This window comes from Salvelinus fontinalis, chromosome 6 (assembly GCF_029448725.1).
Source record: "Salvelinus fontinalis isolate EN_2023a chromosome 6, ASM2944872v1, whole genome shotgun sequence".
NCBI lineage: Eukaryota > Metazoa > Chordata > Actinopteri > Salmoniformes > Salmonidae > Salvelinus > Salvelinus fontinalis.
Genome location: NC_074670.1, coordinates 7,924,527 through 7,985,960, shown reverse-complemented (window position 1 = coordinate 7,985,960; position 61,434 = coordinate 7,924,527). Strand labels below are relative to the sequence as shown.

Sequence of the window (61,434 nt, the reverse complement as noted above, 5' to 3'; positions counted from 1 at the left end):
GCCTCAAATCTCGACAGGCTCTGTTCAAAAAAGCCAAATCACAAGGCCAGGCTGCTGTCAAGGCCAGTTTTATTTTGGCAGAAGAGATCGCTAAATCAGCCCGGCCATTTACGGAGGGGGATTTCATCAAAAACTGCATGATTAAAGTTTGTGACGAAGTTTGCCCAGAAAAAAGGCAACTCTTTTTAAATGTGAGTCTGAGCAGAAACACCATTGCCGAGAGAGTAGACCAGTTGTCCATCAATCTAAAAGAGCAGCTTGTGAAAAAGGGAAAAGATTTCATTGCATATTCCTTGGCTGTGGATGAGAGCACCGACATTTCTGACATTGCCCAGTTGTCAATTTTCATCCGCGGAGTGGACTCCAGCCTAAGCGTGACAGAGGAGTTTTTGGCTTTACGTCCTATGCATGGCACAACTACGGGGCATGATTTGTATGAAGAGGTGTCAAGATGTGTAAATGAGATGGAGCTGCCTTGGGAAAAACTCGTGGGTTTGACAACCGACGGAGCACCTGCGATGTGTGGACACAGGAGCGGACTGGTGGCGAAGATACGGGAAAAGATGCAAGAGGAAAACGCGACAGGTGAGCTGACAGCTTATCATTGTATCATACACCAGGAAGCGTTGTGCGGTAAAGCCTTGAAAATGGAGCATGTAATGAGCATCATCACGCGCACAGTTAACTTTATCAGAGCCAAAGGTTTGAATCACCGCCAGTTCAAGGCATTTCTGACGGAGTTAGAAACGGAGCATGGTGATTTGCCTTATCACACAGAGGTGCGATGGCTAAGCCAGGGAAAGGTGCTTCAAAGATGTTTCGAGCTTCGTGAGGAGATTTGTCTGTTCTTGGACAGCAAAGGGAAAGACACAACACAACTCCGAGACGAAATGTTTCTGTGTGAAATGGCTTTTCTGTGTGACATTACGAGTCATCTGAATGCAATGAACTTGCAGCTGCAGGGTCGGGATCATGTCATCTCTGATATGTACAGTACAGTGAAGGCATTTAAAACCAAACTGACTCTGTGGGAGACGCAGATGCGGAAAGAAAATTTGAGCCACTTTCCCAGCTGCCAGACCATGAAAGAGAAGCTCTCTACCAGTGCGTTCCCGAGCGCACAGTTGGCTGATAAAATAGGTATGCTTGCCGCTGACTTTCGACGCCGATTTGCTGACTTTGAAGCACAAAAAAGCAGGTTGGAACTGCTCGGTAACCCATTTGCTGTTGACGTGGAAAGCTCACCACCAAACCTCCAAATGGAGTTGATTGACCTCCAATGCAATGATGCACTGAGGGCAAAATATGCGGCAGTGGGTGCTGCGGAGTTCGCCCGTTTCCTCCCCGACACAATGCCCCAGCTGCGCATCCAGGCTGCTCAAACGTTGTCTATGTTTGGCAGCACATACCTGTGTGAACAACTGTTTTCTTTGATGAACCTGAACAAAACATCACACAGAAGTCGACTTACTGCTGAACACCTCCACTCAATTCTGAGGATTTCCTCAGCTCAGAGCCTTACCCCGAACATTGATGAACTTGTGGAAAAGATGGGACACCACCAAGTATCACTCTCAACCTCAAACAAGTGAACATTACTGTGCAATCACATATTTAGAGTTTTTACTCAGTTCAAGTTTAAAAGTTAAAGTTTAATATTTGTTTTCACTGCATGTTACTTCTCCTTAAACAAAGTGTTGTTTTTGATTAATAGATTTTTGCACTTTATTTTATTGTATTTCAATCCAATTATATTTTAAAAATATTTCAGTTGAGTGGATGATAGAAAATTGCTATTATTGTTTTTTTCTTTGAAGTAAATTTAGCCCACTTTTGCTAAAATAGAAAATATAGGCTACTGATGGTGCCTTGAATACCGGTTTCTTTCATTTAATGTTCATGTTATGGGGATTTTTATATAAAGGAAATTTGTCTTTTGTGTCTGTTGAAAATTAAAGATTACTGACAGAGCCATAAGAAAATATTGCTTTATTTATCTGATCATATTGGAATATATTTGTTAGGTTTTCAGTAGGTTCAATTAGGTTCACTAGACTATATGCGTCATTTAAAATTTTTTCAATGAACATTCGAACAGTCCAGCCCTCGGCTTGTAGCTAAATTTTTTATTTGGCCCTCCGTCCATTTGACTTTGACACCCCTGCTTTAGAGGATCCAACCTAAACCCATCATAACGGTAACACACACCAGTAGACCTACATAACAGAACCTTTAACCTTCATCATGTAATACATTTGGTCATTTAGCAGATCAAACCCTTCTTATCCAGAGCGACTCACAGTCTAACATCCATTCATTAAAACAAGGTTGTCCTTTTCTTCTACATGACAGTAATCTGGCCCTGAGAAACTAGGAGCTGAAAACACACAATACCACAAACATATAATATCTGGCCTTCTCTCTGAGAAGAGAAACCTAATAAGCCTTACAAATCTGTTTCATACGTTGTAGCCCCATCACAAGCATCCTCCTCAGAGGCCACTAGTCTCTAATACCCTGACTACACCGCTCGTGTCGCGTGCGCTGCAAAATACATTTAGGAATCTGTTATTCAATTATTGCACCCACACTGCTTGCGAGCGTCTGCGTTGCCAAGGGATAAAATGCAAGTCATTCCTATTTGATGCAGTCCTGCCTCTCCCAGCTCATTGGTTTATAGAAGCTGCTTATAGAAGCAGGAACCATCTCCTCATTGGTTATACCCACGTGGGTAATTGAAAGACGAACTGTTTCCGGTTGTCGTGGTAATACTATGAAAGTTTATATGCAAATCACCATATAAAGTTAAACAATGAAAAAGCCTGGAAGGAGGAGAGATGACTAGAAACGAGTCGGTTGACTTTTTGTGTGTGGATAAATTGGAGTAGAGGACCTTGTGCATTTCAGGTAAAATAACAACCTAATGTTTATATCCCAGGACAAATTAGCTAGCAACAGCAAGCTAGCTAAATAGGACAAATTAGCTAGCAAGTACAAGCTAAATTGCCATACATGTTTAATGCTTTTCGACCTGTCCAAATTAATGTCACTGGTTCAGAGTTTGTTTTGATATTTTAACCTGCGTGTCGTGATCGCGTTTGGTGTGGGGGGACAAAATAAATGTGCGCACGATGGCGGACGCACGCAGCCGGTTTGATTTCCGTGTAAGGGATTGGTGTAATTTCTCCTCAATCTATCAGGAAGGGGGGTTACCAAGAGAGAAAAGCATATTTTACGGTGCCAGACGTTGGACTGATATCAGGAATAGTTCAAATAAACTCAGACCCAACCACATATACCTCAATGTAACACCTCAGGTTAAACTGTAACCACATACACCTCAGGTTAAACCGTAACCACATACACCTCAGGTTAAACCGTAACCACATACACCTCAGGTTAAACCGTAACCACATACACCTCAGGTTAAACCGTAACCACATACACCTCAGGTTAAACCGTAACCACATACACCTCAGGTTAAACCGTAACCACATACACCTCAGGTTAAACCGTAACCACATACACCTCAGGTTAAACTGTAACCACATACACCTCAGGTTAAACTGTAACCACATACACCTCAGGTTAAACTGTAACCACATACACCTCAGGTTAAACTGTAACCACATACACCTCAGGTTAAACTGTAACCACATACACCTCAGGTTAAACTGTAACCACATACACCTCAGGTTAAACTGTAACCACATACACCTCAGGTTAAACTGTAACCACATACACCTCAGGTTAAACTGTAACCACATACACCTCAGGTTAAACTGTAACCACATACACCTCAGGTTAAACTGTAACCACATATACCTCAGGTTAAACTGTAACCACATATACCTCAATGTAACACCTCAGGTTAAACTGTAACCACATACACCTCAATGTAACACCTCAGGTTAAACTGTAACCACATACACCTCAATGTAACATCTCAGGTTAAACTGTAACCACATACAATTTAACCTGAGGTGTTACATTGAGGTGTATGTGGTTACAGTTTAACCTGAGATGTTACATTGAGGTGTATGTCTTATGTTATTAACTACAAAAAGGCCCTTGTGGTAAGAAACCTATTTTGTGAGGGCAACCTTGCAAAGTTTCAGTAACTTTATTTTTTATTTATTTAACTAGGCAAGTCAGTTAACACATTCTTATTTACAATGATGGCCTAGGAACAGTGGGTTAACTGCCTTTCTCAGGGGCAGAACGACAGATTTTTACCTTGTCAGCGAGGGGATTTGATCTAGCGACCTTTCGGTTACCCGCCTCTAACCACTAGGCTACCCGCCTCTAACCACTAGGCTACCCGCCTCTAACCACTAGGCTACCCGCCTCTAACCACTAGGCTACCCGCCTCTAACCACTAGGCTACCCGCCTCTAACCACTAGGCTACCCGCCTCTAACCACTAGGCTACCCGCCTCTAACCACTAGGCTACCCGCCGCCCCAAAGTAATAAAGTCAATAGACAAAAGCTACAGTACATGGAATCAATGTACAGAGACCAGGATTCAACTCTTTATTTCTTTTGATTGAACCCTTATTCTACCAGTTAAGTTGACTGAAAACACATTCCCATTTACCTCAACAACCTGGGGAATAGTTACAGGGGAAAGGGGGAGGAAAGAGCCAATCAGAAACTGGAGATGATTAGGTGACCGTGATGGTATGAGGGCCAGATTGGGAATTTAGCCAGGACACCAGGGTTAACACCCCTACTCTAACAATAAGTGTTTAACGTCCCATCCAAAAGACGGCACCCTGCACAGGGCAATGACCCCAATCACTGCCCTGGGGAATTGGGATTTTTTTTTAAATTGACAAGAGGAAAGGGGGCCTCCTACTGGCCCTACAACAGCACCTCCAGCAGCATCTAGGGACCAACCAGGACCAACCCTGCTTAGCTTCAGAGGCAAGCCATCAGTGGGCTGCAGCAGGGTGGTAACCAACAGTGGGCTGCAGCAGGGTGGTAACCAACAGTGGGCTGCAGCAGGGTGGTAACCAACAGTGGGCTGCAGCAGGGTGGTAACCAACAGTGGGCTGCAGCAGGGTGGTAACCAACAGTGGGCTGCAGCAGGGTGGTAACCAACAGTGGGCTGCAGCAGGGTGGTAACCAACAGTGGGCTGCAGCAGGGTGGTAACCAACAGTGGGCTGCAGCAGGGTGGTAACCAACAGTGGGCTGCAGCAGGGTGGTAACCAACAGTGGGCTGCAGCAGGGTGGTAACCAACAGTGGGCTGCAGCAGGGTGGTAACCAACAGTGGGCTGCAGCAGGGTGGTAACCAACAGTGGGCTGCAGCAGGGTGGTAACCAACAGTGGGCTGCAGCAGGGTGGTAACCAACAGTGGGCTGCAGCAGGGTGGTAACCAACAGTGGGCTGCAGCAGGGTGGTAACCAACAGTGGGCTGCAGCAGGGTGGTAACCAACAGTGGGCTGCAGCAGGGTGGTAACCAACAGTGGGCTGCAGCAGGGTGGTAACTCTACCAACAGTGGGCTGCAGCAGGGTGGTAACTCTACCAACAGTGGGCTGCAGCAGGGTGGTAACTCTACCAACAGTGGGCTGCAGCAGGGTGGTAACTCTACCAACAGTGGGCTGCAGCAGGGTGGTAACTCTACCAACAGTGGGCTGCAGCAGGGTGGTAACTCTACCAACAGTGGGCTGCAGCAGGGTGGTAACTCTACCAACAGTGGGCTGCAGCAGGGTGGTAACTCTACCAACAGTGGGCTGCAGCAGGGTGGTAACTCTACCAACAGTGGGCTGCAGCAGGGTGGTAACTCTACCAACAGTGGGCTGCAGCAGGGTGGTAACTCTACCAACAGTGGGCTGCAGCAGGGTGGTAACTCTACCAACAGTGGGCTGCAGCAGGGTGGTAACTCTACCAACAGTGGGCTGCAGCAGGGTGGTAACTCTACCAACAGTGGGCTGCAGCAGGGTGGTAACTCTACCAACAGTGGGCTGCAGCAGGGTGGTAACTCTACCAACAGTGGGCTGCAGCAGGGTGGTAACTCTACCAACAGTGGGCTGCAGCAGGGTGGTAACTCTACCAACAGTGGGCTGCAGCAGGGTGGTAACTCTACCAACAGTGGGCTGCAGCAGGGTGTTAACCATGACAGTGGGCTGCAGCAGGGTGGTAACCATGACAGTGGGCTGCAGCAGGGTGGTAACCATGACAGTGGGCTGCAGCAGGGTGGTAACCATGACAACAGAGACGTGTGTCTCTGCTCTACTCACACTCTCCAGGAAGGGTTTGATCTTCATGAAGATGTAGACGACCAGCAGCTGGACGTTCTTCTTGTCCAGGTAGAGGAGCACCTTGGACAGGCCCGACATGGCCTCTAGAGTGATGCGTTTCCCAGGGTCGTCCTTCTCCTCCATCCCAGAGCTCATAGCAGCCAGCAGCTCCTTGGCATATTTATTTACCTATAAAATAGATGTTGTATAGGTTGTGATTACATAGAGACCCATATTTGTCTGAAACATTGTTCCCCTCTGCTGCGGTCTTGGTTGGACCAGAGGGATATACTACAAAGTAGGATTAACCAGTTAACTTGCCTAAATATTCTGAAATAACTTATTTTATATAAACTTGAAATTGGCATGGTCTAATTGACAACCAAAAACACAGTTCAGATTTCTTAATGAACCAGAAAATAAATATATATTTTGAGTTGTTTATAAAAGATATCTGGCTAACTCATTGATCCTGCTCTGTAGTATATCCTAATCCTATCCCTCTGGTATCTCTTGAAACATCTGTTAATACTATTGCCTGCGTAATATTGCCACATTGAGGTAAGATTAAATGAGTCATACCTTCTCAGGTGATCCCACAGCGATGTTCCCCAGCCCCCTGACGGCCAGCATGCGGACGGTACAGCAGGGGTCAGAGATACGCTCCATCATGTTGTTCATCAGGACATCCATCATCATCAGCTCTGTCACCACGTGGTGGTTCAGCAACTAGTGTTACCCACAGAGAGAGAACACAGTGGTTCAGCAACTAGTGTTACCCACAGAGAGACAACACAGTGGTTCAGCAACTAGTGTTACCCACAGAGACAGAACACAGTGGTTCAGCAACTAGTGTTACCCACAGAGACAGAACACAGTGGTTCAGCAACTAGTGTTACCCACAGAGACAGAACACAGTGGTTCAGCAACTAGTGTTACCCACAGAGAGAGAACACAGTGGTTCAGCAACTAGTGTTACCCACATTGAGAGAACACAGTGGTTCAGCAACTAGTGTTACCCACAGAGAGAGAACACAGTGGTTCAGCAACTAGTGTTACCCACAGAGAGAGAACACAGTGGTTCAGCAACTAGTGTTACCCACAGAGAGAGAACACAGTGGTTCAGCAACTAGTGTTACCCACAGAGACAGAACACAGTGGTTCAGCAACTAGTGTTACCCACAGAGACAGAACACAGTGGTTCAGCAACTAGTGTTACCCACAGAGACAGAACACAGTGGTTCAGCAACTAGTGTTACCCACAGAGACAGAACACAGTGGTTCAGCAACTAGTGTTACCCACAGAGACAGAACACAGTGGTTCAGCAACTAGTGTTACCCACAGAGACAGAACACAGTGGTTCAGCAACTAGTGTTACCCACAGAGACAGAACACAGTGGTTCAGCAACTAGTGTTACCCACAGAGAGAACACAGTGGTTCAGCAACTAGTGTTACCCACAGAGAGAACACAGTGGTTCAGCAACTAGTGTTACACACAGAGAGAGAACACAGTGGTTCAGCAACTAGTGTTACACACAGAGAGAGAACACAGTGGTTCAGCAACTAGTGTTACCCACAGAGAGAGAACACAGTGGTTCAGCAACTAGTGTTACCCACAGAGAGAGAACACAGTGGTTCAGCAACTAGTGTTACACACAGAGAGAGAACACAGTGGTTCAGCAACTAGTGTTACACACAGAGAGAGAACACAGTGTGAAGCCGATACATTGAGATATACATGTAGCAGACCTACAAAAGCTCAACAAATGCAATGTGAAGTACTTTGACTCCTGGTGACAACGGCAATTAAAATGGTTTTCTAAGTATTATAATACTGTAAAGCCACTATGTCCAGTTTGACATCCTAACTCTGTCACACCTCTAAACCCCCTAGAGTGGATGTGGGCAGCCCCTCTAACACCATGTTTTGCCTTACGACCCCCCCTACAAGCATCACAGGACTTGTCTCAAGTCGGCACAGCCGATCTGCCAACTTCTGCCTGTAGTGTCTGAACAGTTTGGGCTATACACTAATATGACACTCACAAACACGTACATGTCAGTTGTTTTGCTCCTGGACGCCCACAACCCTCATAAGACTAGTCTGAAAGTAGCCGTGCACCACTTTTAAAAAATACATGGAACTATATGGAGATAGTTTAGTGCTTAAACTAAGGGGTTAATTACATCAACAAAATGTTAGCTTAGTAAGCAGAGTTGCAGTTCTTGACACAAACCAGTGTGCCTGGAACCTGCTGTACTACCATACCCTGTTCAAAGGCACTTCTATAATGTCTTGTCCATTCACCCTCTGAATGGCACACACACACACAATCCATCTCAATTGTCTCAAGGCTTAAAAATCCTTCTTTAACCTGTCTCCTCCCCCAGACCTTTCTGTCCAACATGAACTTCACTAGCTAGCTAGCTTAGCTCATCGCTAGCTTGGTTTGCTAGCTAGTTACAGTAGCTTGGCAAAACATGATTGGCAAATTGGCAACATTTTGGCTAGCTAGCTAAATTGTACAGCCAGCATTTTGTCTATATTGATTATGTTACAATTACCAAACGTTTGGCAAAACAACATTTATGAAACCGTGATGCATGACAGGGTTGGATGTTGTATGCAATTTCTATTACATTTGAATTGCTTTGTGTATCAGCAAAGTTGATGTCACTTGCATCTGCAACAGACATTGCATCCAAATTGCTTGGTGTGACATAGGATTTATATGTTTGCAGATGTGAAGGTTCTGGATAGGAATAATCAGTGTGGTGGTGGACATTCTACCATATTGCTTCCTTCTTACAGACCTACAACAGCGGGCCCTGGGCTTGGCTCACCTTACAGACCTACAACAGTGGGCCCTGAGCTTGGCTCACCTTACAGACCTACAACAGTGGGCCCTGAGCTTGGCTCACCTTACAGACCTACAACAGTGGGCCCTGAGCTTGGCTCACCTTACAGACCTACAACAGTGGGCCCTGAGCTTGGCTCACCTTACCGACCTACAACAGTGGGCCCTGAGCTTGGCTCACCTTACCGACCTACAACAGTGGGCCCTGAGCTTGGCTCACCTTACAGACCTACAACAGTGGGCCCTGGGCTTGGCTCACCTTACAGACCTACAACAGTGGGCCCTGGGCTTGGCTCACCTTACAGACCTACAACAGTGGGCCCTGGGCTTGGCTCACCTTACAGACCTACAACAGTGGGCCCTGGGCTTGGCTCACCTCAGAGAAGAAGGTTGTGATAGTGACCCTCTGACACTCGTAGATGTTGTTGAGACAGGGGCACAGACACTCCACTATGGCCGGGAGACGAGGGCCTGCGTGCCTGGCCATGGCCCTGAAAACAACACACCTCACACTAACTGGTACAGCACATAGGGTAGCTATACTGTACATATCATGAAGAATGAGTTAGGGCTGAGGTTAGGGTGGAACCAGGATGTGGACATGAAGCCAGGGTTAGGGTCAGGGTGTACCTGGCGAGGAGGGTGACCCCGGTGATGTGCTGCTGGGGGTCCTTCATCTTGTCCCAGGCCCCCTCCTGGTCCAGGGGTTTCACTACATCGTCCAGCTGGGCCCGGGCCAGGAGGATCCGCAGTGCCTCCACCGCTACCCTGCAGACCCAGGAACACACACAGACAAAGGAGTTAAACCTTCAATTAAAATAACTAGATTGTTCCTGAAGGAACTTCATTTTCACATCGTATGGTAACTATGATCAGTGAAACAGATACTGTCATTACTCTTTTTGATTACCTGTACTGATAACTTCATATAGTATGTCACCAGTACTTAGTGTATATTTACGTTTTATATGTTTGGATGATCTCCGTAATCACATTTTCTGGGAGGTATATTGGGGGGGTTCATGTGGACCCCTGTAGGACCTAACCTCTAGTTATTTTCTAACACTGGCTCTCCAGATAATCTAATGGGGTGTCCCTGCACTCCACCCCGTGTGTCTTATGATACAGTATGTGCTAGCTAGCGCATGTGGGCTCCTAACCCACCCGCACACGTCGAAGCCGGCGCCCAGTTTGGTGGGGCTCTTCCTGTTTGTTCCGAAGCTGTTGATGTCTTTGGGTAGTGTGACGCCCACGCTGGAGCCCAGGCGGACCAGCAGGGAGCTGAAGAGCTGGGGGAACAGGGACACCACCGCCTCATGGCTCTGGCCGTTCAGCATCATCTCCTTCAGGGCACAGGTCATCTGACACAATAGAACAGCATAGAAAATGATTGCTCAGACTTGTACATTTGACACAAATAAACCTAGCAACCCACCAATACCCAGACATCTACAGTCTCATCATAGCACTCTACAACCTGCTACTCACAGCTAGAGGGTGACTGGTGGCCACCTTGGTGAGACCTCCTCTCATCATGGACTCCTTCTTGTCCACGTAGGGCACCATGACGTTGAGCTTCTCCATCAGCATCTCCATGATCTGAGAGGCCAGTTTACTGTCTGCCCCCAGGGCAACCCACATCTCACAGCTCCAACTGGGGATCACACAGGGAGAAGTGACCATGAGGGGTAGCGCTCACAAAGAATGGGAGGCAGTGAAACCATTTCCTCTGCTACTACACACAGGGTTGCAAAATGTCTAACTTTCCCCAAATTCCTCAGTTCATGGAGTTTCACGTGTGTGTGTGAGAGCGAGAGAATTAACATATCAAATGAAGCAGGGAGAACGGGAGTTGACTTTTGGAAAGGAGAAGAGGAGAGAGCTGTCACTTGCCAAATGGAGAAACAAAGACGGAGAGGGATCTTCTTGTTGAACAGAGGGGAGATAGAAGACGGAGAGAGATGGGGATCTCAGTTGTCGAAGGGCAGGGGGTGAGAGATGGAGGGAGGAGAGGAAGAGAGATGGTTCTCACCTGTCGAAGGGCAGGGGGTGAGAGATGGAGGGAGGAGAGGAAGAGAGATGGTTCTCACCTGTCGAAGGGCAGGGGGTGAGAGATGGAGGGAGGAGAGGAAGAGAGATGGTTCTCACCTGTCGAAGGGCAGGGGGTAGGAGATGGAGGGAGGAGAGGAAGAGAGAGATGGTTCTCACCTGTCGAAGGGCAGGGGGTGAGAGATGGAGGGAGGAAGAGAGATGGTTCTCACCTGTCGAAGGGCAGGGGGTAGGAGATGGAGGGAGGAGAGGAAGAGAGAGATGGTTCTCACCTGTCGAAGGGCAGGGGGTAGGAGATGGAGGGAGGAGAGGAAGAGAGAGATAGTTCTCACCTGTCGAAGGGCAGGGGGTGGGAGATGGAGGGAGGAGAGGAAGAGAGAGATAGTTCTCACCTGTCGAAGGGCAGGGGGTGGGAGATGGAGGGAGGAGAGGAAGAGAGAGATGGTTCTCACCTGTCGAAGGGCAGGGGGTAGGAGATGGAGGGAGGAGAGGAAGAGAGATGGTTCTCACCTGTCGAAGGGCAGGGGGTGGGAGATGGAGGGAGGAGAGGAAGAGAGATGGTTCTCACCTGTCGAAGGGCAGGGGGTGGGAGATGGAGGGAGGAGAGGAAGAGAGATAGTTCTCACCTGTCGAAGGGCAGGGGGTGAGAGATGGAGGGAGGAGAGGAAGAGAGAGATGGTTCTCACCTGTCAAAGGGCAGGGGGTAGGAGATGGAGGGAGGAGAGGAAGAGAGAGATAGTTCTCACCTGTCGAAGGGCAGGGGGTGGGAGATGGAGGGAGGAGAGGAAGAGAGATGGTTCTCACCTGTCGAAGGGCAGGGGGTGGGAGATGGAGGGAGGAGAGGAAGAGAGATGGTTCTCACCTGTCGAAGGGCAGGGGGTGGGAGATGGAGGGAGGAGAGGAAGAGAGATGGTTCTCACCTGTCGAAGGGCAGGGGGTGGGAGATGGAGGGAGGAGAGGAAGAGAGATGGTTCTCACCTGTCGAAGGGCAGGGGGTAGGAGATGGAGGGAGGAGAGGAAGAGAGATGGTTCTCACCTGTCGAAGGGCAGGGGGTGGGAGATGAGTGTGTTGATGACAGTCTGGAGGTGCTGTGTAGCCAGGATGAGGATGGACTGGGCCACAGACACCTTCACCTGCTCCTCACTGATCATCTGCAGACGGCTGTGAAGCACCTCCAGCATCTCTGATACCTGACACACACAGCTCATTTAGAGGGGGTGAATGTGTTTGTGAGAGAGAGTGTGCGAGTCAGTGAGTGTGCGAGTGTACCAGGTCTTGTAGTCCAGCTCCTCTGTTCTTCAGCAGGGTGTTGAGTAGAACACTGGAGGCTCTGGAGCAGTTAGACTGGGAGTCCACCAGCCCCTCAAACAACATGAAGATCAGAGTGTTGAGCTGCTGCTGGGGCAGACGCTTACTGATGATCTACACAGACGAGGGGAAAACAGACAGACAAAATAAAGACACATTATGAAAGTAGGGCTGCAAAATTCCAGTAACTTTCCCCAAAATCCCAGGTTATCCAGAAAGAGCTGATCAGAATTTAGTGAATGTAATGCTGACTGTATTCTCCTATTGTGTAACAGAGTCCCTTACCTTGGCCAGCTCGGAGCAGGTCTTGTAGAGGACAGAGTGGTCTGGGTTGTCCATGCTCTCCCTCAGTGTGATCAGTCTCTCCACCGAGTCGTCTTTATAGTCCAGAGAGAAGCCTAGCGCCAGGGCAGGGAGAAAATGAGACCAGCTGAGCTCCACACACTGCAATCTCACTCCCAGCGGAATGCCACACAAACACAGAGGTGTGCTTCCCAAATGGCAGCCCATTCCATATAGTGAACTCCTTTTGACCAGAGCCTTATATAGGGAATAGGGTGCCATTTGGAATGGAACCAGAGTTTCCATATTAAAAGGTGTCTACAAATGGGCTGTATTGGTCGCTGGGGGAGTTAAGCTGGTCGCTGGGGGAGTTAAGCTGGTCGCCAGAGAATAGGAAACTATACAAGACGAGGCGTATTGAATCAGAGACAGTGTGTGTGTGTGTGTGTGTGTGTGTGTGTGTGTGTGTGTGTGTGTGTGTGTGTGTGTAGTGGTGTGTGTTACCTTCGTAGCGTAGCTGGATGTAGAGCAGGGTGTAGATGCAGTCGATGGCTGCCCTGCGGACCAGGGGGTTGGGGTCGGTGCATCGGGGGGCCAGGCGGCCCAGGAGAGAACCCAGGTTGTGGAAGGTGACCATGTTCTACAGAGACAGACCACCCAGATTAAGGCTATGGGTTGGTTCCACGTTTAAAGGGATCCTTCAGGATTTTGGCAATGACGCCTTGCATCTACTTCCCCCACTTGTGGATACCATTTTTATGACTCTGTATCCAGTATTAAGGAAATTACAGTTTGTTTCACAAGCCAATGCTAACTAGCGTTAGCACAATGACGAAGTATATTGGTATCTACAAGGATGCTAGCAGATACCCATAGACTTCTAGTTCAGTTCACCAGTTCATCTGAGTCTGGGAAAGTAGATAAAGGGCCTCATTGCCAAAATCCCCAAGTATCCCTTTAACAATAAAGAAGCACTTTTATCAACTTCTACTGTTCTCCAGGAGTTCTGGATGATTTATTTCCATGTCCTTTAGTATTTCGTGGTCCTGGTACCACAAGCCCCATGTTCCTACCAAATGAGCCTTTAGAACCACTGCAAACAAAGGTCAGCTCATAAGATACGCTACTGAACATTATGGCATCTCAAACGTTTTGAAAAACACAAACACAGCTATATTTGCTGTTAGTTTATGTCTACGTTTATGTCTACGTCTATGTTTTTCTGACTCACTTTGACGTGGAGGTTGTTGAAGTAGAACTGTAGGATGTGAGCGGTGGTGTTCATCGCCCTCTCCCTCTCATGACCCTGACCAGAACTCAACCACTCCTCAATGTGCTGCAGACGACCAAAGACACGGTCAAGGTTGAGCTAAAGATCAACGTATAAATAAGTCAACATTTAAGCGTATACTCATCACCAACTTACCTTGAATACACTCTGGAGTCCGTCTGGACTCAGGTCTCTTGACAGAATATTCCTCAACAACTCCTGAAGAGCATCGAAGGTGTCTTTGTATAATGCCTGTGGGAAAAGCAGTAGATACAAGCGTTACCACCTCCACTTTCAGGGTATCTGCTGGTTCCATGAAGTTGATTTTAAGACTGTTCCCAAGTATTCCCACGCATTATAGAGAGACACGTGATCGTACACAAATGTAAGCAAGGTTTGAAATTATTATGTTTTAGTCAAACATATCTGTTTGGGCTTCTTGTGGTCAATTTGTAGTCTAATTGTAGTCTAATTATTAGTCATTATGTTCCATCCATTCAATATTTTTATTTTATTTGTTATTTTAATTAGCCTGCGTCTGAATCTAGTTGATGATTCCTGGGCTGCTAGGCTATAGATGGCTGAAGCATGGGGTTACCCATCTGCATTTGTTTAGGCTGCCCCAATGGGCTAATCATTAGCTAGATCACAAGCTAAGTGTCCAGAACTCAGGCTTCGATACCTATACCTGCTACAATGATACTTAATAACATCCCCATACCACTGTGAAAAAATCCTTAAAGTCAAAAACACAGCACAGTAAGTGTATAAAGATGCGGTCAACTCTCCACCTGGAGAACTAAGTCACTGGGTGTGCAGGCGTTTGATTCAGCCCTGGAGAACTAGGTCACTGGGTGTGCAGGCGTTTGATTCAGCCCTGGAGAACTAGGTCGCTGGGTGTGCAGGCGTTTGATTCAGCCCTGGAGAACTAAGTCACTGGGTGTGCAGGCGTTTGATTCAGCCCTGGAGAACTAGGTCGCTGGGTGTGCAGGCGTTTGATTCAGTCCTGGAGAACTAAGTCACTGGGTGTGCAGGCGTTTGATTCAGCCCTGGAGAACTAAGTCCCTGGGTGTGCAGGCGTTTGATTCAGCCCTGGAGAACTAAGTCACTGGGTGTGCAGGCGTTTGATTCAGTCCTGGAGAACTAAGTCACTGGGTGTGCAGGCGTTTGATTCAGTCCTGGAGAACTAAGTCACTGGGTGTGCAGGCGTTTGATTCAGCCCTGGAGAACTAAGTCACTGGGTGTGCAGGCGTTTGATTCAGCCCTGGAGAACTAGGTCGCTGGGTGTGCAGGCGTTTGATTCAGTCCTGGAGAACTAAGTCACTGGGTGTGCAGGCGTTTGATTCAGCCCTGGAGAACTAGGTCGCTGGGTGTGCAGGCGTTTGATTCAGCACTGGAGAACTACGTCACTGGGTGTGCAGGCGTTTGATTCAGTCCTGGAGAACTAGGTCACTGGGTGTGCTGGCGTTTGATTCAGCCCTGGAGAACTAGGTCACTGGGTGTGCAGGCGTTTGATTCAGCCCTGGAGAACTAGGTCACTGGGTGTGCAGGCGTTTGATTCAGCCCTGGAGAACTAGGTCACTGGGTGTGCAGGCGTTTGATTCAGCACTGCTCAAACACACCAGAGTCAGATTAACAAGGTCCTGTTGAGCAGCTGATTTGTAGAATCTGACGTGTTAGACTGGGGCTGGAACAAAAGTCTACACACCCAGTAGGTCTCCTGGAGGTATTATCCAATAATAATGATGGGATAAGACTAGAACATTAGCCTACAACCAAAAAGTCTAATAAAATAACTAATTCAGTGAATCCAGGATCAAATGGCTGTACTTTGAAGCAAGGTAGCGAAGAGGGAGGGCTCTAAGACTGACTTGATCCAGTGCAAAGACAGACATTATTATAGACATTTCATCTAACATGTTCAGGGAATGCATGATAGTTATTCTGATGTGCGATAACAAAATAGGATCCAAAATAATCAGATTTTTTTTATTTGCCTGCATGTTTGTGTATAGTGGCCTAGGCTATATGCTACATAATGATACAAATAAATATAATGTATTGTCACATACACTAGATAGGTGCAGTGAAATGTGTTGTTTTAAAGGGTCAGCCATAGTAGTGCAGCACCCCTGGAGCTAATTAAGGTTGAGGTGCCTTGCTCAGATTTTTCACCTTGTCGAGTCGGGTATTGAAACCAGCAACCTTTCGGTTACAGGCCCAACGCTCTACCGCTAGGCTACCTGCTGCCCGAGGAAGTGGGAACACAGAACACATTAACTAGAGTGCTAACTCTAAATATGATATTGTTGCTGGATAGCAATGCAATTGATCTAACAGTAAATGTAACATCCTACAAAAACGTTCCATTGTATTCACCCCAAATGGTACGCTCCTCTCCGTTCCACTGGCTCATCATCCGTTTGTTAAGTGGTGTCATTTCCTCTAGCTTGACAGAAATTATTTTTTTACAGTATACACAAAGCTGAGACTCTACTCTTAACAGTGGTTGTTTTAAAACTACTATGTCTTTCCCACAATTACATTTCTAAAATGTTGCTCAACTGTCAGACTGCATCTCTCCCTTCACTGTGTGTGTAAAGGGGGGAGAAGGAGCGAGAGCCAGCAGCGAAACAGGGACAGGGCAGATATCTGCTTCCTGAAATGAAAGTAGATTAATGCACAAAAATGTTTTTACAACCAAAACAATCTGCAGGAACGTTGTGTAGCCTAATCACCAACATAAGCAACATTTCTTAGGTAAGAAGGACAATGTTGGTTTCTCATCCCAGATCAGGTTGTCTATCTGATTGTATAGGCTACCTTCTCTCTCTCCTCTGGCAGAGAGACACACACACACACACACACCTTTAAAGTGCAGTTCGATTGTTATTTAATATTGCCGCTTTGATAAAGTAGCAACAATTACGCAGAAGCACAATGTAAAACAGTGTAGTCATCTCCGTCACATTCTTTAAGACATTGACTTATTCAGGCCTTTAAATCAGATAAATGAATTTAAGATAGGGTGTTCACGGGTCCTTAAAACATGTTTCATACTTTCACAAACTGAGTGTGAAGGAACAAAGTGCAGGTTTGTGTTTTTGCTGAGATGACTGCATATCTACACACAGAGAGAAGGGCTGTGCATACAGTGTATGTATACTTGAGGTTGTTCATGTGTGTCCTAAAGTTGAACATAACTACGGTTTCTCTATAACAGGATACATAATAAATCACTTCCTGCTTTAGTCACATGGTTTGTGACTCACCCTATGCCAATCCACTAACTTTGAAATATCAATTTTCATTGGTTTGATTGCACTTAGATCAACATCAATTAGATTGAATCGAGAACAAACTTACTTTTCAATATGGATTGGTTGATTTGTATGAATAATAGTTAATGTACCTACATGTACAGTAATTCTCATTTTGCAACCCCTCCAGGTTTGTGCACCTGTTGACTACAGCAACCCAATGACGGGGAAAAATCACAACGAGGTATTGAGATGCTACAGCGTCATCTCTCACCTCTCTCTGTTGGGGCTCCAGCACCTCCTCGTCTTTTCCCCTGTCCTTGTCCGGAGTGTTCACCGGGGGAAGGCCGTACACACCGTTCAGACACGTCCGCAGCATATCAAAGTTCTCATTCTCCGTCAGTGCCGGCTCCAGGTTACTGGGGTCAACCTGGGGTCAAGGATCAATGATGTCACTCAGTAGAGGCTAGGGTTGCAAAAACTACCCAGGTTTTCCAGACATCCTGGTTGGAAGATTCCTGGAATCAGGAGGGAAGGAATATCTAGAATCTTCCAACCAGGATTTCTGGAATACCTGGGAATTTGGAGAATTTTCCCTGATTTTTGCAACCCGAGAGGAAGATGAAACACCTGGTACTGACAAGCTCCTGACAGGCTGACAGTCTATGGCTGACATCTCTGGGCTCTGTTCTAATATGCAACCCACTAGCACACCTCTGGGCATTAAAGGATACATGAGGTTGGCACACGTGGTCATCACAAGGTGGCGAACCGGAGTCCGCATGGCATCCGTGGGTTCTGCCTTGATAAAATCCTTCAATAAAAAGGAAGATATTGAGATGGGTCAACACAATCAGAACCACTTGACTGTAGCAGCCCTTATATCATAAAGCCTTTCTAACAGCTGCCTAAGACATAACAGCTGTCATAGGCAGTCATAAACAATGTTTTACAGTTGGTGTGATCTAAATCCAGTAACATTTAATGTAACCCTCCATCATAAGGGCTACATAACACTGTCCTAACAACGACATAACAGAATACATAAACATGACATAAACACTGACCATCATGACTCCCATGAGTTCCTGCTTGCGGACGAACATGTAGCCCTGATTACGTACGACGGTGCTGATGGCCTTGGCTATGAGCCCCACACTCTGAATCAGACTCAGCTTCATGGTCAGGTCCTGATGGGGGGGGAATACAGCGTACACACACACACACACACACATATGCACAGAGACAGGGAGACAGACACAAACACGGAGACAAACACACAGCCTCAGACTGTGTTCATGGCGATAGCGGTCCGAGGTTTAGTTTGTTGGCATCATTGTGAGCAAGACGACCACATATTAGTTGTATAGTGCAGCCCTCATACACAGACAGTCACTGACCCTATGATTCTAAAGTTCCCTATGCCATCCATAACACATCTAGAGATAGCTGGAGAGCCTAGAGCAGGACCAAGGATTTCAACCCTAGTGATTTTTTGATTTTGTTGAAAATGTTAGGGGTCGATAATTATTATTATTTTTAACTTGATAAGAGCATCTCATCAATAGAATGGTTTCAGAAAATGGCATAAGAAACAACAGCTTATGGTTGGGTAAGTCACACATGCTACTGAAGATGAATTTGACTACTTTTCAGTTGGCTTAAATATCAATGTGTAGATACAGGTCAATATGAATTAAACAATCAAAAAGTAGAGGGTGTATTTTTAAAGAATGATCATCCATGCCTTGATTTGGAGACTGTAAATGTCAGACAGAAATGTAAGCTTTGCGATCTGGAAGGGGAAAAAGAATTTGAACATCAAATTCCACCATATGATTTGGCATCACAACCTAAGAGCTGGTGTGTGTCTTCGATCAAAAAGGGGAGGAGGAAACCATAAGGCCCTAGAAACACCATAGTGTCATACCGTGTTAGTAGGACATGGAGGGCATTCAAAAGCACTAAACGTTCTGAACTTCTGAAACAGAGGCAAACAAATACACCGCCTCCCATTATAACTACATGTGGTGCTGAGCCATTTACTTGTAAAAGTTCAGAAAGTTGAAGCAGCAGCGTTCTAGAGAGAAGAGATTGTTAGAGGAGTTTTAGTGAGAGACAGAGAGAGGATCCTTCATTAGGGTCCAGTCACGGTACCTTGGTCTCTATTTTAATTCCCAGAACCTGCACAACATAAAAGCAACAAGGAGTTTAATCCACAAGTGTACGCTACTAGACGAGAATATATCCTTTCCCCCTAAAGAGAACATGCTCTTTTTCCTCATTAAGAAAAAGTTATCAGACTACAGAAGGCCCTTACCATGAAAGTGTTCCCGTTTAGATGGTTAACCATGGTAAGGGACAGCGGTACATTAAATGTCTCACACATACAGATGAACTCAACCTCTATGTCCACATTGCACTAAAAAGGTTAGCAAATGTTACAGTGCTAGCCAACTAGCCGTAGCAATTAAATGAGCCCTGTGTGGAACCCAAACGAATCGATGGAAATAGACTCGGCTTTTTAACATTAAACACCTTGTGTGTGTGTGTGTGTGTGTGTCCGTCCAATCACCCACCCTAACCATGGACATAAAATCCCATGATCCAATTCAAGTGGACATCTGGAGGTCATAGTGTACATTGGCAGCGGCCCCTGAAGGCTGCAGTTTAACGGGACTCATTTAACCAAGACAACTATGGAGGCTAATTCAGACAGTCATTGTGATGCTAAGCATATGGCCGGCAGCTACAGGAGAAGAACCCCTGAGGATATAAACCAGGTTCATCTGTAGCCATGGAGAGACAGAGAGCTCCTGAATGATACGAGTGAGACATTTGAAAGACTACAACGTAGCGGGACTTCTCCAACTGGTTGATATAATCACACATTCCTTTCACTGTGGTTTGTGCTGTGTGCTTTTATGTACCTTTCAAATGCCTCAAATTATCACCCATTGTTGGTTTTAACCATATAACCACCAGTATGTAATTGTGAGCAGTGAGCCTAACCGACTGTGTACATCCCAAATTCACTATATAGTGCACTATGTAGGGAATAGGGTTCCATTTGGGATGGATCCTCTGTCTGACCAGCATGTCTTTTTAACTCCATCAGACTCAGTCTTATCACAACTTCTTCTCTGTGAGGTCACTCAGTACCATACCAACCCAAGCATGCTCACTGGGCCAACGGAGTACGGTAAAAATAGAGTTTCAGGAATAAATGTGAAACTGCAGCTATTCTGACTACGCTAGCTAACGCTGCCATTGAGGAAAGGGAAAACACAGTGCTATGTGGTGATCAGCGACGGGTATCGCTCAGTGATTATTTTTTCTCTCTGCAATGGGGGGGATAAATGGATGGTTGGAGATGGGAGTGGGGTTTAATTTGACTGGCTGCACCTCTTTATAGGACATGTGGGGGTATTTAACAGGTCGGCCCCTGGCAGCCTCTGTACTCTAACAGTATGGGCAGCCAAATGTAACACACTAACTCTCTTCGGTATTTATGCTGATGAAGGCCTGTAGTGTCTGAGTAGGAGTGCTGATCTACGATCAGATCCTCCCCCTCTTATTCATTATGATTTAAAAGATAAAACTGATCCAAATCACCACTCCAACTCTGAGACGCTTGTGACTATGTGCCCTGAAGCCCAAAACGGGTCCAATGAGACTGATGACAACATCTAAAGAACTATTTAAATTTGAGAGATGCTGGCTGTCTGTTTCATCCAGGCCTTCCTGACAGAGATTCACTCTTGGGTCGAAACTTTGTGGACTAGCTTTATTAAAGGGATGTGGTGGAGCAATCATGTGAGTGTCTAGCTCCTTACCTTGGTGTTGAAGTGCTTACTGATGCTGCGGAGGATGTCTGAGTCAATGCGGGACAGGATCTGGTCCTCTGGGGCTTGGAGCGCTACGTAACCGTAACACAGGATCAGCGTGCTCTTCATCTTCTCTACATCCAAGTCATTCTTGTCCTGTGAAGGAGGAGGTAGAGATGGGAGGATTACAGTGTAGGGGCTGGTTTCGCAGACACAGATTGAGCCTAGTAGTGGACTAAAAAGCTATTTCAAATGTAGAATGAATGTCAACTTTAATAAAAACCTTCAAATATATAAATTAGGCTAATTAAAATCAGTTTATCAATACCCGTACACGTTTCCTTTAAAAATACTTTAGCAGGGCTTGATCGAGCTTGTCTGGTGAAATGGAACCAATGGAATAGTCCCAAAAGTGCAAACCGTGCCGACTGTACCTGGCACTCCAGACAGGCTCAATCAAATGCTCAAAGTAGTAGAAAGAAAAACAAACTCCATAAAATCTTCAATCTGAATGTGTTAAATTGCTGACTGTACGGTGTAGAGAGAACCTCCCAGGCAGGCAGACATTGCCAAGTTTGTGTTTATCCGCCTACGATGAAAATAAAAACACGAATAGCATACTAACTTTGAGCAGGCTGAATATTCCTGAGGCTTTCTTGAAGGCGTCAGATTTCCCGAAGTCGTCCAGTTTGGCCAGAGTGGCATCGAGATGACTGCTTGCACACAGCCCGATCCCCATGGCGACACCCTGGGAAACCCATTACCCCAAACACACCCCATTAGCACAGTTTAATGGACGCTTCAGCCTCCAATGACCAAACAGTACATCTGGATTATCATTAACACCGGCATTACAATTTGACTACCACTCTATTAGGCCTAAAGACTGTAGAAACACCACAACTCCTAATCATCTGGTTAAAATACAACGGAAATGAGGGGAAACTTAACACCAGACACAAATTACAGCTTAGGAAGGCAGACGTGACCTCGCTTTGAAAATAAGCAAAGACTTAAGAGTACTTGTCACAAGACTGTCTTAAATGGGCAAATTAGCTGCACAAAGAAACACTGTTCTGCCCGGCGACGCTCTGCCCTGCCGTACGCAGACAATTACATCACGGGTCACGCTGAACATTTGATGATAAATAAAAGCAAATGCTATCAAGAGAATCATGGCCTGACTCAAACGGGGACTAAGAGGTTTTACCGCTCTCTCGATGGCGTCGTTGTGTCGTGCACTGATCAGTATCTCCTGTAGCTGCTTCTGGACCACCTCCTTATTGGAACACTGCTGCAGAGTCACACCAACGCACCTGTAGAGGAAACTCTGGAAAGAGCCATGAAGCCAAGATGAGAAACCTTGATAGTTTGTATTAGATATTCTTTTACTAAGATTTTCTGAGGTTTATGGAGGTTCTACCAATCTGGATACTTTGTAGAATATATTGTTTTAACAAGATTTTGTTCATGTTTATCAGGTTCAGAAGAGTTCCTTGAGGTTATTTTAATGGTTAGGGCTAGGAGTTTTCCCTGAACTCTAAGTGGAGACCAGAGAACTCCCTGGTCAGGTCATGAAGAACTCTTGGCCCTACTCATGGTTGATGAGAGGTTAGGATGAGGTTGTTGACTAACCTTCTCTTCCAGGGACTGGTTATAGGTGGACAGGTAACGTGTGGCCTCTATAGCCAGCTGACAGCTCCACTTGTCATCAGCTATGGCCACCAGGGACTTGGCTAGGAACTGTACATGTCCAAACAAAACCACACAGCCATGTGACCACATCATAATGCTGTATATCAAATCCCTTTGTGACTGAAACAGAAAACATTTCTCATTCAACACTGTATGCATCCCAAATGGAACCCTATTCCCTATGTAGTGCCATACTGTTGACCCTGGTCAAAAGTGTATTAGTGTATTATAAAATGAATAAGATGCCATTTGGGACAAAACTTGTTCTACATATTGACTGTTATTGAGTGTTGTGGGGACAGACAAAGAGGATGTTAAATAAAGATCACCATAGTGACTTATTGACAGTGTTGTGGGGACAGACAAAGAGGATGTTAGATAAAGATCACCATAGTGACTTATTGACAGTGTTGTAGGGACAGACAAAGAGGATGTTAGATAAAGATGGGCATACCTGTAATAGACTCTCTTCCCATTTCTTGTTGTCTAGTGTTTCTGGGGTAGACTCTGTAAAGAAGAATCGACCATACTACTCAGACCTCGCTCGTCACACTTCCTCCCAGACAAAAATAAATACATTTTAAAAAAGAGAGCAGCAGAATATTCTGTGCACGTTCCAAAACCGACCAAAGAGCTAAAATGATTTAAGATCAGTTTTAATACCCTATGCTCTACTTCAATCCAAGCTATGTATTTTTATGATGGAAAGATGAAAATGGCCCACAGTAAAAAAAAATATATATATATATATGCCATAAAATAGTCTTTAAAATTGTGAATCACTTATAACGTCCCTTAACTGCAGCTGTTGTGGTAGAAGCATGCGTCTTTATTGATGTCAGTTCTCAGTAGAATACAGAGGAAAAACTATTTTACACCACTGACATTAAAATTAGGTTCAAACAGCCTCCTAAGCTGTCAATACTGCAGCAGCAATAAAAGCCCTGAGTCACTTCTGCTTTGGAGAGAGAGATAGGAGCCCCAAATGGCACCCTAGGGTATAGGGTGCCATTTGACGAACAGACATTGCTCGCTACAGGTTATAAGACTCTGAGGTCATTGAGTTGAGGTCCTTTACCTTCCAGGTAGCTGAGGAGAGCAGGGATCTCCTTCTCCCAGAGTGTCTCAGCATTAGGGTGGATATTAGGACTTATAACGTTCAGTAGAGACAAAGACGGTGCACCATGGCCACGACTCCGGAACGGGAACGAACCATTCACCTGAGACACACACACACCCCGACTTACAGGTAAGACAAAGACATAGCCGAGCTATTACTGGAGACACTGATCATAGTTCATGAGGGTTTAAATCAAGTTCCAGTTTTATAACACCCACATTGCAAACTGAAATCCATGAGCATTCAAGTGGCATTTCATTAGGATTTCATACTCACCAAGAGCCGCACCATCAGTATATGTGGAGAGGGAAGATTAACTGAATTAGAAAGAAGAAACAGATGAGAATAAACAAGGTTGATAGCAGACTAAGCATTATAATGAATGACTAACTGGCCAGGCTCATACTTCTCCCCACAAACAGTTCAGCTTAATGATTGAAACAATGACCTTACAGTTCAGGACCCAGGCGATGCTAGTGCTTTATTTAGTGATAAATGTGGCTTCTCTTTCAGCTAATCAGAACCAGACACTCTGGTCTGTCTGGCCTCTAAGAACCGACCAACGGCCCTTTAATGAGAACAAAATGGCTGTATAAAATACAGTTTCAACGAAGAAAAAAAATAAAATAAATCCCAATCCCAAAGAAGTGCTGACGAGGAGTGGGCCCGGGCTGCGACCATCTCGTTTACATTACAGGGCCTGTGTGCCGAATCCCAATACGGAAGCGACAGACTGACTCGGTGAGTGGAAAAGGGAGGGAGGAAAAGACTTCATCTCATTGGTCAGATCACCCCGGCTCATCGTGAAGACATAATGGCTTGTTAATATGAATGTAATGTACTGTGTATGAATCTACTGTAAATGTCTACCAGGGAGGATGGGATAGAAGAAATACATTTGTTGCACACCTAGTAAATGGAGCTCCTTCTTCTAAAAGACACCTACCTTGCTCGTTGAAGTCGATGTTGAAGTTGGGCTCCTGGGAGGCTCTCTTCTTGGTTCCCAGCAGCGTGAGGCTCTTACAGAGCGGTGTGGTGGCGTTGGAGTACTGACCTGGGGTCAGGTAGTACAGCAGCATGGGCCAAAGGACCTGAAGAGACAGACAGAGGATCACTGTTAGGTAGTACAACATGGACCACAGCACCTGAAGACAGACATAGACAGTCAGGTAGTACAGCATGGAACACAGCACCTGCCACAGGGAGACAGATGTACAGTAATATCACAACATTGAGTTCGCCTGGTGCAATTGAACCAATAGAATAGTCACAAAAGTTGAAACCCAGAGCTTTAGGCATGCTAAATCAAACCCAGAGCTCTAGACATGCTAAATCAAACATAGAGCTATAAATCAAACACTAAATATTTAATGTATGATTTGAACCCAATTCTGCAGAGATTTAATCCCATGAAGGCATGGTAAATCATTGTTCTCTTCAGTCTCTGTCAATGCCTTGTCTCATAGCTTCCAGTGGGAAGTAATACAAGAGACATGTCATCTCAGAGAGAGTGTTGATGTTGGGAACCGCAAAGGAACAAGTAACTAAGAGCAGAGTGATTGGCTGTAAAAACAGACAGGGTGATGCCGTCTTTGGATGTGAGCCGGTTTTCCTCTCAAGACATCGGATGATAGTTCATACTCTCCTGACTTTGCTTCTTTACACAAAACTCCATATTATAGCAATTCCACCCTCAGCCTCTTCTCATAAACAGTATTATGTTTGGTGTTAAGTGTGACTTAGCTTCGATGTATTCAAAAGCTGTTTTTACAGCAGGAACAAACATTAAAATGTCATTTGTTCACTGCCTCTATACCTGAAACGATTTCATGAACTACAAAATATATGTTTGTGCATAAATATGCTGATCAGATAAAATGTTAATGTGAGAGAAGAAAACAGGTGATATATTGCCTGCCTGCCTGCCGAGAGAGGAATCTTATCTCCATGCAGTAGACTCACGTCAGTCAGGCGTCCCACGGTCGTAGTGAAGAGGTGAAGTGTGTTGTCACACATGCTCCGCAGCGCCTCATTGGTCACTTCCTCCGGGTCACTGGGGCGCTGGCCTGGACGCTGCAACAGACCAAACCCACACACAGTTCTTTAGAAACACACGGACCACCATATACAAGTCAGAGAGCAGTTAACTGATCCACCATCTACAATATCATGCTAATCCCTCGCCAAGGATAATGTCTTAAGACCAAAAGGGATTGTAGATATGACAGACGTACATAGTAGGTGTCGGGGAGAGCACAGTGTTGGATGATAAACTTGACTAGCAGCTCTCCTCCCTCCAGCTCCAGGTAACCATGGTGAGCCATGGCACTGATCACCTGGACAACCCTCTTCTTCACCTGCAGGGGGCGACGATAGACCGAGGTCAGAGGTCAAGCAAAACACAACAATAATAAAACATGTAGTGCCGGTTTCCCTGATTAAGCATATTTGTACTAAAATACATGTTCAATGGAGATTATAGCCTATTGAAAGTGATTTTCAAACCAGGACCAGATTTAATCCATGTCTGGGAAATTGGCCCATAATGTGTGATATGTTTCCCAATGGAAAATGTGGTTGTTTTTTTACAGCACATGGATATGTGTCATTGAAACTGTGTTTGTTTTTATTTTCTATGCCTTTTAGGAGAGAAAACTATGCCAAATTGTAACAGTTAAATATTTACACATGGCATGAGGTTACCTTATTGCTGTGGTCAGCCAGTGGTTGTCTGATGCTGGCCAGGATGAGAAGCTTCTTCGACTCCATAATGGATGCTAGATCACAGACAGAAAGCCTTGAGTAACATCTTGAGGTCATTTCATATCAAACAAGTTCTTTGTAAGTACCAGTGACGCTTTCAAATCCAGAGAACAGGGTCAAATAACACTAGAACTGCTAAAGTAGTCATTTTGTCTGTTCATGAATGTATTTTATTACTCTGCCATTTAAGTCATAGGAGTTTTAGGAGGGCATTTCATTATTTGAATGGTTTTAACACCATAAATTAGTGTGGATGTTTTTGATCAGATGGCACGGCTATACTCTGAAAGGAGACACCCTCCGCTGGCCTGTTGCTGTGTTTTACAACATGCTTGACTTGGCTGCTGTCAACACACACGTGTTGTTCAAGAAGTGCATGAACAACACTATGCCCAGGAGACACTTCATCATGAGTCTGGCATATGGGCTACCTGAGAGACATATGAGAGTCAAGGCAGCAGCAAAGATGCCCCGTGAGCCTTTGCACGAGGCAAATTGCACACAGCTCGCAGGGAGGAGACGGATGCACAAAGAACAGAACCCAGGACACCTGTGTCCCCTGCAAGTGACGTGTTTGTGTGAAGTGTGTCGAGCAAGTAAAAGTGGTGAAGATGTGTCGACTGTTAGGACAAGGGATAACCGCTAAATGAAATCCAACTGATGCCATTATGTGAAGCACACCATGTACAGTGGCTTGGGAAAAAAAAAAATCAGAACCCTTGACTTTTTCCACATTTGTTGTTACAGCCCTATCCTAAGACGTATTAAATAGTTTTTTCCCCCTCATCAATCTACACAAATTACCTCATAATGACAAAGCAAAAACAGGTTTAGACATTTTTGCTAATTTATCAAAATAGTATTCAGACCCTTTACTCAGTACTTTGTTAAAGCACCTTTGGCAGCAATTACAGCCTCGAGTCTTCTTGGGTCTGACGCAGCAAGCTTGGCACACTTGTATTTGGAAACTTTCTCCCATTCTTCTCTGCAGATCCTCTCAAGCCCTGTCAGGTTGGATGGGGAGCATTGCTGCACAGCTATCTCTCCAGAAATGTTTGATCAGGTTCAAGTCCGGGCTCTGGCTGGGCCACTCAAGGACATTCAAAGACTTGTCCCTTAGCCACTCCTGCATTGTCTTGGCTGTGTGCTTAGGGTCGTTGTCCTGTTGGAAGGTGAACCTTCACCCCAGTCTGAGTTCCTGACTGCTCTGGAGCAGGTTTTCATCAATGATCTCTCTGTACTTTGCCTCGATCTTGACTAGTATCCCAGTCCCTGCTTCTGAAAAACACCCACACAGCATGATGCTGCCACCACCATGCTTCACCATAGGGATGATGCCAGGTTTCCTCCAGATGTGACACTTGGCATTCAGGCCAAAGTGTTCAATCTTGCTTTCATCAGACCAGAGAATCTTGTTTCGCATGGTCTGAGAATCTTTATGTGCCTTTTAGGAAGGAAAAGCAGCCAACAAGTGCTCAGCATATGTGGGAACTCCTTTAAGACTGTTGGAAAAGCATTCCAGGTGAAGCTGGTTGAGAGAATGCCAAGAGTGTGCAAAGCTGTTATCAAGGCAAAGGGTGGCTACTTTGAAAAATCTAAAATGTAAACTATATTTTGATTTGTTTAACACTTTTTTGGTTACTATATGATTCCATATGTGTTATTTTAGTTTGATGTCTTCACTATTATTCTACAATGTAGAAAATTGTAAAATAAAGAAAAACCCTTGAATGAGTAGGTGTGTCCAAACTTTTGACTGGTACTGTATGTATTGTAGTAAATTAGTAGTAGTGTCTATATGTATACTGTAGTAGTGACTATAGGCATGGAGAAGTTAGTAGTAGTGCCTATATATATATATATTCTGTATTAGTTTGTAGTAGTGTCTATATATACACTGCAGTAAGTGCCTCCTGTCCTGTGCAGACAGGCCCGAGCCAGACTAACTAACAGTCTTACTGGAGGAGTTGATGAGGTGTCGGAGCACAGCCAGGGAGCCCATGCGGATCCTCTCATTACTGTTCTCCAGTTTCTGAAGCACAAACATGACCAGCCGGTCTGGGAAGGTGTTGGCTGAGGAGGAAGGAAGGAAGCGTATGGCACAGTCAGACCACTGTTTAAAGTTTAAACACATTTACCTCTGAGTGAAGTCACACCATCTAAGATCTAAATCATGGATTATCTCATTACAGGAGGACATGGTGTCCATCATGTAGTTTCTCTGCAGCAGCTCCGAGTTCCAGAATAACAAAGACCTTGTTCACAATGGCACCCTATTCCCTTTATAGTGCACTACTTTTGACCAGGGCCTATTGGGCCCATAGGGTTCTGGTCAGAAGTAGTCTATATAGAGAGTAGGGTGCCACTTGAGACACAGAGTCTTGTATTGGTTGAAGAGGGAAAACAGTCTGGAACTCTGAACATGGTATATAGGCCTAGTACCGTACTCACTACAACCCTGACCTCAATCCAATACACCCAGAGAACAAAACACACTGACTATTGAAGAAAAACCAACCTAGAATGCTGAAGCATCTCAATACCTCGTTGTGATTTTTCACCGTCACTGGGTTGCTGTAGTCAACAGGTGCACAAACCTGGAGGCGCAAAATGAGAATTACTGTACATGTAGGTACATTAACTATTATTCATACAAATCAACCAATCCATATTGAAAAGTAAGTTTGTTCTCGATTCAGTCTAATTGATGTTGATCTAAGTGCAATCAAACCAATGCATCGAGGACATTTCAAAGTCGCATAGGGAGAGTCACAAACCATGTGACTACAACAGGAAGTGATTTATTATGTATCCTGTTATAGAGAAACCTTAGTCAGTCTCTAGTATTACTAGCTATGCTAAATAAAGAAAAACATAATATTGACATTGCGCAAACAGCCCAGGCGGAGTGACAAGAAGCTTTGTGTGTTCAAGGAAGTACTTTCAAATCAAATGTTATTAGTTACATCAACAGAATGTGTAAAAGGTGCAGTGAAATGCTTGCATGCTAGCTCCCTCAACATTGCATTGTACTGTGCCATCAGGGGACTGTCACTTTGCCGTACCTGCTGGTTTAGAGTAGTGAGCAGGCTGTCGATCTGCGTCTCCAGAACTCTGCTGCCCATGTTCACAGAAGCATCCAGAACTTGACACAGGCTCTGCAGGGGAGGAGAAAACAACATGAGCAGACCTCTGGGTGCCTCCCAGCACTTTATTCCCTGTATAGAACACCAGCAGCGGTCATTAGAGGATGACCTACCTTACTGATGACGTAATGCTCCGTGTTCTTCTTGTACAGGGAGAGGATTGTGGGAATGAGTTTGGGAAGCTGCTCCTCCAGTTTATCATGAGCCATCAGGTGACTCATGGATCCCACTGCTTCTGCCACTGTCAGTCGTAGCTACAGCCCCAGCCAGGGAGAGAGAGAGAAACACCACAGTTAGTCGTAGCTACAGCCCCAGCCAGGGAGAGAGAGAAACACCACAGTTAGTCGTAGCTACAGCCCCAGCCAGGGAGAGAGAGAGAAACACCACAGTTAGTCATAGTTACAGCACCAGCCAGGGAGAGAGAGAGAAACACCACAGTTAGTCGTAGTTACAGCACCAGCCAGGGAGAGAGAGAGAGAAACACCACAGTTAGTCGTAGCTACAGCCCCAGCCAGGGAGAGAGAGAGAAACACCACAGTCGTAGTTACAGCACCAGCCAGGGAGAGAGAGAGAAACACCACAGTCGTAGCTACAGCACCAGCCAGGGAGAGAGAGAGAGAGAAACACCACAGTCGTAGCTACAGCACCAGCCAGGGAGAGAGAGAGAAACACCACAGTCGTAGCTACAGCACCAGCCAGGGAGAGAGAGAGAAACACCACAGTTAGTCGTAGCTACAGCACCAGCCAGGGAGAGAGAGAGAGAAACACCACAGTTAGTCATAGTTACAGCACCAGCCAGGGAGAGAGAGAGAAACACCACAGTTAGTCGTAGCTACAGCCCCAGCCAGGGAGAGAGAGAGAAACACCACAGTCGTAGTTACAGCACCAGCCAGGGAGAGAGAGAGAAACACCACAGTCGTAGCTACAGCACCAGCCAGGGAGAGAGAGAGAGAGAAACACCACAGTTAGTCGTAGCTACAGCCCCAGCCAGGGAGAGAGAGAGAAACACCACAGTCGTAGCTACAGCACCAGCCAGGGAGAGAGAGAGAGAGAAACACCACAGTCGTAGCTACAGCACCAGCCAGGGAGAGAGAGAGAAACACCACAGTCGTAGCTACAGCACCAGCCAGGGAGAGAGAGAGAAACACCACAGTTAGTCGTAGCTACAGCACCAGCCAGGGAGAGAGAGAGAGAAACACCACAGTTAGTCATAGTTACAGCACCAGCCAGGGAGAGAGAGAGAAACACCACAGTTAGTCGTAGCTACAGCCCCAGCCAGGGAGAGAGAGAGAAACACCACAGTCGTAGTTACAGCACCAGCCAGGGAGAGAGAGAGAAACACCACAGTTAGTCATAGCTACAGCCCCAGCCAGGGAGAGAGAGAGAAACACCACAGTTAGTCGTAGCTACAGCACCAGCCAGGGAGAGAGAGAGAGAAACACCACAGTTAGTCGTAGTTACAGCCCCAGCCAGGGAGAGAGAGAGAGAAACACCACAGTTAGTCATAGCTACAGCCCCAGCCAGGGAGAGAGAGAGAAACACCACAGTTAGTCGTAGTTACAGCACCAGCCAGGGAGAGAGAGAGAGAAACACCACAGTTAGTCGTAGCTACAGCCCCAGCCAGGGAGAGAGAGAGAAACACCACAGTCATAGCTACAGCACCAGCCAAGGAGAGAGAGAAACACAACACTAGGACTGCATCCCAAATGGCACCCTATTCTCTACAGTGTACTATTTTTGACCAGATATAGCAGCATCAGGTTTGACCAGAACCCTATGGGTCCTGGTCAGAAGTAGTGCACTACTCTATAGGGCAGGGGTGTCAAACTCTTTCCACGGAGAGCCTAGTGTCTGCAGGTTTTTGGTTTTTCCTCTCAAGACCTAGACAGCCAGGTAAGGAGTTGTTTACTACTAATTAGTGACCTTAATTCATCAATTAAGTACAAAGGAGGAGCAAAACCAGCAGACACTCGGCACGCCATGGAATTAGTTTGACACGTGATTTAGGGAATACAATGCCATTTGGGACACTGAATCTTTTTCCAGTGATTTCTATCAACCGAGTCCACATCTAACTGAAGCAGAAATCTGTTTACCAATGCAGAGACGGGGAGTCATCTTACTTTTGGCATTCTCAAAAATAAAAGAGCAGCAGTTATGCTGCAGTTGCTCTGTGGCTAATCATTTCAGAACCAAAATGGAGGAATACAGAGTTTATGACCAGATTACAGATAAGGGACTATTTGTTTTCCCACAAGCCTAGACCAACCTGTACTGTGGTTATGTCCTCTACTCAGACACCACAAGAAAACCTATCTGCATAACCTTGCTGAGAATTAACCAAGCAAATATGTCCAGGAAACTCTCCTAAATGTCTTTATTCATCTGATATCAGTCATTGACCTGACTGCGGACCTCTCTCCTCCCTTCCATATAAATACCAGCACACAGTCTAAGGGGTTGCGTTCATCAAGACATCCCTACAACAGAGGGACCGTTGAGACAGAAATGTAATTAGGAGAAATTGGTTTCCTGCTCCTCTTAATGTAATGTGGTGTACCTTGGATTCCCTGCTCTGGAGCCAGCTGCAGTAGAGGATGTCGTAGGCTGCGTAGATCTCGCTGGAGAACGTATCCTTTCTCACCGTCGGGTCGGGAGCTTTGTCCAGGTTGGCTAGGTACTCCAGGATACTCTCACTGAAGTGGGACAGAGCTGGGAGAAGGAAGGTCTATAAACTGGGTCTGGTAACACATGTTTAACCATGTACAATAATATATCACCCTACAGTATGTTGGATATAGTGCATCTAGTCCTACCAGAGGAGAACACCCACTTCATGTTGTCCTGCTTGGCCATGCCCAGCATTGGGAGCATGGTGCCCAAGATGGCATTGAGAAACGGCACCATACCATAAACTGTCAACAAAAGAAAGATTAGACTAACTATTACAATGGCAAGAGATCTCTAAGCAATTTGAAAAACACTGAGGGGGATAGTCTTTGTAAAAAGACAAACAAATGCTTCTCGGAAGTTAGGTGACAGGACATAAATGATACATGTTAGCAGCCTAAGTATTTAGACAGCTCTATACATTGCGCTTGACACCATTGTGTCTGGTGTTAGCCTACCATTGGATTCAGAGAGGCTTGCTAAGGTTTGGACCACAAAAAAATGAGGCAGGATCCCTGGTTGGAACTTGCTGAGGATTTCCTCCATGATGTCATTGATGTACTTGTTTCCCACAGCAACCAGAATATTGCTGGCTGCCTGTTGCCAATCAGGTACAACATCCTGTAAAACATGAAAACTGAGTTGTTGACTCAAACCCTAGGCCATACTTTTTGTATTTACATGAAAACAAACAGATACTATTCATGTGTTCAGATTGATGCAATGGCCTCAATGTTAGAACAAAGTATAACCACTGATAAATCAAGTACATTCTCAGAAGAATAACTAGATTACACGTAATATTAGGCTAAAAGCAGAGAAATTGAATGCCCAACTTTGTATTTCAGATGAGACCAAATAACAATCAGAAACAATCTAACCTTTGATCGGGTCATTTCATCGGAGGCCAAAGAAATTATGCTTTTGATTTTCGGGTAACTGATATCATCTATCTTGGTCTTCACAATCAGCTCAATCGTCTGCAGTATGACAACTCTGTGCCCAATGACAAGCTGCAGGAAAATACATGTACATTGTAATTCACTTAAAAACAGGCCTTAAGTCTACATGCATTAATGTCAACACAGTGGCCTGTATAAAAAGTCTCTCCCATACAGTACATTTCATCATCTCTTTTGTATTCATATCGTTGGAGCAGCGCATGCAGAGTCCCAGTCAACAGAGAAGTGATGATAAGGTCTCCAGCTTCTGGTAGGATGCGTGTTATTTCTTCATGTTAGAACATCTCACACCTAATGCAATCTTTTATTATGTATTATTGTTGTTGCACTGTCGAGAAGGAACCTGCAAGTAAGCATTTCATTGGACGATGTATACCATGCGTATCCCATGCAAACAACTAATAAAACTCAGAACCTTCTCTCCTGCATTGTGTGGAAATCTGCAGCACAGAGCAGCATCGGTGCTGTCTGAAATTGCCCTTGCATCAGAGGGTTATGGTCACACATAGTACAGTATCCTTCTTCTCATTTTCCAAGAACCCTTTCACTGTCACACCTCCACTTCCCATGTTCTGAGAGTGAAATTTACATCAAGGATGGTGACAGGACAGATAAATGGCTGAAAGTAAGAGGAACGACACCTCTAAAACAGAACTAGAAACCTATGCTGTTATTCAAGTACAATGGAAACATATGACTGCTACAGTAGGTTTTAAACATCAGGCTTGTATTACAATTTTCTTGGGTCTTGGTAGTAAGAAGATTATATTAATATTGTTAACATAGAGCAATGTTTACAGAGGCCAGCATTGAGCACCACCTACCTCAACACAAATAGCCTACAAACATGGGCCACATCAAGTTCAGCATAAATTGCTAATGAGACTGGGGACTTTATTATAGTGTTCCAGCCTCTGCTCCACACAGTAGCCAATCAACAGTAAGTGGCAGTAGTAGTAGTGGTGTCTGACCTTGGGGTGCTTGACCAGGTAGTCCTGGCACATGGACAGGACCTTGTTAGGCTGCTGCTTCCCCAGGGTCAGTATGGACTTCCTGACCTGCTCCCTGACCACTGGGTCCTTGTCATTGGCTGAATCCAGCAGGGCCAGGGTCACCTCTGATAGGGAGAGAAGACATGGAGGATTGGGAGAATACAGAATAGACGTGGAGGAGTGAGACAAATGAGAGACCTGGGGTCTATTCATACCACCAAACAGCATGCAAGGGATCAACAGCATCCAATATCAAAAGAAGTAATGGCATAAGGACACAATTATGAATAGAGGTCACTCACGCTCCACATCTGACTCCTCCATAGTGCCTGTCTGAAGGCTGGGCCTGGAGATATTTAGGATTTCATTTGGTGGTCAGAAAGGGTTAAAACTTGTTCATCTGGTTTCACCACACTGCAAAGAGAGAAAACATGCATGTTTGACATGTCAAAGAATGGTAGTCTATGGTAATAGTCGGGCGAATGGAGAACACCAACACAATGTGATTGGTTTTCATGTGCTTAAAACGGTGCAATCTCCATTATATTCTCACTGGCGATGATGTGCAGTAACATCATGACTAGCTCACTTGCGTCACTTTATGTGGCAACTTTAAGACTAGTGAAAATAGCCACATGACATGTCCTATGCTGGATAGAAACAAAGAGTTGCAACAGACCGTTGCCGTGCATGACAAAGTAAATCAACTGTTAACTAGCTGTCAAATCATAACGAGTCTGAACCTGAAAACAGTCAGAGAGAAGTGCAGCACTTCCTAGTCAGACCAAGACTTGTTTTTCTTGGTTGGGATATTACGTAGCTAAGTTAGCTATTACACATGTTCTGCGCTAGTAAGTGGGTATGGTTGTTGTCAATATGCTATAATTGTATGTGAATACATGAAGTGTCATCGACCTACATCGTCTATTACTACAGGTGACAACAAGTTAGCTCTGTTTCGGACTGAGACAGAAGGGCAAGCTCTGTAACAGAGCTAGCTAGCGGTCACCTGTAACAATAGACAATGGGGTCGATGACATTTCACGTATTCAATTCTAGTATATTGACAACATCCATACTGTTAACCGCATACCAGAGGCGAACACATGGAATGATGAGCGTCGTTAAATACAGCAAAGTAGGCTCCCCACCTTTCGAACAGCCCGTCTGACAGGCTAGCTTGATGTTAACTAACAAGCTAGCAAGCTAGCTAACGTTACACACAAATGCAAGGATGAATCTCCTCACGCGCAGTAATCCAGTGAAAATGCGATGTATATTGTCCGATACTTGGCTGACTAACTGTCTTCCACTGTGATATTGTATTTTTCCTCAATATAAAGAGAGAGACTTGTTAGCATCCAGTAGCTAGATTAGCTCTATGCCACTGCAACGCATCGCACGCAGGTAAACACCCCTAATCATGTGCGTCGAGTCAGTGTGGGCGTGACTTTGACAGGAGTTCAGCTGATTGAATGATTTTGATGCATGTGATAGATCACTGACTGGATATCACGAGGTACGTGAGATATCACTTTTCTGTAACTTTTGCAACTTTATAGCCATAGGAAAATAATCTGTTTTTGTGTCATGCATCATGACTTGAAATACTTTGACAATGTGGACTGGATACATCACAATATCTATGTTTTTATATTCAATTTCTATTTTCTATCCAGCAATATTAGCCATATTACTGCGATCATGTGGTGACCAACCAGCAAGTGTCTTCACTGACATTTTCTACCTCTCCCTGTCAGAGTCTGTAATATCACATGTTTTAAGCAAACCACCATAGTGCCTGTGCCCAAGAACACTAAGGTAACCTGCCTAAATGACTACCAATCCGTAGCACTCAAGTCTGTAGGGTCATGGCTTACATCAACACAATCATCCCAGAAACCCTAGACCCACTCCAATTTGCATACCGCCCCAACAGATCCACAGATGATGCAGGCTCTATTGCACTCCACACTGCCCTTTCCCACCTGGACAAAAGGAACACCTATGTGAGAATACTATTCATTGACTACAGCTCAGCGTTCAACACCATAGTGCCCTCAAAGCTCATCAATAAGCTAAGGACCCTGGGACTAAACACCTCCCTCTGCAACTGGATTCTGGACTTCCTGACGGGCCGCCCCCATGTGGTAAGGGTAGGTACAACACATCCGCCACGCTGATCCTCAACACAGGGGCCCCTTAAGGGTGTGTGCTCAGCCCCCTCCTGTACTCCCTGTTCACTCATGACTGCATGGCCACGCACGACTCCAACACCATCATTACATTTGCCGATGACACAACAGTGGTAGGCCTGATCACCTACAACAACGAGACAGCCTATAGGGAGGAGGTCAGAGACCTGGTCATGTGGTGCCAGGACAACAACCTCTCCCTCAATGTGATCAAGACAAAAAGGAGATGATTGTGGACTACAAGAAAAAGAGGACCGAGCACGCCCGCCTTCTCTTCGACAGGGCTGCAGTGGAGCAGGTTGAGAGCTTCAAGTTCCTTGGTGTCCACATCACCAACAAACTAACATGGTCCAAGCACACTATGACAGTCGTGAAGCGGGCACGACAAAACCTATTCCCCCTCAGGAGACTGAAAAGATTTGGCATGGGTCCTCAGATACTCAAAAGGTTATACAGCTGCACCATCGAGAGCATCCTGACTGGTTGCATCACTGCCTGGTATGGCAACTGCTCGGCCTCCGACCGCAAGGCACTACAGAGGGTAGTGCGAGCGGCCCAGTACATCACTGGGGCCAAGCTTCCTGCCATCCAGGACCTCTATACCAGGCGGTGTCAGAGGAAGGCCCTAGAAATTGTCAAAGACTCCAGCCACCCTAGTCATAGACTGTTCTCTCTGCTACCACACGGCAAGCTGTACCGGAGCGCCAAGTCTAGGTCCAAGAAGATTCTAAACAGCTTCTACCCCCAAGCCATAAGACTCCTGAACATCTAGTTAAATGGCTACCCAGACTATTCACATTTCCCCCCCCCCCCCCTCCCCACACCACTGCCACTCTCTGTTGTCATCTATGCATAGTCACTTTAATTAACTCTACCTGCATGTACATACTACCTCAACTAACCGGTGCCCCCGCACATTGACTCTGTACCGGCACCCCCCTGTATATATTGTTATTTTTTACTGCTCCTCTTTAGTTACTTGTTACTTTTATCTCTTATTCTTATCCATATTTTTTTAACTGCACTGTTGGTTAGGGGCTCGTAAGTAAGCATTTCACTGTAAGGTCTCTACACCTGTTGTATTTGGCGCATGTGACTAATAAAATTAGATTTGATTAGATATTTGATTTGATTTGATTACACAGGAGGTTGGTGTCACAATAACGGGCTCGTGGTAATGGCTGGAGCAGAATAGGTGGAATAGTATCAAATACATCAAATCCTTGGTTTCCATTTGGTTCCAGCCATTGTTATGAGCCGTCCTCCCCTCAGCAGCCTGCTGTACCATCTTGGCTATTTGACATCTCTTGCTGATGGTAATAACATTAACAACAAGCCACTGGGTCTTGGACAAAACCTAGAAAACTGCACTAGGGGGAGCCAGTCAGTTGGACTAGGCTCCTATATTTACCTGCTTCCAGTGCACTCCAGCGAGAGGCCTAGGCATGTACTGTACCATTACCGTCACCTGCAAAAACACCAGCACAACCTGACAAATGTTTTCAATAAGCTCTTAGTGATGACAACATCAGCACCACTCTTCAAATTGAAAAGATCATGGCATCATGGTCGCTCCAAGAGAAGATAGGGGGGGAAAAACATGGTTTATGGTCAAGGAAATTTGCATCCAAGGTAGGCCAATAAATAGTCAAGGCATAGCCTAACGACATTCTGTGGTAGTCATAATGAAACCGCCCTTCTTTCTTGAAGCCTTAGGAAATTGGAGAGGCAGATCAATCTAGGGCTTCATTATGAGTGTAGTGAATCACATTTGCCTCTGTTCAAGATGCAATGCCATATCTATCAAGATAAAATCTTGCTATACTCATGGTGAATAAACACAACTTACTTCCTCTCTTTCTCAACTATTAGGGATCCGTCCTCAATGGCACCCTATTCCCATTATCCCCTCTATTCCCCATAGGGCTCTGGTCAAAAGTAGTGCACTATATAGGGGGTAGGATGCCCTTTGGGATGCTCAGTCAAGATAAAGACATGAATCACATTGTTTTATGCATGGTGAATGTATGAACACAACTTACTTCCTCTCTTTCTCAACTATTTGTGCATTTGAAGTCAAACAGGACGCATGTGATATTACATCCTATGACTTCTTCTATTCAATGTGGCACAAGTCTATCGTAATAATTCATCAGCATGAACTAAACCCAACCCAACAATTTACTGGGGGGGCGGGGGGGACTGGTCCAGCTCAAGGTGTCATTCAAAAAAATTCACCCCTCTCCCCAAAGTTATAAATATTTTCACATGACCCTCCCCTTGTATTGTAAAATAAATTGGACACCCTCCCCCCTCATAAAATTGACTCAAAATAATGTTTACGACCACAAATAACAATAACTGTAGCGACCCTGTGTTTATAACCGTGGATATCGACTTTCCAAATCAGCATGCTTTTGTGATACAGTCGATGCCACGCAGGGATACGGGCCAGAAGGTTTAGCGTTCGCAGACCACCACAGACGAGCTCACTCTCCCTGCCTATTTCATTACACTACGATCAGAGCCAGCAGCAGACAATGATCAGCTAGGGGGAAATTAGATTTTCAACATTTTGATGCCATATTTATAATTATATAAAATAAATGCAATGAACTTTCCACAAAACAGGTTTCTGTGCCAATGCACCACACAACCAATAAACAAAGCATACCATCTTCGGGCACTTCAATATCATGGTTTGCATTTTCAACACCACAATAAATTGACTATTCATACTGTAGATATGTCAATCTCTACAAGCAGAGATACATCCCTCCCTACCATGTAGACTTACTCAGTATAAAAGGCTTGTCTTCACAATCTACGAATGTCATTAAACTTTTTGCTGTTTTGTAACAGATGTCTCGTTCCATTCATCAATTGGCTGCTGCACAGTTCGGATTGATTGATTGATTGATTTTATTGCTCAGGTAAAAAAATATATATTTATTCTAAAATGGATTAAATAAATAAAAAATCCTCAGCAATCTACACACAATACTCCATAATGACAATGCAAAAATATATTTTTTTAAATATTTTGTTAATTTATAAATAAAAAACTGAAATATCACATTTCCATAAATATTCAGACCCTTTACACAGTAAGCATCGAGTCTTCTTGGGTCTGAGTCTACAAACTTGGCACAGTTGTATTTGGGGAGTTTCTCCCATTCTTCTCTGCAGATCCTCTCAAGCTCTGTCAGGGAGTTTGATGGGTAGCATTGCTGCACAGCTATTTTCAGGTCTCTCCAGAGATGTTCGATTGGGTTCAAGACCAGGTTCTGGCTGGGCCACTCAAGGACATTCAGAGACTTGTCCCGAAGCCACTCCTGCGTTGTCTTGGCTGTGTGCTTAGGGTCATTGTCCTGTTGGAAGGTGAACCTTCACCCCAGTCTGAGATCCTGAGCTCTCTGGAGCAGGTTATCATCAAGGATCTCGCTGTACTTTGCTCTGTTCATATTTGCCTCGATTCTGACTAGTCTCCCAGTCCCTGCTGCTGAAAAACATCCCCAGAGCATGCCACCACCATGCGCTTAACCATAGGGATGGTGCCAGGTTTCATCCAGACGTGACGCTTGGTTTCATCAGACCATCAATCTTGGTTTCATCACACCAGAGAATCTTGTTTCTCATTGTCTGAGAATCATTAGGTGCCTTTTGGCAAGCTCCAAGTGGGCTGTCATGTGCCTTTTACTGAGGAGTGGCTTCCATCTCGCCACTCTACCATAAAGGCCTGATTGGTGGAGTGCTGCAGAGATGGTTGTCCTTCTATAAAGTTGTCCCCTCTCCACAAAGGAACTCTAGAGCTCTGTCAGAGTGACCATCAGGTTCTTGGTCAACTCCCTGATCAAGGCCTTTCTACACCGATTTCTCAGTTTGGCCGTGTGGCCAGATCTAGGAAGAGTCTTGGTGGTTCCAAACATCTTCCATTTAAGAATGATGGAGGCCACTGTGTTGTTGGGGACCTTCAATGCTGCAGAAATGTTTTGGTCCCTTCCCCAGATCTGTGTCTCAACACAATCCTGTCTCGGAGCTCTACGGACAATTCCTTAGACCTCATGGCTTGGTTTTTGCTCTGTGAACTGTGAACTGTGGGACCTTATATAGATAGGTGTGTGCCTTTCTAAATCATGTCCAATCAACTGAATTTACCACAGGTGGACTCCAATGAAGTTGTAGAAACATCTCAAGGAGGATCAATGTAAACCGGATGCACCTGAGCTCAATTTCGAGTCTCAGAGCAAAGGGTCTGAATACTTATGTAAATAAGGTATTTCTGTTTTCGCTTTTTCATTATGAGGTATTGTGTGTAGATTACTGAGGATGTTTTAAAATGTAATTCATTTTAGAATAAGGCTGTAACATAACAAAATGTGGAAAAAGTCAATGGGTTTGAATATTTTTCGAAGGCACTGTAACTCTGGTAGGCTTGAAACAGTCTTCCTCACCTCAAGTTCAACTGTCGGAGTCAGTTGGAGTGACGGGGCAAACTGCCTTCATATCGTAGACCTGCAGTAGCTAAAGCTTAGTAATAGCCACACCATAAGAAACCTTCACAACTGTTTCTAAACTTTATTAGGGTAATATCAAAAGTAAGTCAAGCCATTGTTAATAGGGAAAATACGAGCAGAAGAGCAAATGTAAACCCGGGAAAACTACACAACCCTCCCCTGTGCCCCCCAAAAACTACACAACCCCCCCAATTGTGCCCCCCAAAAACTACACAACCCCCCCAATTGTGCACCCCAAAAACTACACAACCCTCCCCTGTGCCCCCCCAAAACTACACAACCCCCCCAATTGTGCCCCCCCAAAAACCACACTACCCTCCCCTGTGCCCTCCAAAAACCACACTACCCTCCCCTGTGCCCCCCAAAAACTACACAACCCTCCCCTGTGCCCCCCCAAAAACCACACTACCCTCCCCTGTGCCCCCCCAAAAACCACACTACCCTCCCCTGTGCCCCCCAAAAAACCACAGTACCCTCCCCTGTGCCCTCCAAAAAACTACAGTACCCTCCCCTGTGCCCCCCCAAAAACCACACTACCCTCCCCTGTGCCCCCCAAAAAACCACACTACCCTCCCCTGTGCCCTCCAAAAACCACAGTACCCTCCCCTGTGCCCCCCCAAAAACCACACTACCCTCCCCTGTGCCCCCCAAAAACCACACTACCCTCCCTAAAGCAAAGAAAAAACGTTGACAACTCTCCCCTCTTTTGGACCACCCCTCCTCCCAGTCAATTTGGCATGAATATCTCACTGATCATCCCAAAAGCCAACACCTCATTTGGCCACTTTTCCTTCCAGTTCTCTGCTGCCTGTGACTGGAACGAAGTGCAAAAATCGCTGAAATTGGAGACTTTTATTTCCCTCACCAACTTTAAACATCTGCTATCTGAGCAGCTAACCGATCGCTGCATCTGTAAACAGCCCACCCAATTTACCTTCCTCATCCCCTTACTGTTTTTTTATTTACTTTTCTGCTCTTTTGCACACCAGTATCTCTACTTGCACATGATCATCTGATGATTTATCACTCCAGTGTTAATCTGCTAAATTGTAATTATTTGCTCCTATAGCCTATTTATTGCCTACCTCCTCATGCCTTTTGCACACAATGTATATAGACTCATTTTTTCCCCTACTGTGTTATTGACTTGTTTATTGTTTACTCCATGTGTAACTCTGTGTTGTTGTCTGTTCACACTGCTATGCTTTATCTTGGCCAGGTCGCAGTTGTAAATGAGAACTTGTTCTCAACTAGCCTACCTGGTTAAATAAAGGTGGGGGGAAAAAAAGAAGAAAAAAATGAAAGTATTTTGTCTGATGTTTGTAGTAAAATATTCTGGTGTGTTTGAATGCTGTCTAATGAGCTAGTTTAGGACATGGAGTTGTAGTCTCTGTGTGGAAAGAGGCTTTGTTTGTCATTTGTATGGGAATTTATTTATTTTCTTTTTTATAAACCACAAATAATTGTTTTCTGAAACAGTGCAGCTGTAGTAACAGGCCCAGACTGTATTTCTTGATATTTAAACTTCATTAGACAAATTGTATATTGAAATGAGGCACTTGTTAAATGAATGTGTCAAATCCAAGTCCCACTCCAAATTCACAGGAAATATTTGTCTGGGACTGGTAGTACGTGTGTGTGTGTGTGTGTGTGTGTGTGTGTGTGTGTGTGTGTGTGTGTGTGTGTGTGTGTGTGTGTGTGTGTGTGTGTGTGTGTGTGTGTCTGGGTCTGGGTCTGGGTGTGGGTGTGGGTGTGTGTGTGTGTGTGTGTGTGTGTGTGTGTGTGTGTGTGTGTGTGTGTGTGTGTGTGTGTGTGTGTGTGTGTGTGTGTGTGTGACTGCCAGGGGCACTGAGCTGTCACTCTAAGCAACATTAGCAAACATCTAAATAGCCATGATTTGGTAGGTGCAGAGTGAATACGGATATTTCAAGAGTGATGGACATTAATCAGATATGAAATAAAAAGCATTACTTTGCCATTTTATTTATACATTTTCCAATACCACATTGCTTACATAAAGGTTTACATTTGCCAGCTAGTTAAATAATATCCTACATTCAAACATTTGCTATAGCTTAAAGTCAGTATAAACAATGAGGGTGAGAGGCCCATTAGGAAACCAGCCATGGCTAAAGCTCAATAACTCTCCGTTAAATATCGCTGCATCTGTTGATTTGGGGAGATGACTGTTTATAAAACTCTGCATTTTCACGGCTCCAAGTCCGTTAGCTCCCCGAGACTAAATGAATGGTCTCTCCTGGCGGCCCAGTCTATCCTCCTGAGTTTTAACACAGTCCATAATGAAAAGTTTAAGGAGACAGACGAGACGGAACGGAGGTTTAGACTTTTATTAAACAACATTAAACAAATTACAGGCCAACAGGCATACCAACCCTGTGACCAATTTGAATTAGGAATGCAAAGCATTGAGACAATTTGGCCCTGTCCATAGTCCATATGGGGACTGCATTGACAACCATGAACGTAAATCAATGTGATCCCTGGTTGCCATGGAGGTTCAGCCCGTTGAATAGTTATAGAACTGGTTAGTACAATAAACACAACTCTGTCTGTTCTCAACAAACTAACGCCTCTGAAGGAAAACCAATCACCTGATAAAATAAGGGCCTAGTTTGAGCGTTGTTGAATGTTTTTTCCCCCACTACTGAACATTTACCTTGGCTTGACAGTTGTGGGAGAAAGTTCATTTACTCTGATGAGGGGAACAATTAGCTTTTTCAGTTATTCAGGTATTTTTAAACTGTAACAGGTATAGTCAAGTTTTGCACAACTATAACAAACCAAACTGTAAAAGTGTTGTTTTATGAAACCACAATCTATAGTTCAAACATAATGTCATCATATCAGTGAGACATTGTCACCTACTGTATTTCACCCTAAAAACAGAGTTACCAGGTACACTCTTGGTAAAAAAGGTGTTATATAGAGCCTATCAGGGTTTTCTGCTGTCCCCATAGGAGAACCCTTTGAAGAACCCTTTTTGGTTCCAGGTAGACCCTTTTTTGGTTCCAAGTAGAACCCTTCTGAGTTCCATGTAGAACTGTTTCCACAGAGGGTTCTACATGAAACCCAAAAGAGTTTTACGTTGAACCAAAAAGGGTTCTCCCTTTTCTCCTTCAGAGTGTACAGTGAAGGGCTCTCAGGGTGTTTTGCACTAGGTCAAACCAGTCTGTATATATGGCTCTGGGTCAAACTTGTGGAAATCATTTAAAACCACCTAAGCTATATGTACCAGTTAAACAAATCTTTATGCCCCTCAGGCAAGTACCTCACCCTCTTCGTTAATATTTTCATATTCAATAAAATTAGGGTGTTTAAAGCGCAATAATACAAAGGTTAGGCACAGGCCAAAGCCCTTAAGTCCAGGTCCACCCCTACATGGCTTAGACTGGGTGAGTGTCCCAAATGGCACCCTATTCCTTATATAGTGCATTCGTTTTGACCCGCGCTCTGTTCTAACGTAGTGCACTATATAGGGTAAAGGGTGCCATTTGTGACGTAACCAGTGGAACATACACTGTTTATTCAGCTGAAGTCATGGAGCAGAGCAGCTCACAGCCCAAAGCACCCCAATACCCTCTCCCTCCATCCAGCCCACAGCACCCCAACACCCCCTCCCTCCATCCAGCCCACAGCACCCCAACACCCTCTCCCTCCATCCAGCCCACAGCACACTAACACCCTCTCCCTCCATCCAGCCCACAGCACCCCAACACCCTCTCCCTCCATCCAGCCCACAGCACCCCAACACCCCCTCCCTCCATCCAGCCCACAGCACCCCAACACCCTCTCCCTCCATCCAGCCCACAGCACCCCAACACCCTCTCCCTCCATCCAGCCCACAGCACCCCAACACCCCCTCCCTCCATCCAGCCCACAGCACCCCAACACCCTCTCCCTCCATCCAGCCCACAGCACCCCAACACCCCCTCCCTCCATCCAGCCCACAGCACCCCAACACCCTCTCCCTCCATCCAGCCCACAGAGACTGATTGTATCATCTGTAAGAATCTGAAAGGATCTCGTATTGAGGTGAACTTTTGACCCTCTTCCCCTGGTGTAACGTTGCTGAAATGTCTTGCAGCTCTATGGTTATCGGTGGGGGGTTTCTGAGTTTGGAGGGCAGACATGGTGAGAGAAGTCATGCAGACATGTCTCCCGCATGTGGAACATCACCAAAAGCATGGTAGAAATATCACCATCTACTCTCCTTGGCAAATGACAGATTACATTCTACTCCTCTTTCATTTCTGATATCACACTACTTAGTTTCTTACCTTTCTGTCGCTGAAAATATCTATAGACTTACTCTTATAGACTTATTCTCTCTCTCTCTCTCTCTCTCTACAATTTGATGACTGGAAATTTCACTTCATCAACACTGTCTACTTTGGATCTATCCAAATCTGTTGAGTTTCTCCTAAATCTTACTTGCGTAAATATTGCTTCTTGGCTGCAGGTTTGGTGCTCACAAACAGATTTACTCTCATCAATAATAAAGTATGATAAAGTATGATTGAGTATGATACAATAGTATGATAGTATGATACAATAGAGGTGGAGGAATGGCTCTATTGTTTTATTTTGGTGAAGTATGATATAATAGAGGGGCAATGGCTCTATTGTTTTATTTTGGTAAAGTATGATACAATAGCGGGGGGAATGGCTCTATTGTTTTATTTTGGTGAAGTATGATACAATAGAGGGGGAATGGCTCTATTGTTTTATTTTGGGAAAGTATGATATAATAGAGGGGGAATGGCTCTATTGTTTTATTTTGGTAAATGATGATATAATAGAGGGGGAATGGCTCTATTGTTTTATTTTGGTGAAGTATGATACAATAGAGGGGGAATGGCTCTATTGTTTTATTTTGGGAAAGTATGATATAATAGAGGGGGAATGGCTCTATTGTTTTATTTTGGTAAAGTATGATGTAATAGAGGGGGAGGAATGGCTCTATTATTTTATTTTGGTAAATTATGATATAATAGAGGGGGAATGGCTCTATTGTTTTATTTTGGTAAATTATGATATAATAGAGGGGGAATGGCTCTATTGTTTTATTTTGGTAAATTATGATATAATAGGGGGGAGGAATGGCTCTATTGTTTTATTTTGGTGAAGTCAATGCTTCCCACAGTTGTGTCAAGTTGGCTGGACTTCCTTTTGAGCATGAAAAACTGAGGACCATTGCAGTTCTTGACACACACAAACTGGTGCTCCTGGCACCTACTACCATACCCCGTTCAGAGGCACTTCAATATTTTGTCTTGCCCGTTCACCTTCTGAATGGCACACATACACAATCCATATCTCAATTGTCTCAAGGCTTAAAAATCCTCCTTTAACCTGTCTCCTACCCTTCATCTACACTGATTTAAGTCATTTTAACGGGTGACATCAATAAGGGATCATAGCTTTCACCTGGATTCACCTGGTCAGTCTGTGTCATGGAAAGAGCAGGTGTTCTTAATGTTTTGTAGACTCAGTGTAGCGGCTGTTGTTGTAGCATGTCCATGTCCATCCCCTCTGTAGGTCATCTATAACACACTGTTCACACAGGGACATAACCGAGCAGAAGCAGTAACACTGTAGTGGGTTGCCTCCCAAATGGCTCTCTATTCCGTATAGTGCACTACTATAATACCCTTCATCCTGGGTGACCCGTAGTCAACTCTTTCTTTTGTCTTGTTAAATCCCTGTGAAGCAGCTATTGAGCATTCTAAACACATTATGACTCATTTCAATGTTTTCAATCATTTATTAAGTTGACTATAGGCTGCCATTTTAATTAGCTCTGGTCAGGGCCAGAACTACTGTTGTAGTATGTAGTTTGAAGACAGTGAACAGTGGTAAATCTCTAGAACAACTCAGCACAGGTGGTAAGAGAATTAACCTTAAAACGAACCGTCGAAACCTGCGAACCTGAAAGCCATCTCTAGAATTTCAGGTGGCAGGAGCAGGACTTAATGAATGGGGAGAAATAAATTACAGGCAACGTCCAAATGGATCACAGCTTGAAGTAAACTTCAACAATTCTCCTGCTCCAAAATCCCATTGAGGGTCTGTAGTAGTAGTATTACTCTGTTTAACTTTGATTTCATTGCCAAATCTCCCAAAATAGATGGTTCAGAGTCAGTTCAACCCTTTCAGCAGACGCTACGTTGGTCCAATAATGAATTACAAGCAGCCAGAGGCTAAAAGTACCTTTGCACTGGCATGGCTTGGTGAAACAAAATATCTCATATTAACTAATGCATGAGAGCACAGGTGTGTCTCTCAAGGTGATGGGCTAACTTCACCAAAATAGTGATCTCACCAAAACAGACTCACCAAAATAGTGAACTCACCAAAATAGACTCAGCTAAATAGTGAACTCACCAAAATAGGGAACTCTCCAAAATAGACTCACCAAAATAGTGAACTCGCCAAAATAGACTCAGCTAAATAGTGAACTCATCAAAATAAACTCACCAAAATTGTGAACTCAACAGAATAGACACACCAAAATACTGAACTCGCCAAAATAGACTCACCAAAATAGACTCACCAAAATAGTGAACTCAACAAAGTAGACTCAACAAAATAGACTCACCAAAATAGACTCACCAAAATAGTGAACTCAACAAAGTAGACTCACCAAAATAGTGAACTCACCAAAATAGACTCACCAAAATAGACTCACCAAAGTAGTCTGGAAGCATGATGTTGATTTTGCTCAACGTATACAATATTTGATAACTATATTTGAAAATCTTAAAAAATAAAATAATTGCCTTCTACAAACTGATATTTGAATATGTCCCTCTTTGGCTAGAAGTCATCTTATCTACAATCCCAGAATGGCTCCATCCAACCAGCCCCTGCATACACCACCAAGCACACGGACCACAATTTAAACACATTTATGACATGTTATTTTACAACCTTACTGGGCTTTCTCTTATTAACCATGGTGAAATAGTTTTGTATTTTAACAGCTGCTAACTAGAATTTTGATTTCTCTCCAGTCTACTCAACACTTGCGATATATGAGTTCACCTCTCTTTTAGTCTCATCTCACTGACCCCTGCCAGTTAGTAAATCAGCTAATCTGAGCATATAACATGTACCTTCCAATGGTGGCCCACCCTGACATCAGTCTCTGTGTTACAGCCCTGTTGCCCTGAGCTCATGTGTTTTGTTTGGTCTACCCTCGTCTTAGTGACAGATATATAGAGCCCACATGCCATAATGTTTTGATAGTGAATCCCTTAATTGCTGTTTTAATCTCCAAATACCATAATTCATACTTCCCCATTCCTGAACAGAAAAAGGACCCTTCTTTATGACCGTTACTCAACACTCCAGGTATGTGCCTGCTCAGGAAGGCTTGTCTAATGCGAAAATACAGACAAATGTACTGTTTCATTGTTGTCCTTTCATGAAGGATTCCAGCCTCCATTACTAGAAGCTGCTGTGGTCAGTTTATTATTGGCATGCGCTTGGCGGGCTCTTGTTACCAAGCTCAGCTGTGAGGCAAGCACCACCACAGAACTGTCTGTCTAGCAGTTACAGTACTGTAGTATTGGCTACTACTTCAATATTATAACCCCTATTTCACCCTCCCCTCAATCAGTTTGAATTAGATTGATGAACCTATAACTTGTTGAAGTGATACGATCAGCCTATGCATGCACCATAATCCTCTTGACTTCCAGGTGACACAGAAGAGAACTGTTCGAATGAGTCCTCTTTATATAGCCTTGTGTTTCTCCAGCCAGAGGCTGCTGCTTGTTGGATGTAGGCCTTCACTGCAAAATATGTTGATTTTACCTAAATATCTCTTAGAATATGATTTATCTGGCCAAGATAAAGCAAAGCAGTTCGACACATACAACAACACAGAGTTACACATGGAATAAACAAACATACAGTCAATAATACAGTAGAAAAAGTCTATATACAGCATGTGCAAATGAGGTAGGATAAGGGAGGTAAGGCAATAAATAGGCCATGGTGGCAAAGTAATTACAATATAGCAATTAAATACTGGAATGGTAGATGTGCAGAAAATGAATGTGCAAGTAGAGATACTGGGGTGCAAAGGAGCAAGATAAATAAATGAATACAGTATGGGGATGAGGTAGCAGGGTGGGCTATTTATAGATGGGCTATGTACAGGTGTAGTGCTCTGTGAGCTGCTCTGACAGCTGGTGCTTAAAGCTAGTGAGGGAGATATGAGTCTCCAGCTTCAGTGATTTTTGCAGTCATTCCAGTCATTGGCAGCAGAGAACTAGAAGGAAAGGCGGCCAAAGTAAGTGTTGGCTTTGGGGATGACCAGTGAGATATACCTGCTGGAGTGCTTGCTACGGGTGGGTGTTGCTATGGTGACCAGTGAGATATACCTGCTGGAGTGCTTGCTACGGGTGGGTGTTGCTATGGTGACCAGTGAGATATACCTGCTGGAGTGCTTGCTACGGGTGGGTGCTGCTATGGTGACCAGTGAGCTGAGATAAGGCGGAGCTTTACCTACCAGAGACTTGTAGATGACCTGGAGCCAGTGGGTCTGGCGACGAGTATGAAGCGAGAGCCAGCCAACGAGAGCGTACAGGTCGCAGTGGTGGGTAGTATATGGGGCTTTGGTGACAAAACGGATGGCACTGTGATAGACTGCATCCAATTTGTTGAGTAGAGTGTTGGAGGCTATTTTGTAAATGACATCGCCCCTTAGTCGAGGATCGGTAGGCTGGTCAGGGCTGTTGACCGGGGTAGGGGTAGCCAGGTGGAAAGCATAGCCAGCCGTAGAAAAATGCTTATTGAAATTCTCAATTATAGTGGATTTATCGGTGTTGACAGTGTTTCCTAGCCTCAGTGCAGTGGGCAGCTGGGTGCTCTTATTCTCCATTGACTTTACAGTGTGCATTGGCTTGACATCTAATGTAAATAATTTTAGTACACTGGCAGATCATTTTGCTTATTTTAACCCAAAAAAAAGACTTGATACAAGTGGGGTAAGATAAATGATCCTATTTCAAGATATTTAATATGTCTTAACAAAACAAATGATCTTAGTGCACTGGCAGATCATTTTTCCTTATTTTAACTTAAAACAGGCTTGAAATAAGTCAGAATATCTCAAAGCAAAACAAATTATCTTGATGTCTTTTCAGCTCAAAACTGGTAAATAGATTCTACTTCATTATCTCAATACAATTATAAAAAATATATGTAAAAATTGCATTGTTTAGTAATAGATGTTTGATGACCAGCCTTGGTCATTCCACAAAATGAGTCTCTTGGGTATATTTTAGTTCCCGTAATTTTAACATTCTGTCATGTCGAGCAACTTAATACCTTATTAAAATGATAAACAGGTTTTCCCATCTCAAGAGGTTAAAAAATAAATGACTATAGTAAGTGCCTATTGAATGCCAAATAAAGTAACAGGGTTGAAGAGTTCATCTTAAATCAGCCATAAAGTCCCCTGTGACGGGAATGGAACCTTGTTGTGAACAACAAGGAGGGCCAATCAAAACATTTACATTGTCTAAACATTTCTAGCCTGTCTATCTATGGGTAAAGGAGGAGGGGGCTGTATCCCGACACACAGATAAGTTACTGTAAAGAAGGAGGAGGGGGGTGTATCCCGACACACAGATAAGTTACTGTAAAGGAGGAGGGGGGGGGTGTATCCCGACACACAGATAAGTTACTGTAAAGGAGGAGGGGGGGGGGGGTGTATCCCGACACACAGATAAGTTACTGTAAAGGAGGAGGGGGGGGGTGTATCCCGACACACAGATAAGTTACTGTAAAGGAGGAGGGGGGGGGTGTATCCCGACACACAGATAAGTTACTGTAAAGGAGGAGGGGGGGGGGGGGTGTATCCCGACACACAGATATGCTACTGTAAAGGAGGGGGGGGGAGTGTATCCCGACACACAGATATGTTACTGTAAAGGAGGAGGGGTGCATCCCGACACACAGATATATTACTGTAAAGGAGGGGGGGGGGGGGGGGGGGGGTGTATCCCGACACACAGATATGTTACTGTAAAGGAGGGGGGGTGTGTGTATCCCGACACACAGATATGTTACTGTAAAGGAGGGGGGGGGTGTGTATCCCGACACACAGATAAGTTACTGTAAAGGAGGGGGGGGAGTGTATCCCGACACACAGATATGTTACTGTAAAGGAGGGGTGGAGCTCTTTTATGGCACCCTATTCCCTATATTGTGGACTACTTATGACCAGGGCCCATAGTTAGTGTACTGAGTGATGGTGAGGGGAAACAGAGATGCAAAAGGTGAGAAAGGATGATGAGGGGTTGATGACAGCAGGGTTGAGAAGTGTTGAGGAAGGATGACACGGGAGGAGAATGAGGAGACAGCAGGGTTGAGAAGTGTTGAGGAAGGATGACACGGGAGGAGAATGAGGAGACAGCAGGGTTGAGAAGTGTTGAGGAAGGATGACAGGGGAGGAGAATGAGGAGACAGCAGGGTTGAGAAGTGTTGAGGAAGGATGACTGGGGAGGAGAATGAGGAGACAGCAGGGTTGAGAAGTGTTGAGGAAGGATGAAAAGGAAGGGGAGGAGAATGAGGAGACAGCAGGGTTGAGAAGTGTTGAGGAAGGATGACTGGGGAGGAGAATGAGGAGACAGCAGGGTTGAGAAGTGTTGAGGAAGGATGACAGGGGAGGAGAATGAGGACACAGCAGGGTTGAGAAGTGTTGAGGAAGGATGACTGGGGAGGAGAATGAGGAGACAGCAGGGTTGAGAAGTGTTGAGGAAGGATGAAAGGGAAGGGGAGGAGAATGAGGAGACAGCAGGGTTGAGAAGTGTTGAGGAAGGACGACGGGAGGAGAATGAGGAGACAGCAGGGTTGAGAAGTGTTGAGGAAGGATGACAGGGGAGGAGAATGAGGAGACAGCAGGGTTGAGAAGTGTTGAGGAAGGATGAAAGGGAAGGGGAGGAGAATGAGGAGACAGCAGGGTTGAGAAGTGTTGAGGAAGGATGAAAGGGAAGGGGAGGAGAATGAGGAGACAGCAGGGTTGAGAAGTGTTGAGGAAGGATGACAGGGGAGGAGAATGAGGAGACAGCAGGGTTGAGAAGTGTTGAGGAAGGATGAAAGGGAAGGGGAGGAGAATGAGGAGACAGCAGGGTTGAGAAGTGTTGAGGAAGGATGAAAGGGAAGGGAAGGAGAATGAGGAGACAGCAGGGTTGAGAAGTGTTGAGGAAGGATGACAGGGGAGGAGAATGAGGAGACAGCAGGGTTGAGAAGTGTTGAGGAAGGATGACAGGGGAGGAGAATGAGGAGACAGCAGGGTTGAGAAGTGTTGAGGAAGGATGACAGGGAAGGGGAGGAGAATGAGGAGACAGCAGGGTTGAGAAGTGTTGAGGAAGGATGACAGGGAAGGGGAGGAGAATGAGGAGACAGCAGGGTTGAGAAGTGTTGAGGAAGGATGAAAGGGAAGGGGAGGAGAATGAGGAGACAGCAGGGTTGAGAAGTGTTGAGGAAGGATGACTGGGGAGGAGAATGAGGAGACAGCAGGGTTGAGAAGTGTTGAGGAAGGATGACTGGGGAGGAGAATGAGGAGACAGCAGGGTTGAGAAGTGTTGAGGAAGGATGACAGGGGAGGAGAATGAGGAGACAGCAGGGTTGAGAAGTGTTGAGGAAGGATGACTGGGGAGGAGAATGAGGAGACAGCAGGGTTGAAAAGTGTTGAGGAAGGATGACAGGGGAGGAGAATGAGGAGACAGCAGGGTTGAGAAGTGTTGAGGAAGGATGACTGGGGAGGAGAATGAGGAGACAGCAGGGTTGAGAAGTGTTGAGGAAGGACGACGGGGGGAGAATGAGGAGACAGCAGGGTTGAGAAGTGTTGAGGAAGGACGACGGGAGGAGAATGAGGACACAGCAGGGTTGAGAAGTGTTGAGGAAGGATGAAAGGGAAGGGGAGGAGAATGAGGAGACAGCAGGGTTGAGAAGTGTTGAGGAAGGACGACGGGATGAGAATGAGGACACAGCAGGGTTGAGAAGTGTTGAGGAAGGATGACAGGGAAGGGGAGGAGAATGAGGAGACAGCAGGGTTGAGAAGTGTTGAGGAAGGATGAAAGGGGAGGAGAATGAGGAGACAGCAGGGTTGAGAAGTGTTGAGGAAGGATGAAAGGGAAGGGGAGGAGAATGAGGAGACAGCAGGGTTGAGAAGTGTTGAGGAAGAATGACAGGGGAGGAGAATGAGGAGACAGCAGGGTTGAGAAGTGTTGAGGAAGGATGAAAGGGAAGGGGAGGAGAATGAGGAGACAGCAGGGTTGAGAAGTGTTGAGGAAGGATGAAAGGGAAGGGGAGGAGAATGAGGAGACAGCAGGGTTGAGAAGTGTTGAGGAAGGATGAAAGGGAAGGGGAGGAGAATGAGGAGACAGCAGGGTTGAGAAGTGTTGAGGAAGGATGACAGGGAAGGGGAGGAGAATGAGGAGACAGCAGGGTTGAGAAGTGTTGAGGAAGGATGAAAGGGAAGGGGAGGAGAATGAGGAGACAGCAGGGTTGAGAAGTGTTGAGGAAGGACGACGGGAGGAGAATGAGGAGACAGCAGGGTTGAGAAGTGTTGAGGAAGGATGACAGGGGAGGAGAATGAGGAGACAGCAGGGTTGAGAAGTGTTGAGGAAGGATGAAAGGGAAGGGGAGGAGAATGAGGAGACAGCAGGGTTGAGAAGTGTTGAGGAAGGATGAAAGGGAAGGGGAGGAGAATGAGGAGACAGCAGGGTTGAGAAGTGTTGAGGAAGGATGACAGGGGAGGAGAATGAGGAGACAGCAGGGTTGAGAAGTGTTGAGGAAGGATGAAAGGGAAGGGGAGGAGAATGAGGAGACAGCAGGGTTGAGAAGTGTTGAGGAAGGATGAAAGGGAAGGGAAGGAGAATGAGGAGACAGCAGGGTTGAGAAGTGTTGAGGAAGGATGACAGGGGAGGAGAATGAGGAGACAGCAGGGTTGAGAAGTGTTGAGGAAGGATGACAGGGGAGGAGAATGAGGAGACAGCAGGGTTGAGAAGTGTTGAGGAAGGATGACAGGGGAGGAGAATGAGGAGACAGCAGGGTTGAGAAGTGTTGAGGAAGGACGACGGGAGGAGAATGAGGAGACAGCAGGGTTGAGAAGTGTTGAGGAAGGATGACAGGGGAGGAGAATGAGGAGACAGCAGGGTTGAGAAGTGTTGAGGAAGGATGAAAGGGAAGGGGAGGAGAATGAGGAGACAGCAGGGTTGAGAAGTGTTGAGGAAGGACGACGGGAGGAGAATGAGGAGACAGCAGGGTTGAGAAGTGTTGAGGAAGGATGACAGGAGGAGAATGAGGACACAGCAGGGTTGAGAAGGGTTGAGGAAGGATGACTGGGGAGGAGAATGAGGAAACAGCAGGGTTGAGAAGTGTTGAGGAAGGATGAAAGGGAAGGGGAGGAGAATGAGGAGACAGCAGGGTTGAGAAGTGTTGAGGAAGGACGACGGGAGGAGAATGAGGAGACAGCAGGGTTGAGAAGTGTTGAGGAAGGACGACGGGAGGAGAATGAGGAGACAGCAGGGTTGAGAAGTGTTGAGGAAGGATGACTGGGGAGGAGAATGAGGAGACAGCAGGGTTGAGAAGTGTTGAGGAAGGATGAAAGGGAAGGGGAGGAGAATGAGGAGACAGCAGGGTTGAGAAGTGTTGAGGAAGGATGACAGGGAAGGGGAGGAGAATGAGGAGACAGCAGGGTTGAGAAGTGTTGAGGAAGGATGACAGGGAAGGGGAGGAGAATGAGGAGACAGCAGGGTTGAGAAGTGTTGAGGAAGGATGACAGGGAAGGGGAGGAGAATGAGGAGACAGCAGGGTTGAGAAGTGTTGAGGAAGGATGACAGGGAAGGGGAGGAGAATGAGGAGACAGCAGGGTTGAGAATTGTTGAGGAAGGATGACAGGGAAGGGGAGGAGAATGAGGAGACAGCAGGGTTGAGAAGTGTTGAGGAAGGATGAAAGGGAAGGGGAGGAGAATGAGGAGACAGCAGGGTTGAGAAGTGTTGAGGAAGGATGACTGGGGAGGAGAATGAGGAGACAGCAGGGTTGAGAAGTGTTGAGGAAGGATGACAGGGGAGGAGAATGAGGAGACAGCAGGGTTGAGAAGTGTTGAGGAAGGATGACTGGGGAGGAGAATGAGGAGACAGCAGGGTTGAGAAGTGTTGAGGAAGGATGACAGGGGAGGAGAATGAGGAGACAGCAGGGTTGAGAAGTGTTGAGGAAGGATGACTGGGGAGGAGAATGAGGAGACAGCAGGGTTGAGAAGTGTTGAGGAAGGATGACAGGGGAGGAGAATGAGGAGACAGCAGGGTTGAGAAGTGTTGAGGAAGGATGACTGGGGAGGAGAATGAGGAGACAGCAGGGTTGAGAAGTGTTGAGGAAGGACGACGGGGGGAGAATGAGGAGACAGCAGGGTTGAGAAGTGTTGAGGAAGGACGACGGGAGGAGAATGAGGACACAGCAGGGTTGAGAAGTGTTGAGGAAGGATGAAAGGGAAGGGGAGGAGAATGAGGAGACAGCAGGGTTGAGAAGTGTTGAGGAAGGACGACGGGATGAGAATGAGGACACAGCAGGGTTGAGAAGTGTTGAGGAAGGATGACAGGGAAGGGGAGGAGAATGAGGAGACAGCAGGGTTGAGAAGTGTTGAGGAAGGATGAAAGGGGAGGAGAATGAGGAGACAGCAGGGTTGAGAAGTGTTGAGGAAGGATGAAAGGGAAGGGGAGGAGAATGAGGAGACAGCAGGGTTGAGAAGTGTTGAGGAAGGATGACAGGGGAGGAGAATGAGGAGACAGCAGGGTTGAGAAGTGTTGAGGAAGGATGAAAGGGAAGGGGAGGAGAATGAGGAGACAGCAGGGTTGAGAAGTGTTGAGGAAGGATGACAGGGAAGGGGAGGAGAATGAGGAGACAGCAGGGTTGAGAAGTGTTGAGGAAGGATGAAAGGGAAGGGGAGGAGAATGAGGAGACAGCAGGGTTGAGAAGTGTTCTGCAAGCCACTGTTACGGCCACTGAAGTGGAGCCTATGTCATGACTTACTTGGAATAAGTAAGCGTGAATGACTGCAACAGGCCTCGTCCCAGCGCTCCGATAACAGCAGGTCTGGTATCACTAAGTCTATCCTGTGAGAACTGATGACCAGATGTGAGAGCGGACTTGTATTGCTGTATACACGATGCAGTTTCACACAGATTGATTCACGGCAAAAAAGAAAAAACAACATTATTTTGGGGGGGATCCAATTCAATAGAAAATCCATGGCCGATTTCCAATCTCTGACTTTTCAATAACAGGTGAGCAGAGTCCCATAACCACTTCCGCTATTTCACTGTCTGTGGATGATCCACTGCAGAGCAGCAATAACGTTTGACTGACAGCGTCCTTGCCATACTCTGTCTGAGCAATAAAACCAGACAAATAAACAGAGGGCTGTCATTATCCCTCCCTCCCATCCAGCTCCTCCACACACAGAACAGAGAGAGAGAGAGAGAGAGAGAGAGAGAGAGAGAGAGAGAGAGAGAGAGAGAGAGAGAGAGAGAGAGAGAGAGAGAGAGAGAGAGAGAGAGAGAGAGAGAGAGAGAGAGAGAGAGAGAGAGAGGAGAGAGAGAGAGAGGAGAGAGAGAGGAGGAGAGAGAGAGAGAGAGAGAGACGAGAGAGAGGAGAGAGAGAGCGAGAGAGAGAGAGAGAGAGAGAGAGAGAGAGAGAGAGAGAGAGAGAGAGAGAGAGAGAGAGAGAGAGAGAGAGAGAGAGAGACTGTCCTAGACCTTCTGTCTGAGGACAAACTAGGCTCACCTAGCCACATAATAATACACACAGGCACAAACGACCTGAGAGCACAGCAGGAAAGGGTGGCCACAGCACTGAAGGGAGTGATTGAAAAAGCTTCTTCTACTTTCCCCAACGCACAAGTGGTTATCTCCACCCTGCTACCACGAAAAGACTTCCACCCTGCTACAATACAGCGGGTAAACGCAAGCATTTCCCGTGACTGTGCCTCAAAACCAAATGTCTTTCTGGCCCACCACTCCACCCTGGACTTGAACAGCCTCTATGACCAGGTCCACCTCTACAAGGCAGCAGTGCCCACCTTTGCCCGGACTCTAAAGGACATCGCTCTCAAACGCAGCCCCAACACTTCACACAGGAGCAACAGATCAATAGACACCCCACCCAGACCAGCGAGACACCCTCCAAGACCTTCAGGACCCCCCCCTGGACCTACACATAGAGGACCCACGCCAAGAGGACTTACATCCAGACCACAGCACCCCCAGACACATCCACACCCCCACCCCAACCAATCAACACCCCCCCACATCAACCATGCCCACACCCAATTTAGGCCCCCTCAGATCAGACCTATGCCACTCCTGCCCACCCCATGCACCCCACCCCCGCAAAGAGGGCATCAACATGGAAGTTACACATACGCCCAGGTAGTGAGGGGGCAAACAGGCCCAACCCCCACTCTTACACTCGCCCAAGCCAACGGCATGTACCAGATGCTCAGCAGGCTCTGCTCACACTTACTGGCCTGAGGCCAAACCACGACCAACAACATTGGACACTTTATGGAAAAAAAAGCCTTCACTATATCCTCCTGGAATATCCAAGGCCTGAGGTCATCTGCCTTTGGCCTAAAGAGCAGGAACCCGGACTTCACCAAAGAAATCGGTAATGCAGACATTGTCATCCTGCAAGAAACATGGTATAGAGGAGACGGACCCACTGGTTGCCCTCTAGGTTACAGAGAGCTGGTAGTCCCATCCACCAAACTACCAGGTGTGAAACAGGGAAGGGTCTCAGGGGGAATGCTAATTTGGTATAGAGCAGACCTAACTCACTCCATTAAATTAATCAAAACAGGAACATTTTACATTTGGCTAGAAATTCAAAAGGAAATTATCTTAACAGAGAAAAATGTCCTCCTGTGTGCTACCTATATCCCCCCACTAGAATCCCCATACTTTAATGAAGACAGCTTCTCCATCCTGGAGGGGGAAATCAATCATTTCCAGGCCCAGGGACATGTATTAGTCTGTGGCGACCTAAATGCCAGAACTGGACACGAACCTGACACCCTCAGCACACAGGGGGACAAACACCTGCCTGCAGGTGACAGCATTCCCTCCCCCATATGCCCCCCTAGACACAACTATGACAACATAACCAACAAAAACGGGTCACAACTCCTGCAGCTCTGTCGCACGCTGGGTATGTACATAGTCAATGGTAGGCTTCGAGGGGACTCCTATGGCAGGTACACCTATAGCTCATCTCTTGGCAGTAGCACTGTAGACTACTTTATCACTGACCTCAACCCAGAGTCTCTCAGAGCGTTCACAGTCAGCCCACTGACACCCCTATCAGATCACAGCAAAATCACGGTCTACTTGAACAGAGCAATACTCAATCATGAGGCATCAAAGCCAAAGGAACTGAGTAACATTAAGAAATGCTATAGATGGAAGGAATGCAGTTTGGAAACCTACCAAAAAACAATTAGGCAACAGCAAATCCAATCCCTTTTAGACAACTTCCTGGGTAAAACGTTCCACTGCAATAGTGAAGGTGTAAACTTGGCAGTAGAAAATCTTAACAGTATATTTGACCTCTCAGCTTCCCTATCAAATCTAAAAATCTCAAATAGAAAACCGAAGAAAATGAACAACAATGACAAATGGTTTGATGAAGAATGCAAAAATCTAAGAAATAAATTGAGAAACCTGTCCAACCAAAAACATAGAGACCCGGAAAACCTGAGTCTACGCCTTCACTATGGTGAATCACTAAAACAATACAGAAATACACTACGGAAAAAGAAGGAACAGCATGTCAGAAATCAGCTCAATGTAATTGAAGAATCCATAGACTCTAACCAATTCTGGGAAAATTGGAAAACACTAAACAAACAACAACACGAAGAATTATCTATCCAAAATGGAGATGTATGGGTAAACCACTTCTCCAATCTTTTTGGCTCTATAACAAAGAATAAAGAGCAAAAACATATACATGATCAAATACAAATCCTAGAATCAACTATTAAAGACTACCAGAACCCACTGGATTCTCCAATTACCTTGAATGAGTTACAGGACAAAATAAAAACCCTCCAACCCAACAAGGCCTGTGGTGTTGATGGTATCCTTAATGAAATGATCAAATATACAGACAACAAATTCCAATTGGCTATACTAAAACTCTTTAACATCGTCCTTAGCTCTGGCATCTTCCCCAATATTTGGAACCAAGGACTGATCACCCCAATCCACAAAAGTGGAGACAAATTTGACCCCAATAACTACCGTGGAATATGCGTCAACAGTAACCTTGGTAAAATACTCTGCATTATCATTAACAGCAGACTCGTACATTTCCTCAATGAACACAATGTACTGAGCAAATGTCAAATTGGCTTTTTACCAAATTACCGTACAACAGACCATGTATTCACCCTACAAACCCTAATTGACAATCAAACAAACCAAAACAAAGGCAAAGTCTTCTCATGCTTTGTTGATTTCAAAAAAGCCTTCGACTCAATTTGGCATGAGGGTCTGCTATACAAATTGATGGAAAGTGGTGTTGGGGGTAAAACATACGACATCATAAAATCCATGTACACAAACAACAAGTGTGCGGTTAAAATTGGCAAAAAAAACACACATTTCTTCACACAGGGTCGTGGGGTGAGACAGGGATGCAGCTTAAGCCCCACCCTCTTCAACATATATATCAACGAATTGGCGCGGGCACTAGAACAGTCTGCAGCACCCGGTCTCACCCTACTAGAATCCGAAGTCAAATGTCTACTGTTTGCTGATGATCTGGTGCTTCTGTCACCAACCAAGGAGGGCCTACAGCAGCACCTAGATCTTCTGCACAGATTCTGTCAGACCTGGGCCCTGACAGTAAATCTCAGTAAGACCAAAATAATGGTGTTCCAAAAAAGGTCCAGTCGCCAGGACCACAAATTCCATCTAGACACCGTTGCCCTAGAGCACACAAAAAACTATACATACCTCGGCCTAAACATCAGCGCCACAGGTAACTTCCACAAAGCTGTGAACGATCTGAGAGACAAGGCAAGAAGGGCATTCTATGCCATCAAAAGGAACATAAATTTCAACATACCAATTAGGATCTGGCTAAAAATACTTGAATCTGTCATAGAGCCCATTGCCCTTTATGGTTGTGAGGTCTGGGGTCCGCTCACCAACCAAGATTTCACAAAATGGGACAAACACCAAATTGAGACTCTGCATGCAGAATTCTGCAAAAATATCCTCCGTGTACAACGTAGAACACCAAATAATGCATGCAGAGCAGAATTAGGCCGATACCCACTAATTATCAAAATCCAGAAAAGAGCCGTTAAATTCTACAACCACCTAAAAGGAAGCGATTCCCAAACCTTCCATAACAAAGCCATCACCTACAGAGAGATGAACCTGGAGAAGAGTCCCCTAAGCAAGCTGGTCCTAGGGCTCTGTTCACAAACACAAACACACCCCACAGAGCCCCAGGACAACAGCACAATTAGACCCAACCAAATCATGAGAAAACAAAAAGATAATTACTTGACACATTGGAAAGAATTAACAAAAAAACAGAGCAAACTAGAATGCTATTTGGCCCTAAACAGAGAGTACACAGTGGCAGAATACCTGACCACTGTGACTGACCCAAACTTAAGGAAAGCTTTGACTATGTACAGACTCAGTGAGCATAGCCTTGCTATTGAGAAAGGCCGCCGTAGGCAGACATGGCTCTCAAGAGAAGACAGGCTATGTGCACACTGCCCACAAAATGAGGTGGAAACTGAGCTGCACTTTCTAACCTCCTGCCCAATGTATGACCATATTAGAGACACATATTTCCCTCAGATTACACAGATCCACAAAGAATTCGAAAACAAATCCAATTTTGATAAACTCCCATATCTACTGGAAGAAATTCCACAGTGTGCCACCACAGCAGCAAGATTTGTGACCTGTTGCCACAAGAAAAGGGCAACCAGTGAAGAACAAACACCATTGTAAATACAACCCATATTTATGCTTATTTATTTTAACTTGTGTGCTTTAACCATTTGTACATTGTTACAACACTGTATATATTTAATATAACATTTGTAATGTCTTTATTGTTTTGAAACTTCTGTATGTGTAATGTTTACTGTTAATTTGTATTGTTTATTTCACTTTTTTATAATATCTACCTCACTTGCTTTGGCAA

The 61,434-nt window shown here is 45.4% G+C and overlaps 1 protein-coding gene across 2 annotated transcripts; it reads right to left on the bottom strand.

Annotated features, from left to right (window-relative positions):
- Positions 1-6,827: 6,827 nt before the first annotated feature.
- LOC129856929 (maestro heat-like repeat-containing protein family member 1) lies at positions 6,828-35,885 on the bottom strand (the record flags this gene model as incomplete). 2 transcript variants are annotated; one of them, XM_055924709.1, is given in 37 exon segments in its annotated part: positions 6,828-6,974; positions 9,482-9,596; positions 9,736-9,873; positions 10,270-10,466; positions 10,594-10,759; positions 12,191-12,345; positions 12,425-12,577; positions 12,749-12,861; positions 13,250-13,385; positions 13,977-14,081; positions 14,172-14,267; positions 17,550-17,694; positions 18,010-18,089; positions 18,343-18,465; positions 19,433-19,459; positions 21,112-21,258; positions 21,728-21,850; positions 22,313-22,432; positions 22,738-22,845; positions 23,252-23,304; positions 23,876-24,017; positions 24,194-24,234; positions 24,864-25,008; positions 25,880-25,990; positions 26,152-26,274; positions 26,621-26,694; positions 28,640-28,753; positions 29,199-29,277; positions 29,746-29,838; positions 29,940-30,080; positions 32,387-32,538; positions 32,643-32,741; positions 32,955-33,117; positions 33,378-33,509; positions 34,430-34,575; positions 34,753-34,864; positions 35,602-35,885. In XM_055924709.1, coding segments are annotated over 36 exon segments (4,224 nt in total), but the record flags the coding sequence as incomplete, so codon positions are not given.
- Positions 35,886-61,434: the final 25,549 nt, after the last annotated feature.